This window comes from Hemiscyllium ocellatum, chromosome 17 (genome assembly GCF_020745735.1).
Source record: "Hemiscyllium ocellatum isolate sHemOce1 chromosome 17, sHemOce1.pat.X.cur, whole genome shotgun sequence".
Taxonomy (NCBI): Eukaryota; Metazoa; Chordata; class Chondrichthyes; order Orectolobiformes; family Hemiscylliidae; genus Hemiscyllium; species Hemiscyllium ocellatum.
Genome location: NC_083417.1, coordinates 56,840,008 through 56,906,298, shown reverse-complemented (window position 1 = coordinate 56,906,298; position 66,291 = coordinate 56,840,008). Strand labels below are relative to the sequence as shown.

The 66,291-nt window shown below is 44.7% G+C and overlaps 1 protein-coding gene across 1 annotated transcript; it reads left to right on the top strand.

Moving 5' to 3' along the window:
* The first annotated feature begins 32,277 nt into the window (after positions 1-32,277).
* herpud1 (homocysteine-inducible, endoplasmic reticulum stress-inducible, ubiquitin-like domain member 1) lies at positions 32,278-55,436 on the top strand. Its single transcript, XM_060837774.1, has 8 exons — positions 32,278-32,730; positions 37,086-37,163; positions 41,057-41,134; positions 44,209-44,318; positions 44,410-44,532; positions 47,703-48,044; positions 52,829-52,967; positions 54,764-55,436. Exons 1-8 carry the CDS (start codon positions 32,590-32,592, stop codon positions 54,950-54,952), a joined length of 1,200 nt encoding a protein of 399 aa, XP_060693757.1. The 5' UTR covers positions 32,278-32,589; the 3' UTR covers positions 54,953-55,436.
* The last annotated feature ends 10,855 nt before the right edge of the window (positions 55,437-66,291 follow it).

Here is a 66,291-nt window from a genome sequence, read left to right as displayed (position 1 = left end):
GGTGTGGAGACAGATACCACACTTGAAGCGTGCCCTGAAATGCCAGGGAATGCTGGTGCAAAGGGAGGAACAAGCAGTGAGAGCTGGAGTTACCAGGTATCCACCCCCACTTTCATGCCAGGAATTGTCTGGTTTCATTGTGCATTTGGGAGAAGAGAATAGAATAGCAATGGATTGTCACATACTGTTACAAAACAAAAACAGTGAAATGTTTTATAAGCTGCCAAGCCGTGGTGCCTGTATTAATGACAGAAGTCATAAATAAGAAGAAAAAAGTTAACATTAAGACAGAGTTCATCTCTGGATTGATTTCAGTTCAGAGAAAGTTGAGTAAGATGATTAACGCTGGAATATCTGTAAGTCACAGCCAAAGAAGACTCCATGTCGATGAGACTGCTACAACAGCCCAGAGAGATGGCTAAGACAATAGGAGATCACCCGCTGCTCCAGGCTGGAATACAAGACCTGCAAGCCAGAAAGAGACCTCAGTGCCACACGTTTGGGCTAGACCTCCATGCTGGAACTAGATGTGATTGCTACACTGGGGCACTGGAATACTTGAACGCTGTGGCAAAAGAACACCTACATACTGTCTCCTCTGGGACAAGGCCTCCACAACAGGAGACCACAGCACCAGGCCCTCCCCGACAAGATTACCAGAATAGAGACCATAGCACTAGGCCCCTACGGGACAAGGCCACCATGACAGACACCATAGCACCAGGCCCCTCCAAGCCAAGGCCACTAGGATGGACACCACAGCACTAGGCTCCTCCAGGAGAAGGCCATCGTGACACAGACCACAGCGCCAGGCCCTGCCGGGATATGGCCACTATGATGCACACCACAGCACCAGGTCCCTCCAGGACAAGGCCATCATGACACAGACCCCTCCAGGACAAGGCCATTGTGACACAGAGCCCTCCAGGACAAGGCCATTGTGACACAGAGCCCTCCAGAACAAGGCCATTGTGACACAGAGCCCTCCAGGACAAGGCCATTGTGACACAGACCACAGCACTAGGCCCCTCCAGGACAAGGTCACCATGATGGACACCACTGCACCAGGCCCTCCGCGACAAGGCCACCGTGACACAGACCACAGCACCAGACCATGACCACCACACCAGACTGGAAGCCAGCTCTTTGCTGGGTCTTGGCTTGTAGAGGATGCCTTCTGCCAAACAAGATTAAAAAAAAGGAAACATTGTGAAAAAGAGAGAAGTAAAACATGGATGAAGTAGATGAGTTCTGGGCTCACGGGCTAAGAAGCTCATAAGCTGTGCTGCGACTTTGCCGCCATCTTGCTTTGACAACAACACATTCTATACAAATGAGATGAGAATAACTACAAGGAGATGTTACCATGTGAATGAATGTTTTGCAGCTGACTAACGAAATTCCTGTCTTGCCAGTAAAAGCTGGGGTGGAAAATCAGACTTGAAATGTGTTGCTGGAAAAGCGCAGCAAGTCAGGCAGCATCCAAGGAGCAGGAGAATCGACGTTTCAGGCATGAGGAAAGTGTGTCCAGCAGGCTAAGATAAAAGGTAGAGAGGAGGGACTTGGGGGAGGGGCGTTGGAAATGCAATAGGTGGAAGGAGGTCAAGGTGAGGGTGATAGGCCGGAGTGGGGGTGGGGGCGGAGAGGTCAGGAAGAAGATTGCAGGTTAGGAGGGCGGTGCTGAGTTGAGGGAACCGACTGAGACAAGGTGGGGGGAGAGGAAATGAGGAAACTGAAGAAATCTGAGTTCATCCCTTTGTGGTTGGAGGGCTTCTAGGCGGAAGAAAGGCACTCTTCCTCTAGCCGTCGTGTTGCTATGGTCTGGCGATGGAGGAGTCCAAGGACCTGCATGTCCTTGGCGGAGTGGGAGGGGGAGTTGAAGTGTTGAGCCACAGGGCGGTTGGGTTGGCTGGTCCGTGTGTCCCAGAGGTGTTCCCTGAAACGTTTGCAAGTAGGCGGCCTGTCTCCCCAATATAGAGGAGGCCACATCAGGTGCAGTGGATGCAGTAAATGATGTGTGTGGAGGTGCAGGTGAATTTGTGGCGGATATGGAAGGATCCCTTGGGGCCTTGGAGGGAAGTAAGGGGGGAGGTGTGGGCGCAAGTTTTGCATTTCTTACGGTTGCAGGGGAAGGTGCCGGGAGTTGAGGTTGGGTTGGTGGGGGTGTGGACCTGACGAGGGAGTCACGGAGGGAGTGGTCTTTTCGGAACGCTGATAGGGGAGGGGAGGGAAATCTATCTCTGGTCCGTTTGGAGGTGGCGGAAATGACGACGGATGATACGATGTAATAGGAGGTTGGTGGGGTGGTAGGTGAGGACCAGTGGGGTTCTGTCCTGGTGGCGATTGGAGGGCGGGGCGGGAAGTGGAGGAGATGTGGTGGAGGGCATCGTCAATCACGTATGGGGGGAAATTGCGGTCTTTAAAAGAAGGAGGCCATTTGGGTTGTACGGTATTGGAACTGGTCCTCTTGGGAGCAGATGCGGCGGAGACAAAGGAATTGGGAATATGGGATGGTGTTTTTTTTTTTACAGGGGGCAGGGTGGGAGGAGGTGTAGTCTAGGTTGCTGTGGGAGTCGGTTGGTTTGTAGTAAATGTCCGTGTTGATTCAGTCGCCCGAGATAGAAATGGAAAGGTCTAGGAAGGGGAGGAAGGAGTCTGAGACGGTCCAGGTAAATTTCAAGTTGGGGTGGAAGGTGTTGTTAAAGTGGATGAACTGTTCAACCTCCTCATGGGAGCACGAGGCAGCGCCGATACAGTCATCGATGTAGCAGAGGAAATGGTGGGTGTGGTGCCAGTGTAGCTGCGGAAGATGGACTGTTGCACATATTCACGACCCATTGTCTCAGCCTGCTCCTGCCCCACAGAACTCATCTCTGCATATCTCGACACGGTCCTGTTGTGTTGAAGGGAGCCCGTTAAACGCAGTCTGAGCCAGCAGGTCACTGGGGAAAGGCATTGGGGGAGGTTACTCTGTTCAACTCTGTTGAAGGTCGAAGAAGCAAGGGCGTTACTACTACCACAGTCACAGAGGATGTCATTTGTGATTTCAGGAAGACGTGCTGAGACTGAGAGAAGCCTGATTTGAGGGTTTCAGACATCTGGTTACACGACAGATGGGCACAGATTTGGTGGATGTCAAGACCTCCAGAACACATGTGAAGAAAGAGAGTTTTGACCAGAGACATGAGCTGGAAATTATAGATCTGTCAGCTCTTACAGAGTCATAGACTTGTTCAGCCCAGAAACGGACCTTTCAGTCCAACTCGTCCATGCCAACCAGATATCATAATTTAATCTGGTCCCATTTGCCAACATTTGTCCCATATCCTTCTAAACCTTTCTGATTCTATACCTATCCAGATGCCTTTCAAACATTGTGATTGTACCAGCCTCTACCACTCCTTCTGGCAGTTCATTCTGTACACACACCACCCTCTTGTGAAGAAGTTGCCCCTGAGGTACCTTTTAAACCTTTCCCCTCTTGCCTTTAAACCTATGCCTTCTAGTTTTGGATTCCCCTACCCTGAGAAAAAGACCTTGGCTAATCACCCTATCCGTGCCCCTCGTGATTTATAAATCTCTATAAGGTCTTATCTCAACCTCCAACACTCCAGGAAAATGGCCCCAACCTATTCAGCGTCTCCATGTATCTCAAACCCTTCAATGCTGGCAATATTCTTGTAAATCTTTGCACCCTTTCAAGTTTTACAACATCTTTCCTGTCGCAAGGAGACCATAATTGAAGACAGTATTCCAAAAATGGCTTAACTAATGTCCAGTACAGGTACAACATGACATCCCGACTCCTTTTCTCAGTGCACTGACCAGTAAAGGAAAGTGTACCAAATGCTTGTTTCACTACCTTGCCTACCTATGACTCCACTTTCAAGGAATTATGAACCTGCATCCCAAGGTCTCTTTGTTCAGCAACACACTCTCCAGGATCTTTCCATTGTAAGTCCTGCCCTCATTTGCCATATCAGAATGCAACACCAATTATCTAAATTAAACTCCATCTGCCACTCCTTAGCCATCGACCCAACTGAGCAAGGTCCATCTTGATTTTGTAATTTTATCATAATTAACACTGAACCCTATTTAAGTTTTTTTGCATAAAGAGTTTTCTAATATTACTTAAGTATCTTTACCCAAAAGTTAAAAAATAAATAATGCTCATTTTTCTGAATACAGGAATGTTGAAGACCGATATGTTCCTGTAGACTGGACGAGACACAACAAACTGATGGTTTAATATGTCTTGTTATATTTTCTTGAAGTGTCAAGTTGTGTTGCATGTTTTTTGAAGAACATGTAAAAGGTGATTACAGAAGCGAAAACTATTTCATAACAAGGTAAAATCTACCAGAATGGGAAGAAAACTGCCAATACCAGTAAGATCAAAAGGGAACTTCCTCAGATATATATATAAGAATGAAAATGAACAAGATGGCTGGTGTTCTGTGCTAGCGTTGAGCCATTTAAAGAGTAGGTGATCCATATTTGAAGAATACATTTTATGGTGAAGTTATTTTAGGAAGGACACCATGATCATCTAAGCATATGAGCACTGACCGAGATAATTCTGGAGATATTTCAGAAAACAATATTTTGGAATATAATCATAGAATCATACAGAACAAAGAGGCCCTTTGGCCCATCATAGCCTTGCTGTTAGGACTTTTCAGGAGTTCATCCAAGCACTTTTTAAAGATTGGGAGGTTTCCTGCCTCAACTCTGCTCCCAGGCAGTGCATTTCAGACCCCACCAACCAATGGGTGAAAAAGCCCTTCCTCAACCTCCCTGCAACCCTCCTGCCTTTCACCTTTAAAATTATGTCCCTTGTTATTGACCCTTCACCAAGGGAAACAGCTGCTGCTTCTCTGTTGTGTGCAGTGCAGGAGGAACAGACATGATCTGTGATAACAGAAACATCTGTTATGGGTGGCACAGTGGTTAGCACTGCTGCCTCATAGCAGCAGACACCCAGGTTCAATTCCCGCCACAGTGACTGTCTGTGTGGAGTTTGCACATTCCCCCCCCCCCGTGTCTGTGTGGGTTTCCTCCCACAGTCCAAAAATGTGGAGATTAGGTGAATTGGCCATGCTAAATTGCCCGTAGTGTTAGGTGAAGGGGTAAATGTAGGGGAATGGGTCTGGGTGGGTTGTGCTTTGGCAGGTCGGTATGGACCTGTTGGCTGAAGGACCTGTTTCCACATTAAGTAATCTAATCTAATCCTTGGGAAGAACAGGTGACATTGAACATTTGGTGCAGAATGCCCTCTGGGCAATTAGGGAATGGTCAGTAAATGCTGGGACAGGCAGTAAGTGCCAGGACAGGGCGGTAAATTCAGCGATAGGGCAATGCCCACATCCTATGAATGAATTTTTAAAAAGCTGACAAATGATCTGACTTCCCTTGCGTCCTTGATAATGGAGAACAGTGCAATCATTGGTTATTTCCATGTATGACTTTTATTTAAAACTGATCTTACCATCTACACTTCCACGTCAAACTCATTTCTTCCAATGTGGTACTGAGAGTCATAGAGATGTACAGTATGGAAACAGACCATTCGGAGCAACTAATCCATGCCAACCAGATATCCCAACCCAATCTAGTCCCACCTGCCAGCACCTGGCCCATATCCCTCCAAACCCTTCCTAATCATATACCCATCCAAATGCCTCTTAAATGTTGCAATTGTACCAGGCTCCACCACATCCTGTGGCTAATTCCATACACGTACCACCCTCTGCATGAAAAAGTTGCCCCTTAGGTCTCTTTTATATCTTTCCCCTCTCACCCTAAACCTATGCCCTCTAGTTCTGGACTCCCCGACCCCAGGGAAAAGACTTTGTCTATTTATCCTATCCATGCCCCTCATAATTTTGTAAACTCTATAAGGTCACCCCTCAGCCTCCGACGCTCCAGGGAAAACAGCCCCAGCCTGTTCAGCCTCTCCCTGTAGCTCAGATCCTCCAACCCTGGCAACATCCTTGTAAATCTTTTCTGAACCCTTTCCAAGTTTCACAACATCTTTCTGATAGGAAGGAGACCAGAATTGCATGCAATATTCCAACAGTGGCCTAACCAATGTCCTATACAGCCACAACATGACCTCCCAACACCTGTAATCAATACTCTGACCAATAAAGGAAAGCATACCAAACGCCGCCTTCACTATCCTATCTACCTGCGATTCCACTTTCAAGGAGCTATGAACCTGCACTCCAAAGTCTCTTTGTTCAGCAACACTCCCTAGGACCTTACCATGAAGTGTGTAAGTCCTGCTAAGATTTGCTTTCCCAAAATGCAGCACCTCGCATTTATCTGAATTAAACTCCATCTGCCACTTCTCAGCCCATTGGCCTATCTGGTCCAGATCCTGTTGTAATCTGAGGTAACCCTCTTCGCTGTCCATTACACCTCCAATTTTGGTGTCATCTGCAAATTTACGAACTGTACCTCTTATGCTCACATCCAAATCATTTATGTAAATGACGAAAAGTAGAGGGCCAGCACCGATCCTTGTACTGGTCACTGGTCACAGGCCTCCAGTCTGAAAAACAACCCTCCACCACCCGCTGTCTTCTACCTTTGAGCCAGTTCTGTATCCAAACGGCTAGTTCTCCCTGTATTCCATCAGATCTAACCTTGTTAATCAGTCTCCCATGGGGAACCTTGTTGAACGCCTTACTGAAATCCATATAGATCACATCAACTGCTCTGTCCTCATCAATCTTCTTTGTTACTTCTTCAAAAAACTCAATCAAGTATGTGAGATAAGATTTCCCACGCACAAAGCCATGTTGACTATCCCGAATCAGTCCTTGCCTTTCCAAATATGTGTACATCCTGTCCCTCAGGGTTCCCTCCAACAACTTGCCCACCACTGAGGTCAGGCTCACCGGTCTATAGTTCCCTAGCTTGTCTTTATCGCCCTTCTTAAACAGTGGCACCACATTTGCCAACCTCCAGTGTTCCGGCACTTCACCTGTGACTATCGATGATACAAATATCTCAGCAAAAGGCCCAGCAATCACTTTTCTAGCTTCCCACAGAGTTCTTGGGTACACCTGATCGGGTCCTGGGGATTTATCCACCTTTTAACCGTTTCAAGACATCCATCACTTCCTCCTCTGTAATCTGGACATTTTGCAAGATGTCTCCATCTATTTCCCTCCAGTCTATATCTTCCATATCCTTTTCCACAGTAAATACTGATGCAAAATATTCATTTAGTATCTCCCTCATTTTCTGTGGCTCCACACAAAGGCTGCCTTGCTGATCTTTGAGGGGCCCTATTCTCTCCCTAGTTACCCTTTTGTCCTTAATATATTTGTAAAACCCCTAATTCTCCTTAATTCTATTTGCCAAAGCTATCTCATGTCCCCGTTTTGCCCTCCTGATTTCCCTCTTAAGTATACTCCTACTTTCTTTATACTCTTCTAAGGATTCACTCAATCTATCCTATCCGTACCTGACATGCTTCCTTCTTTTTCTTAACCAAACCCTCAATTTCTTTAGTCATCCAGCATTCCCTATACCTACCAGCCTTCCCTTTCACCCTGACAGGAATATATTATCTCTGGGTTCTCATTATCTCATTTCTGAAGGCTTCCCATTTTCCAGCTGTCCCTTTACCTGCGAACAACTGCCTCCAATCAGCTTTTGAAAGTTCTTGCCTAATACTGTCAAAATTGGCCTTTCTCCAATTTAGAACTTCAACTTTTAGATCTGGAATATCCTTTTCCATCACGATTTTAAAATGAATAGAATTATGATCGCTAGCCTCAAAGTGCTCCCCCACTGACCCCTCAGTCACCTGCCCTGCCTTATTTCCCAAGATTCGGTCAAGTTTTGCACCTTCTCTAGTAGGTACATCCACATAATGAATCAGAAAATTGTCTTGGACACACTTAAGAAATTCCTCTCCATCTAAACCTTTAACACTATGGCAGTCCCAGTCGATGTTTGGAAAGTTAAAATCCCCTACCATAACCACCCTATTATTCTTACAGATAGCTGAGATCTTCTTAAATTCTCAATTTCCCTCTGACTATTGGGGGGTCTATAGTACAATCCCAATAAGGTGATCATCCCTTTCTTATTTCTGTTCCACCCAAAAAACTTCCCTGGATGTATTTCCAGGAATATCCTCCCTTAGCACAGCTGTAATGCTATCCCTTATCAAAAATGCCACTCCCCCTCCTCTCATGCCTCCCTTTCTATCCTTCCTGTAGCATTTGTATCCTGGAACATTCAGCTGCCAGTCCTGCCCATCCCTGAGCCATGTTTCCGTAATTGCTATGATATCCCAATTCCATGTTCCTAACCATGCCCTGAGTTCATCTGCCTTCCCTGTTAGGCCCCTTGCATTGAAATAAATGCAGTTTAGTTTATTAGTCCTACCTTATCCCTGCCTGCCCTGACTGTTTGACTCACTTCTGTTCTCAGCTGTACTTGTCTCAGATTGATCTCTTTCCTCACTATCTCCCTGGGTCCCACCCCCCACCTTACTAGTTTAAATCCTCCCAAGCAGTTCTAGCAAATTTCCCTGCCAGTATATTAGTCCCCTTCCAATTTAGGTGCAATCCATCCTTCTTATACAGGTCACTTCTACCCCAAAAGAGATTCCAATGTTCCAAAAATGTGAATCCTCCCATACACCAGCTCCTCAGCCATGCATTCATCTGCTCTATCCTCCTATTCCTGCCCTCACTAGCTTGTAGCACTGGGAATAATCCAGATATTACCACCCTTGAGGACCTCCTTTTTAAATTTCTGCCTAACTCTTTGTAATCTCCCTTCAGAGCCTCAACCTTTTCCCTTCCTTGTCATTGGTTCCAATGTGGACAATGACTTCCTGTTGGCCCCTCTTCCCCCATGAGAACATTCTGCACCCACTCTGAGACATCCTTGATCCTGGCACCAGGGAAACAACACACCATTCTGCTTTTTCTCTGCTGGCCACAGAAACGTCTGTCTGTACCTCAGACTATAGAATCCCCTAACACAATTGATCTCTTGGAAGCCGACGTACCCCTCGTTGCATTAGAGCCAGTCTCAATACCAGAAACTTAGCTGTTTGTGCTACGTTCCCCTGAGAATCCATCACCCCCTACATTTTCCAAAACAGCATACCTGTTTGAAATGGGTATATCCACAAAAGTCTCCTGCTCTAGCTGTCTACCTCTCTTACCCTTCCTGGTGTTAACCCATCTATGTGACTGTATCTGAGACTTTTCCCCCCTTTCTATAACTGCCATCCATCACATACTGTAGCTGTTGCAAATTCCTCATTGCTTCTATCTGTCTCTCCAACCAATCCACTCGATCTGATAAGATTCGCATCCAACAGCATTTATGGCAGATATAATCCACAGTAACCCTTAAACTCTCTTTAAACTCCCACATCTGACAAGAAGTACATATCACTGCAAAGGCCATTTTTGCTCCTTCACAATCTCCAGACCCAGAAATTAACACCGTCTTATTCCTCTCCAAACACTGCCCCAGGTTAGATTAATAGCTATGGCTTATATTTTAAGTTTAATCAAGAGACTTATCTCCAAAAACATATAATCAAGAAAGAATCCACTGTATTCACTAATACAGCCTTTCTCTTGGACAGACTTGAAACAACAATTAACTTCTCTGATTCTGTGCTGTGAACTTCACCCAACAGTTCGTGTACAAAAAGCGACGTCAATTTGAAATGAGTTTCTACTGAGTGTTGGTGGAGCCCTTCCCAAAATATTGACTCAGTCTCAAGTACATAGGGCTGAAGATCTGACCATGTTTCGGGTATAGGTTTCTCACTGATAACCATAAAGTCCAGTGCATATTGGCAGATCAAGAGTGCGTTGCTCGCTGTGTCTCATTGGAAACTGCTTTAATCTCAACCTGCTTCACCCAATCTCACTGACTAGATTTTAATATGAGAGCTTAGGCAAGAGCTGCGCTTCTTGAGGGTGATAACAGTGGTCAACAATGAAGTTGCTGAGTACAATGAAAATGTAGCTGGAGTCTTCCTGCATCTGTTAAGAAGTCCGTTTACCATAGGTGATGATGCTTTATTACGGTTAAGCAATCAGATGATGCCTGTCCTGCCCCCTGAGTTACTGAATTGTTTTCACATTGCCCATAAACTGTCCCACAGTGACAGATAAATGATAATATAACTGTGGCGCAGGATAAACCTAACAGATGGAGCAGCATATGTTGTGCCAATTACTGTGTTGCCTCATAACAAAGTAAGCTTTAGTACCTTAGCAAAGAAAACAGTTGGTAATAATTTCCAGAAAACTATTTATTCTCAGACCTGAAACCTCTAAACACCTTTTCAATGTAGGGCGTTCTCACCTCTAATGCCCTTACTTCCCAACCCATCTTTGAGTAACTACAGAGTCAACACCGCCACCTAGTGAGAGATTTATCAATTGCTCGCCTTGAAACCCGATTGAACGTGGCAAAGGATTCACTGAAATGAGACGCAGCCAAGTTAAACCTGGAAACCCTTCTTCAGACAAAGGTTAGAAGAAATCTGGAACTCTCTCGAATGAAAGGCTGTTAATTTTGGGTCCAAAACTGAGATGGACAGATATCTGTTTGATAAATTGGGTTGAAGTATAGGTCAAACCTCATCTAGCTCTACCAGAATAAATTCTCAGAACTGAATGGGCTATGATTTAGAGCTGAAAATGTGTTGCTGGTTAAAGCACAGCAGGTTAGGCAGCATCCAAGGAACAGGACATTCGACGTTTCGGGCCAGAGCCCTTCATCAGGAATGGGGAGAGGGTGCCAGGCAGGCTAAGATAAAAGGTAGGGAGGAGGGACTTGGGGGAGGGGCGATGGAGATGTTATAGGTGGAAGGAGGTCAAGGTGAGGGTGATAGGCCGGGTCCATCCCAACCTCAAATTCACCTGGACATCGATGACTGTATCGGCGCTGCCTCGTGCTCCCACGAGGAGGTTGAACAGTTCATCAACTTTACCAACACCTTCCATCCCGACCTCAAATTCACCTGGACTGTCTCAGACTCCTCCCTCCCCTTCCTAGACCTTTCCATTTCTATCTCGGGCGACCGACTCAACACAGACATCTACTATAAACCGACTGACTCCCACAGCTACCTGGACTACACCTCCTCCCACCCTGCCCCCTGTAAAAACTCCACCCCATATTCCTAATTCCTTCGTCTCCGCCGCATCTGCTCCCAGGAGGACCAGTTCCAACACTGCACAGCCCAGATGGCCTCCTTCTTCAAGGACCGCAGATTCCCCCCAGACGTGATCGACGATGCCCTCCACCGCATCTCCTCCACTTCCCGCTCCTCCGCCCTTGAGCCCCGCCCTTCCAACCGCCACCAAGACAGAACCCCACTGGTTCTCACCTACCACCCCACCAACCTCCATATACAGCGTATCATCCGCCGTCATTTCCACCAACTCCAAACGAACCCCACCACCAGGGATATATTTCCCTCCCCTCCCCTATCAGCGTTCCGCAAAGACCACTCCCTTCGTGACTCCCTCGTCAGGTCTACACCCCCCACCAACCCAACCTCCACTCCCGGCACCTTCCCCTGCAACCGCAGGAAATGCAAAACTTGCGCCCACATCTCCTCCCTTACTTCTCTCCAAGGCCCCAAGGGATCCTTCCATATCCGTCACAAATTCACCTGCACCTCCACACACATCATCTATCGCATCCGCTGCACCCGATGTGGCCTCCTCTATATTGGGGAGACAGGCCGCCTACTTGCAGAACGCTTCAGGGAACACCTCAGGGACGCCCGAACCAACCAACCCAACCACCCTGTGGCTCAACACTTTAACTCTCCCTCCCACTCCACCGAAGACATGCAGGTCCTTGGACTCCTCCATCGCCAGAACATAACAACACGACGGTTGGAGGAAGAGCGCCTTATCTTCCGCCTGGGAACTCTCCAGCCACAAGGGATGAACTCTGATTTCTCCAGTTTCCTCATTTCCCATCCCCCCACCTTGTCTCAGTCGATTCCCTTGAACTCAGCACCGCCCTCCTAACCTGCAATCCTCTTCCTGACCTCTCCGCCCCCACCCCACTCCGGCCTATCACCCTCACCTTGACCTCCTTCCACGTATAACATCTCCATCGCCCCTCCCCCAAGTCCCTCCTCCCTACCTTTTATCTTAGCCTGCCTGACACCCTCTCCTCATTCCTCATGAAGGGCTCTGGCCCGAAACGTTGAATTTCCTGTTCCTTGGATGCTGCCTAACCTGCTGTGCTTTAACCAGCAACACATTTTCAGCTCTGATCTCCAGTATCTGCAGACCTCACTTTTTACTCTGGGCTATGATTTAACAAGCTTCAACCTTCCTCAGTCTTAAATGATTTTCAGTCTGCAGCTATTGCATTATTTTATATGATATTATTCTGTTACTTTTTATTACCCATATTCTTGTTGAATATTTTCTTTGTGCCTAAACCACACTTAGTTGCCAATGGCATAGGTGCAGGAATTTCAACCAGCTTCTAGATTCGGCCTACACGGATCATAGTGGGCATTCCCCTGGTCCTGCTCTTCAATAAGGTCCAGAATGAAATAATGTGTCGCCAACCAATTGTTGGATACAGATCTGTTAAAGATAGCTGGAAATTCACCAACTGGTGAATACAATTTCTGAGGAATCCAGTGTACTGCAAAAAATCAAATTAATGGAAAAGATGTTAAAATCAGAAGTTTTGTAAATGTCAACAATAAACTTTAGGAACCTTACATTGTCAAAGGAAGAACAAAACCACTGAATGAAAGACCAATGGTAGTTTCTGATCCTGAATGGTCAGTTATTTAATGCATCTGGAGACTGAATACTATTATATTTTAAAGGAGAAATGGTCCTCTTTTCCTTTAGTTAGCTCTGACTCCTCCTTTAGTTATAAGTACTGCTGGGATGCACATAATTATAGAGTCTGATATTATGAATTTTACGTTGTTCACAATTGTACTTCAGCATAGCTATCTTATTAGATCCTATGAGATGTGTTAGCGCAACTATTTTTCCTTTGTCACGTCTCATGAATCATTTTCTCAAGGGAACTCTGTCCACTTGGGATCTTTTGTATTTCACAGATCTGCATCTAGATAATTACAGACGGATTTGTTATTCAAAACACCACAAGCAGAGTGATCTGAACAGAAATACAATTAGTTAAAAACAGACATGCATTTATATAGTACTCTTCATGTTGATAGGATATGCCAAAGTTCTTTGCAGCCAATTAAGTGTATTTGCTATTGTCATGGAACAAACATGACAGCCAATTCATACACAGTAAGTTCCCTCAAATGGCAATGTAATGCTTCTGTTTTGATGATGAAGATTGAGAGTTAAGTATTTTGCTGGACACCAGAGATAGTACTGATAGAAACATAGAACCTATTCTGCCGTTTGTTATAATCATGTTTGATCATCCAACTCAATAGCCCGTTCCTGCTTTCCCCGCATCCTTTAATTCCTTGAGCCACAAGTGCTATATCCAACTCCATCTTGAAATCATTCAATGTTTTGTCCTTGACTTTCTCGTTTCAGAGAACATGTCCGGAACATCCACACTAACTAACCCCACCGCCTGTGGCTGAACACTTTAACTCCCCCTCCCTCTCCACCAAGGCATGCAGGTCCTGGGCCGCCTCCATCGCCAAACCCTTACCACCTGCCACGTGGGGGAAGAACCCCTCATCTTCCACCTTGGGACCATCCAACCACATGGGTTCAATGGGGATTTCACCAAGTTCCCCATTTCCCCTCCCCCACCTTATCTCAGTCCTAGCCTTCCAATTCGGCACCGCCCTCTTGAACTGTCCTACCTGTCCATCTTCCTTCCCATCTATCTGCTCCATCCTCCTCTCTGATCTATCACCTTCACCTCCCCCCCCCCCCCCGTTTCATCTACCTATCGGTTTCCTAGTTACATTCCCCCCCAGCCTCACCTCCTTCCCATTTATTTCTCAGCCCCCTTGGCCCACAAGCCTCATTCCTAATGAAGGGCTTATGCCCAAATTGTTGATTCTCCTGCTCCTCGGATGCCGCCTGACCTGCTGTGCTTTTGTAGTGCCACACTCTGATTCTGATTTCCAGCATCTGCAGCCCTCACTTCGTCCTAGTGAATTCCACAGGCTCCACATTTTCTGGGTGAAGAAATATTTCCTCATCTCAGTTCTAAACAATTTACCCTGCATCCTTAGACTGTAACCCAGTGCTTTACTCTGAAATAACATCATGAAATCTTTCACATGCACCTTAGAGAGCAGACCGTTTAATATCTGATCGAAAAGGTAGCACCTCTAGCAATATAGCTTTCCCCGGTAATATATGGCAGTGCCAGCTAAGATTTGAGGTTTGATTCTCTCGAGTGGACCTGAATCCAATGCATGGCAGTGCCACCCACTGACTGGATCAAATTAATTGACCACTTACCTTCTCTTGTTGGCTGGTCAAGTTCAGTTTGTTCAACTATCACAATTAAATGTTTTTGAAAATTCCTGTCAGCAACTTCATCCAAAATTCCAAAACAACATGTTATCTTCTACATCATACACTATCTGGTATATCCATGTCATTTCTTTTGTAGTAATCAGTTCATTGGTAACTTTCACATTCTGCATCTGACAACGTGTGTAAAAAAACTGCAAAGATAATGTCACAGATATTCTTCCTATCTTAACTCAAACTTTCTTGTGACCGACCAATTTCAGGTACCAAAGTAAAAATTTATTTTGGAACATTTTAGTTGAATTAAATTTGCTACTAATTGACAATCCCATCTAACAAATCTTACAACCATCTGTTCTATGTATATTCCTCCCAAACTCAGTAACTATTTGCCACAAAATTAAAATAGGAAATGGTGGAAATACTCAGCAGTTGAGATCTATGCAGAAGGAAAAACAGAGTTAACATTTTGGGGAGATATTTTTTGATCAGCAATTATTGAGCTGAAACGTTAGCTCTGACTCTTGCTTTGTAGATACTAACTGACCTGCTGAATCTTTCCAGCATTTTCTGATTTATATTTTTAGTTTTCCAGAACCTGCAGTATTTTCCTCATTCATGTGGCAATTCTCATAGCTGTTACAATCAGTCTTCCAAAGGAGATGTATAATTCAAACTTTTGCCTACACTCCAAACTATTGTTCTACTTACTGTTCTAGTGGAGACTGAGCAGTTTTAAAAAGAAAACTATCTTTCCCATTGATGGCGGATATAATTACCAAACTAGATTTCATGTCTTAAGGTACTTATTATAACAAACAAACTAAAATCAATGCACGAACATACAGAAAAGGTACTTGCCCCAATAACTAATTAGCAACTGAAAATGTCACACTAAACAAATTCAATTCCAAATCACTTACCATGCGGAACTGGAATTCTATCATTATTCCTTCACTGTCTCTCAGTCAAAATCCTCACATTGCCTCGCTCTCAGCACTGGGAGGGTGCCTAATTGAATGGATTCCAGTGGTTCAGGTAGGCAGTTCACCACCACCACCCCAAAAGCACTAACAGATGGGGATTAACTGCTGTTCTTGCCAACATCCCATGAAAGAATAAAGGAAAATAATCTTGGCAGAAGTAAACTGCCAAACTTCTTTGGACTTCGCAAGAAGACCCTTTCTCCCTACACACCAGGGTAAGTTTTACAGTGAGTAAAAAATGAGGTCTGCAGATGCTGGAGATCACAGCTGCAAATGTGTTGCTGGTCAAAGCACAGCAGGCCAGGCAGCATCTCAGGACTAGAGAATTCGACGTTTCGAGCATAAGCCCTTCATCAGGAATGAGAGAGAGTAGCCAAGCAGGCTAAGATAAAAGGTAGGGAGGAGGGACTTGGGGGAGGGGCGATGGAGGTGGGATAGGTGGAAGGAGGTCAAGGTGAGGGTGATAGGCCGGAGTGGGGTGGGGGCGGAGAGGTCAGGAAGAGGATTGCAGGTTAGGAGGGCGGTGCTGAGTTGAGGGAACCGACTGAGACAAGGTGGGGGGAGGGGAAATGAGGAAACTGGAGAAATCTGAATTCATACCTTGTGGTTGGAGGGTTCCCAGGCAGAAGATGAGGCGCTCCTCCTCCAGCCGTCATGTTGTTAGCCATTCATTCAATCTCCTAAGAATGATTGAACAGATTTCAAGCACCTTTTCATGATTCCTTGCCTTCAAATTTCCATAGGCATATCTCAACACAGGGAGTCCGTTCTCACCAACATCATCCTTTGTAGTTAAAGATTTGAGCTATAAGGAGAGGTTGAATAGGCCAGGGCTGTTTTCCCTGGAGCATCTGAGGCTGAGGGGTGACCTTCTAGAGGTTTATAAAATCATGAGGGGCATGGATAGGGTAAATAGACAAAGTCTTTTCCCTAGGTTGGGGGAGTTGAGAATTAGAGGGCATAGGTTTAGGGTGAGAAGGGCAAGACGTAAAGGGAATCTAAGGGGCAACTTTTTTACACAGAGGATAGTGTGTGTATGGAATAAGCTGTAAGAGGAAGTGGTGAAGGCTGGTACAATTACTACATTTAAAAGGCATCTGGATGGGTATATGAAGAGGAAGGATTTAGAGGGATATGGGCCTGGTGCTGGCAAATGGGACTAGACTGGATTAGGTTCGGATATCTGGTCAGCATGTACGAGGTGGACCGAAGGGTCTGTTTCCATGCTGTCCATTTTTATGACTCTATGACAAAAACAGCCTCTCTCAGTACTGGTCATGACACCAGTTGTCTTTGAGTTTTCCAGTCCAGGGTCCTCTGGCTTTGAGTCAGAGGGCCTGTGTCTAGCCACAGTAGCTGCCTCTCTTTTGGGCCAGGGGATAAGAACGTACACTTCAGTTTCTGTGGCTTTCAATCTGAGTTTCTGTCCCCATGATGACCAAATCACAACTCAGCTGTGTGAAATGGAGCAGGACCTTTACCTAAAGCAAGATGCCCCATTCCAAATTCCCAGGACCCACATTCAGCTGCAATGGGACAAATAAAGATGACAGACAGTCAATTTATTCATCTCAGGCACAACATGGCTTTCTGAATGCCCAAATGAGTTAAAGAAAAAATAATGTTGAATAAAGATTTTTATCCCCTACTGGAGCCACTCCAACCAGAGGGAGGAGATTGGTCCTCTCAGGATTCATTACTTCAGTCTGGGTGTTTTAAAATGCTTCACTGGGACTTAGGTCTGCTCTAAATTACCATTGCTTGTCCTGAGACTTTTAAAAAGTATTGGAGTGCATCTGTGTTTCGTTAAAATATATTAATCTCCCAATAATCAGAAATTTCATTAGTTAGTTCCATTACTATGCTAGTTTCATTCCCACATCTCCGGTTCACTTTAGTGAGGTGTGAGTTGCCTCTTTCATTAGAGAACAACAGCAAGGGGTAGCCAATGAGGGATTTGATAACAGAATATCTGCATGAAAGGGAAACACTTGCCAAAGGCAAAAATTAGAGGTTTCCTATAACGTTACTCCTTCACATGTTTATCTTCTGTGGGCCCTTCTCACCTGATGCTTTTATGAGATTATTGTGTACAGTTAAAGTATAGGAGATTTAATCAAAGCAATTTAGCAGCGGATGATTTGCTCCAGTTAGGAGGTTCGAACTTGTAATCCAGAGAATACCGATAGTCACCAGTGATGAGTTCAGAAACTCCTGGGTGAGCTTTGTAAAAGCTAATTGATCTGCTGTTTTATTTTTAGTCAATCAATTTATTTTGGTCATGGGAAATTTCAACAAAATGTTAACAGAAACTTTGCGTTTCTTGGGAAGAACACAGCTGCCAATGTAGCTGAACAGCTGAGGCCTCAGTAAACAGTTTTGGTTCCATCTGAAATAGTTCCCATGTAATGGTGAGAGGTATCTGCTGGAACTGTCTGTCTTGGAAAGAGTCCATCATCATCCTCTTTTTTTTGATGAAAAAAAGACATGTTTTAACAAAGTTTTTTTCTCTCATCAGGAGAGGAGAAAACCGATTTTCATTCTGCATGGGAGCCATTAATGAACTTATTGATCATACACCTATGTTCAAGTCTGATTTAATGTACACAACAACCAGCAAGAGACCTAGCATCAAACCCAGCAGTGTGCCAGTGGGCACTGCCTTCCAATTACAAGAACAACCTTCAACCATCACACTCTGCTTCCTCCAACAAAACCAATAATGGATCCAGTTGCCAACTTACCCTGGATCCTAACTTCTTGACCAGTCTGCCATGTGAGACCTTGTCAAAAGCTTTATTGAAGTCAATGTAGACTTCATCAATTGGGCTACTCTCATCTACACACTTAGTCACCTCCTCAAAAACTTCAATTATTAAAAAAGATCTTTCCCTTACAGATTTACACTGACTATCCTTGATGAATCCCTGCCTCTCCATCTGGAGATTAATTCTGTTCCTCAATTCTTTTTCAAAAGCTTCCCTCCCACAAATGTTAGACTCAGTAGCTTGTAGTTCCTGGTTTATCCCTACTAACCTCCTTGAATAATGGTACCACATTAGTTGTTTTCCAGTCCCTTGACCCCTCTCCTGACTCCAGAGAGGATTTGAAAATTAATATCCAAGCCTCTGCAATCTCCTCTCTGCCTCCCACAGCAGCCTGGGATACATCTCATCTTGGCTTGGGGATTTAGCCGTTTTTAAGCCTGCTGAAACTGCTAATACCGCTTTCCACTCTGCTGATTTATTCAGGTGTATCACAGTCTCCCTCCCGATATCTGGACCTACATCATCCATCTCTTATTTTAAGGCAGGCAGGAATGGATCTGATTTGTCAGGGCATTGTCTGCTGTCACCTGCCTGTGTTGAACTGAATCAGGTTAGTAATTCTAAAGCTTAGAGGAAGGAGATTTAAAAAGGACATGAAAGGCAAATGTTTATACATGAAGATTGGTTCACATGTGGAAAGGACTTCCTAAGGAACTGGTGGATGCAGATTTAGTTACAATGTTTAAAAGACACTTAGATAACTATATGAATAGGAAAAGTTTGGAGTGATGTGGGGCTAGGAGCAGGGAGGTGGGCCTAGTTTAGTTTGGGATTATGTTTGGCATGGACTGGTTGGACCAAAGGGTCTGTTCCCATGCTGTATGATTCTACGTCTGCAAAAAAAAAGAGCATTCTTGTACACACAACTGTGTTAAACTGTGAGCTCAACAGACATTCTCAAATTAGTTGGCAGTGTAATTCTTCACGCAGTCAGAATTATCCAGCAAATACTGTCCAACAACAGAGTTGCATCCAATTTTAGATGCTCTGCTGCTGAGCTCTCCAGGCTGTTTATCCCATCAATCCCTTCACTGTCATGAAAACTACACAGGACATCATATTTGGCACAACCCACCAGCCTCTGGGACCTTCATGCTCAGACCTGGCATCACAACAGCACTGAAATCCATATATCACATGACTCTTTTGCATGCTAGGCAGAACTTCCTTTTGGATTGATGGCAACGTCTTGTTAGTGGTGAACACCACTCATTGTAGCAATGTGAAAGAGCTAGATCCATGTGTCGCTCAACCTTGTTCCTGAAAAATATCCAGTCTTCCTCAGCTTACCCTGGGAGGGTAAGATATTGCAAAGATTTGTAATGGGCTGTTCTACTTATGGGACACACAAGGACAGTTCCTGGATCAGATGTCTTCCCCCTTCTTGCATTCAGAAGTAAAAAGTGCTGTGATAAAGCTTGCATTGTCTCCAATCTGACCAGAGACATTGATATATATTTCTAAACAGGTTTGACCCAAATGACTCCTTTCCTTCTCCACCAGCTATATTGTTTGTTTTACATCATATTCCAGACATCTCTGGGAAAGATGTGTCTTTGCTTGCTTACTGTTGAAGTCAGTATTTCAGGCACACAGTCAGTAAAACCAACCAGCCTTAAAGAAACCAGATTGAGCTGCCACCTTAATATGCCTGCTGACTGAATGTTCAAAGCACAGAACACAAAGACCAAGCCCCTGTCTGTCCCTCAGGCTGGTGATTAATTTACTAAGGTCCTACAATTGTTCTCCAAGAGAGAGAAAGGTGACATGCATGGTCCACACATTCCCACACTTCATCATAATCCAAATTTTAGACCTTGCTATGAACATTTGAAAACTCTCAAAGTCACTGGAATATAAAGTCAACATCACTTGGTTCAAAGAACAAAGAAAATTTACAGCCCAGGAACAGGCCCTTCGGCCCTCCAAGTCTGAGCCGATCCAAATGTATTGTCTAAACTTGTCAGTCAATTCCTAAGTATTTGTATCCCTCTGCTCCCCACCTACTCATGCATCTATCCAGACACATTTTAAATGAATCTACCGTGCCTGCCTCTACCACCTCTGCTGGCAACGCATTCCAAACGCCTACCACCCTCCTTGTAAAGTACTTGCCACATGTATCCCCCTTAAACTTTCCTATCATTCCTATTTTGATCAGGTGTCAGATATGTTGCTGGCGATGTCGATGGTTGGCTTTTCCCTCTGGGGCTGGGTTTACTGTCATTGTTTTCATTCTCGCTGATGCTTATTTCCTGTTGTCCTCTGTTGCTGTAATGTAGTTTTTTGACCAGCCACGAACTATACTGCTTCACTTTGTACTATTTACATGACCCTTCCTCCCCCTGTTGCTGATCTTTGAAAATAAGTTTCAACCGTTCTCATGACGCAACAGAATCTGATAGCTAACTATTAAGCTGCTACTTGATTACATTCTGACAACTCTTTCAGCCTTGCCTCAATTGTACAGAAGGCTCCTCCAGCCAAACCAGTACGGAGGGAGTACAGCCTTCTTAGGCTTGTACACTTCTGGATAAGATATTGAACCTGACACTTCAAGAGAACATAAGAGATCCCACTATACTTTGCAGAGAAAAGCAGCGTGTCTGTACTGCTGCCCCAAACAAATACTATCAACCAAACTACCGAAACTGATGACTTGGACATTTACTTACAGCTTGTGGGAAGAATGCTGTTTGCAAACTGCCCAATATTTCTCCATTAAGATAGTAACTGCACTTCAAAATACTTCATTTACTCAAACAACCTGAACAGAAAGCACATGCTGGGGTTTTTTTTTCTAAGCAAATAGCTGTACATCCAGCTGTAGCACCTTGTACAATTCCCAGGAGTTCGCTGATAGCTCATGGGGTGGAATTAACCCACCTGGAATCTCAGAATGCAAAAATGAGATTTCATCTGAAACGATACTTGTTTCCCTTTCCTTATTATTTATTCTGTCAATTTCAAACAAACCAGGGTCATCTATATCACATTTAAAAGTCTCGCATCTATGTACTGTTTCTGTTAGGCACCTTAACTTTGTGAGGCATAATTTTGTTATGTCTTGCCAGCATCACTGCAGTTTTCTTGGTTATTTCAATGCTGCCTATTCAGTTAGAACACAGAATCCCTATGGAGTGAAAGTGGGCATTGAGCCCACACTGACCCTCCCTAGATTATCCCATCCAGACCCAACCCTATCCGTGTAGCCCTGCATTTTCCAAGGCATACTGTCAGCAAATTGGTATGGCCAATCCACCTAACCTGCATATCTTTGGACTGTGGGAGGAAACTAGAGCACCTGGAGGAAACCCTCCCTGATACAGGGAGAACGTGCAAACTCCACACAGATAGTTGCCCGAGGCTGGAATCGAACCCAGGTTCCCAGCTCTGTGAAGCAGCAATACTAAACACCGTGCCACCCTTTCAGCTGAAACTCCCACTTGGTTGAACTCTGACCCCAGTCTTTACTTAAATGCTCACCAGTAGGGGGAAGTCTGTATCATATAATCCATCTGGCCCCATCGCACCATTATAAAGTCATGATGCAATTTCTTCGATGTCAGACTCTGCATTTTCAAAGAGTTCCCCTTTCTTTTTCACTCAAAAACATCATGGTGTTATTTTTACCTGAGGAGTTCTGCAGACGGGTCATTAGACTCAAAACGTTAACATTGATTTCTCTCCACAGATGCTGCCAGACCTGTGGAGTTTTTACAGCAATTTCTGCTTCTTTCTGAAATCCAGCAACCACAGTTCTGTCAGCTTGTTTTATGTGGTGTAATTGTTCTGGTTTCCTCAACTTTGCATCTTTGTCATGCACCAGTTCCTCCTAACCCTTTTGTCTGTTTTTGTTCCATACTGTTTCATTATTTTGTTTGTTCTCTCTTGACCCATTATGGTTTGTGGCCTTGATACTTTATATGGTTGATTGTCTTTAATAAATCAGAGATAAGTACTTTTTCTCATTTTGATTATTTCCTCTCTGTTTCCAAAGATCCCGTTTTTCACTTTTCTGCTTTCCCTGTCCCCTGAAGGCCCATTCCACGTTGTGCTAGTTATGGGAATCTTGTCTCCACCATCTGTTGTATTTATTGAGTTAAGTTCTCTGTCCTATCATCTCTTGCTGTAATTTCTTACAATACCTGGCTGCAACTGTTTTCCCATACATGGATCTGAACAAAAAAAAATGCACATTTAAATATTCTCATGATATTTCCAAAATTAGCCAGCTTGTTTAAACTCTGACAAACACTGTTTACTTGGTGTCATTAGTAACATCTTACACAGGGCATTGATTTGTTGTGGTCATCACAGAGCATGGTCATTTTGGGGGGGAAAAATGAACTTCCATTTGACAACTGTTGAGGTCTCAGATTTTAAGATTTCACTGTAACAATCAGACTAAAAACACTATCAACTATTTTCTACTTCAGTAGGCAACTTATGTTTTAAAGTATAGAATTGAACTTTCTCTTTTTACTTGTATCACAAATGATAAAAACACTTCACAGATCTACTTTACATTGTCCCTTATGTAGATATTCAGTTTTCCCAGTCTATACTACAAAGTTCCTCGTAGCTCCCAAATGTTCACTTCTGTTCCTTTCCCTTCCCTGACAGGTTATGTTTAACCACAGGGCGAGAGTGAGGACTGCGGATGCTGGAGGTCAGAGTCAAGATTAGAGTGATGCTGGAAAAGCACAGCAGGTCAGGCAGCATCTGAGCAGCAGGAAAATCGACATTTTGAGCAGGAGCCCTTCATCATTCCTGCTCCTCGGATGCTGCCTGACCTGCTGTGCTTTTCCAGCACTACTCTAATCTTGACCATGTTTAACCACACACCTATCTTTCACAGTGAAGGTTTATTTTATTGCCTGCAACACAAATCCCTTTCTTATTTGCCATCTCCACAGCAACATGAATTTCATTGGCCATAGATTCATGTAGGTATAGATGATTAGCTATCCTTAAGATTCGGGGCACTCTTATTAGTGCAACGGGCATTTTAAGCCACAGATGCTGACAACTCGACACACTCAAGATGTACTGGGGCCTTGCAGTCAGCTCGCTACCATCCTGCAAATTTAAAACAAATGCTGTTGTCATTGTCTCCACGTGTGAACACATTACAACCTCTTTTTGGCCAAATAACACAGATCTTCCTTTTATCTCAAACAGCCCACACCACCCAACCTTGTTGTAGGACAGACTTCAAAAAGGTCACACAGTCATCTTCATTTTGCCCGAAATTAAACACAATGTCTTGAAACATAGTAATCCCAAAATGTCACTTTCTATTCACTACAAGAACCCTACAAATTGTTCTTTCCAGACTTTTTTTTAACCAACCTCCTAAGACCTGTTATGATGCCTCTCTGGAATAGGTAAGACACACCCTTCCTAGGCTGAGTCTAAGGGCCTATTGAATAAACAGAGGTAGAAGATAAACTATTACTGAGTCTTAACAAAGGGGAGCACTTGTCTTCAAAACTAAATTCAGTCTGAGAGATAGATTGGATTCCTTTCGGTCCAACAAGTCCACACCGACCCTTCGAAGAGTAACCCACCCAGACCCATTTCCCTCTGACAAATGCACCTAACACTACAGGCAATTTAGCATGGTCAATTCACCTGATGTGCAATAGGTACAAGTTATATTGACTAGTTATGGATAATTACAAAGAGTATTGGGATCCAAAGATGACATGTGTATCTCCATTGGGACCTTGTACACAGCTTCTTCCCCATTTGAGACTGCGTGACATCGTCAAATTAGGTGGAGCTTAATGCAACATCAACATTAACTCTCTCAGAACCATTACATTATATGGCACTAATCACTGTGGCATGCAGATAGCAAAACTAAGGGATCGGGTAGGAAATGAATGGGAGCAAATTAGAGCTCCATGTTTCAATAAGGAATGTGACAACATGAGTTTTATACTTTTGATGAAATCACATCACATTCTAGATCTGTTTGAAACTCAAATTAGACTCTTCAGAACTGGTTTTACAATGTTTCATTACCTGAAAGCAGGCACTTCACAATTATATGCAAATCACCCATCATTGCTGTGATGTTTACTCTGGGCAGGCCCCAAGTGTATGTCAGCCAGAAGAGTTATCAAACCCCGCCATTCTGAATCCCATATATCAACAGCCACTCCATCCCCTTCCCCCACACAAGTTTATGTTCAGGGAGAATGATAGGGCTGTGGAAATCGAACCAGTACTTCACCAAATAGCAAGCAGGTGCAAACACAAAATCGACAGTTTTAAAAAGAAAATATTTCAACCGAAGGTGAAAATTAATTGTCTGTCAACAATCAGGGCAAGAGAATAGAGTCCCAAGCATCCTCTGCAGCATCAAATCAACAGTTGCCAATGAGATTTGATTTGATTTGATTTATTATTGTCACGTATATCTAGGTACAGTGAAAATTTCATTTTGTGTGGAGTACAGGCAGATCATACCATTCAAAGTGTATTTGGGTAACAGAACAGAGTAAATAGAACACATTGTTGCAGCTGCAGAGAAGGTGGACAAAGAGTGCGATCAACATTAAATAATTAAAATTTGAGAGATTCTTTTAAAAGTCTAACAAGGGTGAGGAAGAAGCTGTTCTTGAATCTGTCTTGAATCTTGAATACGTGTGTATAAGCTTTTGTATCTTCTGCCTGAGGGCAAAGGTAGGAAAAGATTATAACTGGGTATTGTGTTGGCTGCCTTCCCAAGACATTGGGAAGTGTAGATGGAACCAGTAGATGGAAGGTTGGCTTGCATGATGCACTGAGCTGTGTTCACAACTCTCTGCAGCTTCTTACAGTCCTGGGCCGAGCAGTTGGTGTACCAGGCCATAATGCACCCAGATAGAGTGCTTTCCAAGATGCACCTCTAAAAATTGTTAAGAGTTTTTATATTCTTCCCAATGCTGGGAAGATACTGAAGCTGTTTCAATGAATACTATCAGGAATACAGATGATTCTGTTTGCATACTACCTTTTTTTCAGAATTGCTGTATTGCTACTATTTGCATCACTACTGCCCCATGTAACAAAATAATTTTAGCCTTTCTGGACACAATATCGAGTTCAACAATTTTAACGCTTGAGCACTTTCTCCCATGTCCTTACCCCAGTCCCTATACACCAGGCTTGGTCATCACCCAGGCTGTTACCATAACAACCCATCGTCAGCCACTAACCATTAATGTCAGTTAATGTCAGTCTCCATTAGCAGCTATTGATTCTCCCAGGCTGATCTTCACCCATTCCTTTGTCTGCCTAGTTGCGGTTCTCTCTGTCTCTGGGTTCCATCTCCCCTCCCCCCCCGTCGTTTACTCTATCCATCTTCACCCCCTCCTCCCCACCTCCCCCTCCCCACCCCATCTTCAGCAATAAATGCCTACCGTTTCCTAGCCACAATGGGTTCTGACAAAGGGTCACTGGACCCAAAATGTTAAATCTGCTTTCTCTCCACAGATGTTGACAAACCTCATAGAGTCATAGTCATAGAGATGTACAGCACAGAAACAGACCTTCAGTCCAACTCTTTCATGCCGACCAGATATCCGAAACTAATCTAGTCTCATTTGCCAGCATTTGGCCCATATCTCTCTCAACTCTTCCTATTCATGTAGCCATCGAGATGCCTTTTAAATGTTGCAATTGTACCAGCCTACACCTCTTCCTCTGGCAACTCATTCCATACATGCACCACCCTTTGCATGAAAAGTTGCCCCTTAGATCTCTTTCCCCTCTTACCTTAAACCTTCTAACTCTGGACTCCACCACCCCAGGGAAAAGACCTTGTCTATTTACCCTATCCATGCCCCTCATGAATTTAAAAACTTCTATAAGGCCACCCTTCAGCCCCTGAAGCTCCAGGGAAAACAGGCCCAGCCTTTTCCGCCTCTCCCTCTAGCTCAAATCCTCCAATCCTGGCCACATCCTTGTAAATCTTTTCTGAACCCTTTCAAGTTTCACAACATTCTTCGTGCAGCAGGGAGACCAATAGCACTCCCTCCAGTTGTTGCTGTTGATGGTGCTTTGAAGCCTTTCCCTTCCTGCCTGCTGTTGCTTTGTCTTGGGGATGGGGATGGAGGGCCTGCACAGACCTGCTGAGTTTTTCCAGCAATTTCTGCTTTTGTCAATGATATAGTTGGTTTGCTGAAAGACTTCTAAGATAATGTAGGCTGAAAGTTACCTCCTTTACAACTATAACAGGGAGGTGTGTGTGTTTAGAAGATCAGATTCCAATTTTGGGAGGGAAACAATACACTGGCTGAATCCTCCTTGGCTACTCATGCACAAATCCTTGTGCGTACCTGCCAAATCTGCTGAGGGAATCACTTCCATTTGGCATAGGGCTTTAGTAAAGGTGTTTCTTCCTGTTTAACCCAGATAAAGTGAGGACAGACCCTTCTCTTTGATACATGGACAGTGTCTCAAAAGGAATGACCTCTGACCTGATACCTCTTCGTGCACTGTCAATCTTTACTCCTTGGCACAAAAAAACCCTCTGAATTCTAGTTTTCTGTTTGCACAGAAGATTATTTGTTTTTAATTCTGTGACCTGTGATGTGGAAGTGCTAGTTATTTGCTTTTTTGAAATAATTAATTACTTTGTAAGCATTAATACTTTGCAGCAAAGTCATGAATAAAACACAGCCAATGGAGCTGATGTTTAAAATAGGGTGCTCGTGATTTTATCAAGGAAAGGCGAATGTGACAGACATGAGGAAAGCGAAGTGTTATGTGCCAGTAAGGAAGGTCACTCTGCAGCTTGTTATCAACATAGCTCAAGTTTCCTTGACAAAATGGGAAGCCTTTTAATTGTACTTTACCAGTGAGATTGCCTTTTTAATCTCTACAATTAAACTGGAGAAACATGTTGAGCCATCTGAATCAGCAAAGGCACAAAGTTGCCCAGAAACACAGGTGATTTTAGTTTTTTTTTCCCCAATGGAGCTTTAAACTAAATAGTAAGAATGAAGGTTCAAGTGAGGTTAGATGTGGTATATTAAAAATGGCATGAGAACAAGGGAAGTGATCATCGGAGCGGGGCAGGGAAGGACAGAATGTACAAACATAATGGTGTACTGACTGATAAGGCTAGAAAATAATAGAATGAAAGGTTTCATCCCTGAATGGCCATACCAATCCATAGATAAACAGATGAATTGACAGATCAAATGGAAATAAATATGTATGAGCTGATGGCCATTACAGAAACATAGCTGGAAGTTTCAAAAGTGTGTGATGCTTCAGAAGGACAGGAATCTTGGGAAAGAAAAAGAGGGTTAGCTCTGTTATAGCAGAGCTCCCAGAAAATCTCAATGCATTTAGTCAGTCACAAGACCGCAGTTTTGAGAAAGGGAAATTTTGTTTGACTAATTTAACAGAGTTCTTTTGAGGAAGTTACACGCTATTTGGATAAAGGGATTCATTTAAATGTGACATACTTGGATTTCCAGAAGACATTTGAAAGGTGCCACATCAAAGTTACTACAAAACATAAAAGCAAATGATGCAGGGCATAACAACATAGTAACATGGATAAAGGATTGGTTAGCTAACAGGAAACAAATAAAAGTTATAGACAAAAACAGGAAATGCTGGAAAAGCTCAGCAGGTCTGGCAGCATATGTGGAGAGAATTCAGACTTAACTTTTTGGGTCAAGTGGCCCTTCCTCAGAACTCAACATTTCAGGGTCAACTCTGATTTCTCTCCACAGATGCTACCAGACCTGCTGAGCTTTTCCAGCAATGTCTATTTTTGTCTCTGATTTACAGCATCTGCAGTTCTTCAGGTTAATATTTAGAGAAATGTTATAAATGGGTCATTTTCCAGGCGAGAAGATGTAACAAGTGGAAGGCCATAGGGATCTCTGCTGGGGCCTCAAAAACTTATAATCTCTATCAGTGAGTAGAGTGAAAGAACCAAATGTATGGTTGTTAAATTTTTTGATGACACAAAGACAGCTAAAGTTGTGAAAAGGACACGAGGAGTTTTCAAAAGGATGTAGATAGATTGCGAGTTAGCAAAGGTTTTTTGGATGTAACGTATATACTCGAGGAACAGTCGATCTCATGTTAAAGTTAACCCCTTATGTTTGCCCAAATAATCTGGAATTTTCCATATACCTTGTGTAACGGTCAACCCTAGTTCTTCACAGCTAACACATCAACATTTGTGAGTCATGATAATTTCCTGTATGTAAATGAAGAATTTTTTTCGGGCTACTAAATGTTTTGGTGTACAATTCGCTCCAATTCAGCGTGAAAGAGTCAGGTGATAGCCAATTTCATTGAAATTTTGAAATTTCTTCATCATTTTGGGTAAAAATGCCCTCACTGTGCAGACCCATTGATATGTTACAAATGCGGTTCTGCTGCCTTGACAGGTCTGTAGTACACCACATGATGCTTCGTGGATGACCGTGTGTGTACTGCACATTTTGGCCATGCAGCATGGTAAACTTGGCCATGCAACATCAAGCCAACAGAGAGGAGTAACAATGCTCCTCAGATGAAGATAAATGGTACGAGTGTCAGAGAAGAGGACATGAATTTACTTGAGCCTCCAGTGGATGCCATGGGCCATGGAGAAGTGAGCTAGGGATACTAGGCACAATTTCTCATCCATGAGGTTTAAACAAGGAGGACCTACATGATGATTGTCCCATTGCTGGAATGTGTTTGCCTGTTTGTAATGTTGACCAACCTTAACAACCTGGAGAAAGTGAGGGCTGCAGATGCTGGAGATCAGAGTTGAGAATGTGTTGCTGGAAAAACACATCAGGTCAGGCAGCATTCTAGGAGCAAGTGAATCGACATTTCAGGCATAAGCCCTTCATCAGGAATGAGATGCCCTCATTCGTGATAAAGGGCTTATTATGCCCAAAACATCAATTCTCCTGCTCCTTGGATGCTGCCTGACCTGATGTGCTTTTCCAGCACCACGCTCTCAACCTTAACAGCCTCCCTATCAGATGTTCCTCCAAACCTATGCCCTCTCCCACTAGGAAACACACACATAGGTCGGTTTTGTTGAACTCACCTTATTTTCAGTATCACAGATCTCCCCAAAACAAAATTAACAAAAATCACCAAGATTAGCTGCAGAAAAATCATTCAGGGCTTTGGGTGTTGGCTTTGGCTTAGATTCCCTAATGGGATATTACACAGCCAATACTGTGAATCTGCTGTGTTGTCACAGGTTACCAACACAGAGCACTTCAGCATAGTCTTAGGCAATCACTTTGGTGCTGCATTTAAGTGTCTGCAGAGCCTACACATTCCTCTATGTCCCACAACCTGCTAACTATCTTAATGGGCAAACACATACAATAAGTAAAAACTGATTGCAAATACACAATGCCGTCGTCTCTTCCACAATAATGGAGCTTTCTAACATAGTGCAATAACATCAATGTGTGCCAGTTAGATCTTTGACTATTCAAGTCAAAGGATAATGATGTACGCATGAATGAAGAGAAAATGCATTCTCTGTCTGGCTGACTGTGGCTGTCCCACGGGGAAATGTCACCAACAAGACACACACAAAGTAATGGATGCCCCTTGCGGAGGGAATGAGAAGAGGCTGCTCCCCTTGGGGGCTGTCTTGACAGACAGTTCCCAGGTCTGGGTTTGTCCTCCATGTGGGCGTAAGAGCTCCCTCTCTCCCTGAGTGGAGGTCACACTGCACATGGGGTTGGTTACTAGGCCTGGTTTGCATGGTGGTCACCACCCCCATGAAGCAGTGCTCACAGACTTTGTCTTAGTCAGCCCAAAGCTGTGCATAACCATTGGCGTTTCCATCATCTGTTTCTCTCCCCTTCGCTGCATTTCCCATAGACTCAAGCCAGCAGAGACCCATCAACAGTGTGGTTTAGATTTGCAGGGACGGTGTGGGGGAAGAGGTCATCTAAGTATCATATGCTTCCTCCTGTCTGTTCTGTGCTTACCAGAATGTGGTCCCAATTCTAAATTCAGCCTCAGTGGGTGGAGCGTTGCAGGTGGAGGATACATCCTGTGGATCAGTGTCATTGGCCCAGAGGTGAAATCCTCAGTCTCCGGTGACTGAGGTCTGGGGTCTGCAATGAAGGGCACCTGAGAAGATGCCTGGAAGCACTTCACAATTCCTCCAGTGGTGCTCAGCACTCAGGTGGCGATCTCGTGCCTCGGCATTCCCTCCTTACCATCAGCAATGAACTGGCCTCCTTGTTCCCTATGAATACGGAGGATTCTTTCCCCGCCCTCCCCTTCCCCACGCCCCCCCCCTCCCCGCAGGGGTGAAGGTCTTCACATTGGGCACTCTTCCACCCCTGTTTGCCTCTTCCTTTTGATGAGGGGTGTGTTTTTCCTGGGAGAAAATGGAGGCTTGACAAATGCCAACTGACTCGCTTGGCATCCTCATCACACAAACTGGCCTGTTGTGTTTGTTTGGGACAATTTGGCTTGAGTGAATGATTGAACCCTGGCCTCAAATCCTATACAGTCCAGATGCTCACCTGCCTGGCCCTGCTTCACACTCACACAAATACAGATGACCACCCAAGTGATAATCCCATGCCACCGAGACACTTACCTGGGTGGATTGAAGGGGACAACACTGCACTGGGATCTTGAGTGGACCCCACAATTGCTAGTCTCCTCTGCCAATTCTGTCCAAGCCATCTTGGACAAGCAGGAAAGTGTCCAGGAGACAAAACAATCCTGTTTCAGATAGTGCACAGGAAAACCTGAGGGAAGTGAGGCTGGTCCTTGACTTTGCTTGACATCATCTCAATTGCTGGGACAGAATGCAATGGCATAGTATTAACATAATCCAGAATCCCAGGGTAATGTTCTGAGGACAGGGGATCAAATCGCTCCATGATGGACGCTGAATTCAATAAAAATATGGAATATAAGCTGGCCTAATGAAAAATCATGTAACCACTGTTGGCTGGGTGTGTGGCTACTAAGGATAGCTGGTCATGTCGTTTCCTGGCTAGTTGGTGTATGACAACACCCTTATGACAAGCAACATGAGTTCAACTGGGACAACACCACTATTATAGGACAAACCAAACAGAGAACAGCCAGGGAATTCCTAGAGGCATGGCACTCATCCACAGATTCAATCAATAAGCACATCAACCTGGACCCAATATACCGACCACTGCAGCAGACAGCTGGAACTGACAACCGGAAGCAGCAGAGACAAACCACTATAAATGCCGGAGGAAACATCACAGAAGCGCTTCACAGGAGGCTTCCAAGCACTGAGGATATCACCTAGACAGGGGACGAAACGTCTGCAACACAAATTCCCAGCTCGGCGAACAGAACCACAGCAATGACCACCTGAGCTCCAAATCTTCTCCCAAACTTTGTTTAAGGGGTGACCTTATAAAGCCATGAGAGATAAGGTAAAGAGCCAAGATCTTTTCCCAAGGGTGGGGAGTCCAAAGCTAGAGGGCACAGGTTTAAGATAAGGGGGATAGATTTAAAAGGGGGAACTTTTTCACACAGAGGGTGGTGCATGTATGGAATGAGCTGCCAAAGGAAGTGACAGAATGGAGTGCAGTTACAACATTCAAAAAGTCATTTAGGCAGGTTCATGAATAGGAAAGGTTTAGAAGGATATGGGCTAAGTGCAGGCAAATGGGACTACTTAATGATTTGGAGATGCCAAAACCTTTTTTTAAAAAAGTTGCATTCTAAGGTTAACTGTTAACAATGGTGACTACTTTAGTTTAGCAAACCTAGTCTGCATGGAGGGGTTGGGCCGAAGGGTCTGTTTCCGTGCTATATGACTCAGAGAGCGGGACGGACAGACAGCCCGCTGTGACCCCCCTGAGCCTCGAGCTGAGCTGGGGAGCTGTAGCTCGCTGTGAGAGCTCTGAGTCTGTCAGGGAGGCGGGGAATTTCCCCCACCCACCTCTTCTCATTCCAAGACTGCCTCCTCCGAGCTCCACGTCGCTCCGACAGAAAACCAATCACCAGCAGACACACTCCAGCTTGGACTCTCCACCCCATATCGCCTCATGTGAAAACAAACCCTACAGGCAGAGAGAGAGAGGGAGAGGGTGAACGCACAAATTGTTAGTGGGGTTATAAACTGCTGAGGTGGAGGAATCAGCTGGATTCAGTGTAAGCCCCGGGAACCTGCCTGCTCCAGTATTTCCTACTCTACCCTCCCTCAACTCTCGCGGCGCCGAAGGGGCAGTGGTTCCGATTAGAAACCCCCCAACAACACCCAGAGGAAGAAGTAAGCTCGACCCTAAAGAAGTACCGGGTATGGGGACGAATGAGGCAACGGTGACCCTGCTCATCAAAACGCCGAACCAAAAATACGAGGATCAGTGGGTCGAGGCAGATCCAGGCTGGACGGTGAAGAGCCTGAAATCCTATCTCCGAGAGAACCACCCGTGTCACCCAGTAAGTCCGCTCAGGGGGGAGAGAGAGCCCGAGAGTGGGGGGAGAGAGACAGACCCCGAGGGTGGGGTAAACTGCAAACAACAAAGAGATCACAGCAGGGTGTGGGTGGGGTGCATTTAACAGAGCGGCGGATGTTTTAACTTTCCTGCCAGCCGAGGAAGTAGACACGCAGTTTATTGTTGATGTTAATGACGAGGGCTCCTTTCAAGGACTGAAGTCTAAAGTTTGTTTTCCATTAGTTTGCGCCCCCCACCTCCCTTCCGGTTCCTACTTGTAACTCTGCCTGACATTCGATTTTTGACCAAGTTCTCATCAAGACTTGAGAAATTCTCAACAGGGCCAAGCAGCGAGTGAGAAATATTTTAGCGGGGTTTGGTAAATCCAGGGTTAAACAGTAGACTTTTGTCAGCTGCCCTGGTGTTCTTCCACTGCCCATGTTGGTAGGCGGAAGGGTGCGAGTATATGAGTATTAACTTTTACATTTGAACTACATTTTAGTTTTCCACATTTAGAGTTTGTTGTTTTTCTTCCAATGGACTATAAATGCTAAAATTAACTCTTTTTAATACCAGAAGCTATCCAACCTGTTTTTTTTGTTGTCAAATACGTGTTACCCGAACAGTTCTGTGCTCTGAACCCTGTCTGAAACGACTACTGTATGTGGAAGGTAAGAGCCGGAAGTGCTTTAGGTTTAGCGTGTATCACAAAGTTTGGCTGGACTGTGACTCATGAGGGTGTGGAAACTTCTCCACTCCAAGTGCAAGAAGCTTTCCCATTCCAGTGTCACTGTTGCTGTGGCTTCATTGTATTTCCCGCCCAATATCCAGCTCTCTGAACCTCAGGATTCTAAGATGGCATGGAAACCTACCTACTTCCCTGATTTGTCCTCTATCTCAATAAATGAGTTAGAATTGTTAATTTATGCAGAACCATCGATTTTTAAAAAAAGTTCAACATTAGTTTCTATGATAACTTCATTCAGACAATAAGCAGACATAGCATAGTCTTGGAAAATCCCAGACTTAATTCCCAATCCATGGTGCATCCCAGCAAAGTGACATGAGTGAATGTTTGTTTAGCTTTGGTCTAGCTGGGTGAGACTTGTTTTCCTTGTTAATTGGTTGAATGTGGGTGTTGCTGGCTGGGCCAGCACTTACTACTCATGTATGATTCCTTGAGAAGGTGGTGGTGAACTGCCCTCCTTAAACATTTGGTGCAGGTGGACCCACAATGCTATTAGGAAGGGAGCTCCAGGATTTTGACCCAGCTGTAGTGAAGGTACAGTGATATTTTCAAGTCAGGGTGGTGAGTAGCTTGGAGAATGAAGTTAAGTTCAGGTTCTGTCTCTTATGATTTCACCTTCCCGAGAATCCCCTGTCCGGTTTTCAAATGAGAACAGAATGGCTGTAATGTCCACACAGTTGAGCAACTATACACAAGATAACAGGAGATGTAATGGCTTAGTATTATTATTGCTTAACTGTTAAACTGGAGACCCAAGTTCAAATTCTGCCGCAGTTGAATTCAATTTTTTTTTAAAATCTGGAATTGAGTGTAATGACCGTGAATCCATTGTCAATGTCAAAAAAACAACAGTCCCATCTGGGTCACTTTAGGGAATTGCTATCCTTGCCTGGCTTACGTGTGACTCCAGAGCTACACAAACTACCCTCTGGCCAATTAAGGATGGTCTAGCCAACGATGCCCTCCTCCCACGAATGAGTCAAAAACATTGGGTGAGGTATTGGAAGGCTGCAAGAATCCACATACCCTAAATGGAGGGGAGTGGGAAATAAATAACAGTAATACATTGTAGAAAACTGTCACACTACTATAGCAATGTTGTATCTGCTGCCATACAACTGAAGCACAAGGTAGCATTGCAGAATCTAAAACTGAAACAGTCTACCCATCTGTTTCAAGAATATTACTATTCTGAAAACTTTACAGTGTCAATGACCGTTTGAGCTATGATTAAAATGTGCAGTGCTGATTTAAAGTTAACAGATTGTATTCAGAGGTGAATGCTTTTACCTTTAAGGCTACATGTTGTAATTTGTCAGTGGCTGGTGGATAGTAACTGGGGGATTTTCACCCAAGTTTCACATTCTGGGATCAAATGGAGTGTCTCATCTGTTGACACTCAGTGCAAGTGTAAAAACCTGAAATTTCCAGTTATGCTGTTGCTGACTTCTCTTTCAAAACGGAGTAAGAAAAGAAATTCTCACCTTTTTTTTAACTTTAGTACAATATATCCAGTCTGAAATGATTTTGGCAGATGTGTAACAACTAGTAGCTCTCACTAAATATTGTGGAGATACTTTTTCTCCAGGGACAAGCCAGGCTGTGGGAGGACAGATTATAGAATTGTTTTTTTTTCATTTGTAAATGGACATCATGCGAAGGTTTTCCATGCTCAGCATGATACTTTCCACTTCCCTGAGTAATAACCCCCCCCCGCCCGGCTGTGTAATGTTCAGAGTTATTTGTGGCCGCACCAGCAGGATAAACATTTAAATTGAACTGATGGATGCATCCTAACATCTACTGTGATGGCCCTTTTAAAACACATGCATTTTTTCAAGGCAAATATTGAGTAATCCCCACTGTATGCTGACTGAAAACTGCTGATGTAAATGAATAGTTAAGATATAGACAACACGTTTGTTAATAAATCACCTGATACTTGGAATGTAACATTCTTTGCCATAAACAATTATTAAAGCCAAGTCTGAATTTTGAAAGAACGAAATCTGGTAATGTTAATATATTAATGTGGCGAATAAGCATAGTAGAAAGGTTGAATTAAACCAGTGGCTTACAGGCAAAGACAGTGAAACAGAATGTTGTTCTATTCTATAATGTGTCGCTTTAGAATTCTAGCATCTCTCCAGTGTAGATAGAAGCCCATTGGCCAATAGAGTCTGCACCAACCGTCGGAACAGCGACCCACCCTACCCCTGTAACCTCATAGCCTGCCTGTCCTTGGACGATACAGGAGAATTTAGCATGGCCAGTCCACCTAACCTGTACATGTTTGGACTGTGGGAGAGAAAAGCATAACACCCAGAGGAAACCCATGCAGACACAAGGAGAATGTGTACACTCCACACAGACAATTACTCAAGGCTGGGATCGAATCCAGGTCCCTGTCACTGAGATATATCGAAGCCATGTATATTTCATACGTACATGCATCATAATATTTCATCACTTTGCAATTTCCAAATCTTTTTTTCATTTAGTGCTAGGTGTTTTAGTTGCTTTCAGTACACTTGTAGAGTCCAAAGCAAAGTTTAAACAAAACTTTTAGAGCTTCCAGACAGTTGGCACTGTCTGCTATTGCCATGCTACCAGGTGGCTCAGTACCAATGCTAATTCTATATCGGTATGCATTGTGCCACAGTTGCCTTATTTGTTTGTGTCATTTGGTGTTTGGGCAGAATTCCACTGGGTGCACTCTTGTGATTCTGAGTATTGTTTATCTCCCAACTTCTGCCTGTTAGAAAGTGAGACAGTTGAAATTGAATGCAATCCATTGAATCTGACACACAAACTTGTTTTGAATGCTTTGAAAGTGAATATATTGAGCTAAGACATGTTATGCTCACCTGTCTCTGCTGACAACAGTAGCTGCTTTTCCCAATGTCCCAACTAACTTGGTCTTCATTCCTGATGAAGGGCTGACCTGGTGTGTTTTTCCAGCATCACTCTAATCTTGACTTCCTCCCTCAAAGACCCTAACCATATAATTCATAAATTGATTGCATGTCAAGATCTGCAAGAAGGTAGATGACCAAAGACAGGCTATTTCTTCTTTCTTTGTGCCTATGACTAATATCCCTATTCTGTTGGTATTTGCCTAATGCCTGTGACTGCATTTCAAAAATTAACGTGTAGCTCTTTACATTTCCATGAAACACTGGTAAGGTGCAATTATAGATGCAAGTCTGTCTGTCTGTTTGTTTGAGGCCCTGTGTAAAAATAGCCTGAGGCAGCACTAGTTGTTAGCACTTGATGCTTACAGTTTAACATCCCTAGGATGACTGAATTGAATCAGCTTTTTGGCTGGTTTGTTTAGAATAAATGTTATGTAGCATCTTCACATTTCTCCCAGCGCGTTTTAAAAGTGCCTTGTTGTCTAATCTTTTGAAGTACTGTGATAATATTGGTGGGGTTTATCATAAATGCCAAATTCCGAGGCAATCAGCAGTGAATCCAAAGATCACTGTGTATATGGCAGTTTAAATTTAAGGCATGTCTTTGGGATTTGCAGAGGATTGGAAGCAACTTGGCACATCCAGAGCCAATTGTGTCTGTGTCTGATCATCTCTTGAATATGTTTGCTTTTTCAGACTGAATCTGAGCAACGGCTGATTTATTCAGGGAAGCTGCTGCCTGACCATCTCTTAGTGAGAGACGTGTTGCGAAAGGTCAGTACTGCTGGATGTGAGAAAACATTGCCTCTCACTATATGGGTTGTGTGGTTCAGAAGAATTTAATGTCTGCATGTATTTTTTTTTTGAAAGACATAACTGCAGAGTTCAGTGTAGTTCTGCTTTTGGAGCTATTTATTGTTTGTTTTTTTTTTAAACATGTGTTGCTAACAGGAGTAGAGACAACTAGAGAGATAGAGAGAGAACCTTTTTGCCCTCCCTTTTAAAGTATCTTGAGATGACCTTATTGATGCACAAGACACCACAGAGGGCTTGATAGGATAGATGCTGAGAAAGTGTCTTGCAATGAGTGGTTTATAAGCCAGGGTCACAGTTTTGAAATGAGGAGTAGTGCAATTCTTTACCCCAGAGAAGTTTGGAAACTGGATCATTGAGTATGTTCAAGGTTGAGATAGATTTTTGTCCTCCAGGAGAGTTGATTGTGATGGAGAATCGACAGAGGTAAGATCAAAGCAGTTGCAGTGATATTTAGTGGCTGAGAAGGCCAAAGGAGCCATATGATTCACCTCCTTATTTCTTGCATTCAAACTGAGTTGACTCAGTTCGTAACATTTGAATCTGCAAACTCCTGATTCAGACATGCAGGTCCCATCAGAAGACCCTGGACACATTATTTAGGTTGACATTCCTGTGCAGAGCCGAGACAAGGCTGAACTGTGAGGTACCATTTTTCACATGAGATGTTTGTGATCTCGGACCAGACTCCCCAAGTCGAATTACTGCGCAGTTAGGGGTGAGTGCCGTTTTGTATACAATGACCAGACTTTGAAGTGAGAGTTCTTTACTAACGAAATAAAGCTGCAGACCTCTACGGCTTTCAAACCAAAGAATTTTTTAACTGTACAAAGTGAACAAAGCGAACAAACATCAATGTTTAACTTATACTCTGAGACTAAACATGAAGTAAACATTAATTAACAATAAAATCGTGGTTGAAACCATCACAAGCTGTACAAATGGCAGAACTAAGTCAGATATCATGAATTATTTATAACCCACGTAGATGAGTGATCCACAAGTAACTAAAGATTGCTAAAACTCCATCTGTCTCATGGGGGATTTCAACTCCTCTTCCTCGAAAATCTGGCCTCTGTCATCCCTCTAAAGTTGCTCCATCTTGGACTACCCCAGTGACTGAGAGATGAGCAATTTCTTCTGCCAAGATGACATGCTGTTGGATTCACGAGGCTCCTTATCTGATTGCAGTTCCGTTCTGCTGGCTACTCTGAGCAGGATCCCACTGCCGAGGGTGTCTTGCTTTCATCCACTACCGGCTCCTTAACACACAACAGCAGCTTACTGGCCTTTTATTTTGCCTGATTGCTAACTTGCTAGCAGACCACTTTGTTTCAATTCCCATTGAGCTGACAAATGCCCAGGGCATCTCTGAGCCCAGCTGCCCAGCAGCATGGAGTCATTAATCCTTCACCACCACCACTCCTGGCCCTGAGCAGTTTCCATGAGCTTTAACTGCATGGAGCTTCTTCCCCTGCTCCTGACTAACTCTATAACTGATTGTTCGCTAATAGCTTCACTGGTCCTAGTGAACCATTGATACATCCCAATAAGGGTTCTGTCCCTGTTCACAGGCAAAATTGAAGGCAGCACCCATTGGAACATTCTGTTCCTTGCACATGATCATCTCCAGTTCACCAACTGTGCCTGTCTATAGGTGTACACAGACAAAAGAAGACTCATTGTTAAACATTCTCAGATGGATTCCGTGGCAATATTTGATCCTAAGCCAGTATCACTAAAACAAACTAATGATTAATCTAATGTATGCAAGTAGCTTCTCTCTTGTCTCCCTAATGTCTGGCTGCTATCTCCAAGGCATGTTCAGGAATGTTCTTGCTTTGCGTGGTTAATCATGGCTACAAAGAACATTTCAAAACTTGACGTCATTCAGGATAAAGCTACCTGTTTGGCACTGACCCACCCTCATTAACATGCACTCCCTCCACTGGTGGGCTGTGGCTATTGTCTACTATATCCACAATGTCTTACCCCTCCTTAGAAAGACTTTGTGAACCATGACCTCTACCAGCTAGAAGGGCAAGGGCAGAAGATGCATGGGAACACCATCACCTGCAAGTTCCCCTCCAAACCCCACACTGGCCTAAATTGGCAGCAGAGCACTGTTCTTTCATCGTCACTGGATCAAAATCCTTGAAATCCCTCCATACCAGCACTCTGGGTTTATCTCCACCATGTGGGCTGCAGTGGTTCAGGGAGGCAGCTCACTGCCACCTTCTTGAGGGCAGTTAGTGATGGGGAGCAATAGTTGGCCGAGTCAGCAATGCTCACATCCCATGAAAGAATGCAACACGTTAAATGTCAGATTTCCTCCATTAAGACACTCAACATACTACTTACAGTACTCAATTGGCAGTGAAGCATTGCAAAAATCTCCTGAACATAAAAGGGCACTGTAGAAACACATGTTGGCTCTTCTCTCCATTTTTGTAATGTGTAAGCATTAACTCCATAGTGTGAAGGCATGCTGAGTGTTGAGACTGAAAGGATGAGGTGTTACTTTGAAGTGCTAACATTTAACGAGTATGGTTCAGTTGAATGTCTGTTGCTTCTCAAGGTGATGTCAGTACAATGAATTAACCAATTGACATATATGGTGTCCGTGTGCGGTACTGTCAGTTCAGCAATAGTACAGATTAGGCAACGTTCCCTGGCACAGTGACAATCCCCAAGCACTAATGAGTCTTTCAAACACCTACATCCTTTCTAGCCGTCGGAATTATACAATGGTCTTGAGATTGCTAAGAACGTGTTTGAATTGGCTTAAGCTGCTATCTGATTAGTGGAGACGTTATTTTTATTTTTAGGGCTGGACTTCATCCAGGTATGAGGGTTTGTCACTGAAATGCTAAACATGTCATACATGGGTGATTTACTGGTGGTGGTTAATGTGTGGGGGGAGAAAACAAATCCAGGGTGACTTGGTAATGGGAGGAAAAATACCAAAACATAGTTTATTTTGTTGTTGAGCTAGTCAGGGAGAAAGTGAGGACTGCAGATGCTGGAGATCAGAGCTGAAAATGTGTTGCTGGAAAAGCGCAGCAGGTCAGGCAGCATCCAAGGAGCAGGAGAATCGACGTTTCGGGCATGAGCCCTTTTTCAGGAATCGCCCAACTTAATCTGTTTACTGTCCCCTGACCTGAAACCATATATAAGTCATGCTGTACCAGATAAAAATCAGCAGTCAGTACCTGGTATGTGTTCTTTATGATTAAATTCATGGATGTGGGTTATAAAAACACCCTGGTACCAGATAAAATAAACTAAACATTTTCTTTAAATTATATTAGAACTAGGTTTTATTGTCACATGTAGTCAAGTACAGGGATACAGGAATACAGTGAAAAGTTTACAATGTCGCCATTCATGGTGCTATCTTAGGTACAAGGTACCTAAGTCCAAAATCATAGAATCCCTATGGTGTGGAAACAGGCCATTTGGCTCAATAAGTTCACCCCAACCCTCTGAGCGTAATCCAACTAGACCCATTCCCCTACCCTATCATCTACATTTATCCCTGACTAATGCACCTGATCTACATCTCCCTGAACCCAATGGGCAATTTAGCATGACCAATTCCCCTAACCTACACATCTTCGGTGAATCTTAAGTAAAAGAAAAAGAAATGTTAAAAGTTCAACATTACTTTACCTAACATTCAGATATTAGTTATTTATAAATTTCTTCCTCAGCAGAAACTATAATTATTTACATTAACAGCAGCATTTAAACATCTTTTTGAATGTCTTGCAGGCATGTTTCTCTCTGTCAGCCTCCAAAAGTATCTAGAATGGGTCTTGCATTAATTATCTTGTTTCATTCATCTCCTGCAGAATGAACAATACCACGTCCTTCACCTGGTCTGTAATTCAAGAAGTGGAGCTGAAGTGACACAGGCAGTAACTATGAAGGTAAAAGAAAGAAAGCAGTGGGGCTGGTTAGCATGCCCTGACAAACACTCCCATTGGCATCCCTGTTTAAGTTTGACTGGACTAAAATGAGAGAACGTGCAAGTCCCACACTGTTGTATAATTGCATGTGACTGCTATAGTATCTACAAAATAGAACCTAAGAACGTCCACTAGTTCACAGGAAACTGGGCATCAGAGAAAATTCTTCTCCATTCCACCTCCTTCATGACATGGTCACAAAGGCCTAAATGGGTCTTTTTGATTTGTGCTAAGCTCATGTTGCCTTACATATTAAGTTAATCATTAATTCCTCACCCGTTGTTTGTTTGGTAAATGGTCAGGGTGGGGAGTGAACAAAGCGCCCCATCTGTCACCACTTGTGCAGCTCTTCCCATTCCTGGGCTGGGGAATTATGGGTGCCAGACTGGAGCAGCGGTGAATTATCAACTGAAATAGAATGAGTGAATGTGTCACCACTCTCCTGCTATTAGACTCGACTCTTCTAAGTTGTATACTCTGATGTTAAGACTGGAAGTTTGTGACTATCATTCAAGCTGAATTTTCCTGCTCCACTCCTTAGTTCTGACTCTGACAAACCTAGCTCCAGAGATTTGAGCAGGCAAGCTCTGCTGATATTTTTTTCAGTGGCAAAACCGCAGTATGCTGATGAATTGAATTCAACAGTGTTGCTGCTTCATCAATGACCTTCCCTCCATGATAAAGTCAGAAATGGGAATGTTCACAATGATTACATCATGTTTAGTGATGTCGCTTATTCATCTGATACTGGAGTAGTCCATGTCCAAATGCAGATATACCAGTTTGGGCTGACAATAGACAATTTGTCCGGCACTTGTGTTGTACAGCGATCATCTCGATCTCTAGTAAGAGAAAATCTAACCATTACCCATCACATTCAATGCCTGCGTCATCACTGAATGCTCCCACAATCAACATCCTGGAGGTTATTATTGTCCAGTAACCAAACTGGCTTAGCCACCACACTGTGGCTACAAGAGTAGGCCAGAGGATGAGTGCAGGTCCAATATTGCTCAAGAAGCTTGATACCATTGAGGACAAAGCAGCTTGTTTGATTGACACCACGTTCAGTTCCTTCACCACCTGATGCTCAGTTGCAGCAATGTGTACTACCTACAAGATTGACATAGAAACTTGCCAAAGATCCTCAGACAGCACACCTACCAAGCCCACAGCCACTTCCATCTAGAAGGACAAGGGCAGCAGATAGATGGGAAAACCACCACATTCAAATTCCCCTCCAAACCACTCACCATCCTGACCTGGAAATATATTAACAGTGCTTCGTGTCACAGTGATGGTTGAAGAAGGCAACTCAGCATCACTTTCTCACGGGCAACTAGGAGCTGGCAATATATGCTGGCCCAGCCACCAATGCCCATATCCCATGTGTATTGTTACAATACATTGAACCAAGACCCTCTCTGTCCCTGAGATCAATGTAAAAAATCCCTCGGTAGAATTTAAGGGACTGGGGAGTTCTCTCAGCTGATGTTTATCACATCCTTTATCGATGTCACCATTAACTGCTGTTTAGCTCATTGGTTTTCATGGCTGCTTGATGTGTGGAGATTGACCGACCGACCATCTTGTTTTACTTACAAAGCAACTAACGATGCATTTCAGATACAGCTAACTGGACTGACCTGAGAGGTGGAAGGCATTATATACACAAGGGTGTGTACCTCCTGGATAGATCCTTCAAATCTACTATTGATGGCAGAATTTTCAGGAGCTGGATGTCTGCTCAGAGCTGCCTCTGTAAATTCCTTTGTTTAACTCTTTTATGAAGCCACCTGCAAATCCTCTCTTTGAACAAGTCTGTTCCATATATTTCTGACCTCCACCAAGCTCTAACAGGAATTACTTCCTCTTCAAAGTTCGTCAGTCACTATTCTACATACAAAGTACCACATAAATGTAGGCTTCTGCTAATCCCACGTTTGTGCCTGATTATATATTCTCTTTAAGAAAAGATCAGGCTCTGTGTTACAGATTTCATTTTTTGTTTAAAAATCTGTGACAATGGAAATGTTTAGTTTCAACTGGAATTGAATGGTGCAGGGTTGAGGTACGAAGAGCACATTTTAAAGAGATATAAATTCAAGACTTTCATTCCTCCATGCAATAGAAGAAAAGAAATATCCCAGCTATTAGGATGCTGCACAGAGAAAAGCAATTGGAGGCGTGTGAAGCTTCTCACTTTCTGCTTTGAACTGTCATAAAAGCCACCCACAGGATAACAGGTGCAGTGCCAAGTGCAGACAAACTTATTTTCAACAAATGTTGTTCCCTGCTCTGAAGATTTGCATACTTGTGGTAGTTCAAAATGTCCAGCTGTGTCATGAGTTGAGGGCAAACTATTTATATCTTAATTGGTTTTAGTCTTACACCGAAATCCTACAGAGACAACATCTGATTGGGAGTTGTTGCCATTCTGAGTCTTAGTGTTTAGTTTTTAGTTTATCTCCTGTGCTATGGGCTTTAAATAAATCAAATTTGTTAATGAATTTATCCATTGTCACAAGATTAAAAAATTTGGCACTGCTTAAAAATATGAAACCAGCAATGGTGTATAGACAGCCTGCTCATTGACTTCAGTGGAATCGAAAATCAGACCAAGTTTAGAAACAGTTGCTCTTGCCCAAGATTAACCTTGCGCTATGGAGGCTTGTGGTTGAGGATACAGAGTCAAGGCCTTTTGAGTGTCCAACCTTAAACTGTTTGGTCAAGTGCAGAGAGTCCAGTTCAGGATCTGGTTGAAAACTGCACACACACTGACATGATTCTTCGATTCTACTCTTAGTGTTGGAAATCATAGGCTGTGGATCATTCTCTGGAGCAAAAATGGGCAAAGCAGAAAAATTTATGAGTTACATTGGATAGACCAAAGATAACTTTTCCCATGTGTATTTAAAGGTAGAGAGAAGCAAGATGATGGTCAGGGAGTTTGATTGACATCCACTTGTTCTTCTCTTGTTTGTTTTCTCTACAAAGCAGGTTGCCTTACTTTGTTTTTGTCCTTCTATAAACAGGAAGCAGCTGCACCTACAGCCTCTGGCCAGGAGACCCTGACCGTCCCCACATCTACAGACGGCATTCGGCACAGAGGATCCGGCTCCTTCACTTGGTTGTATGGTGCTTGGTGAGTAGGGCCAGAAGCTTATGCATCACTGACTTGATGGCTGTATTTGCTTGATGTGTACTAAACCAGCTCTTTGATTTGTCATTGAAAGGCCGGCAGGAGAAGAGCTCCAGAGGCCAACGGGAATGTCTGGTCTCGCTGCTTACAATCTGTATAGCTCTCAGCAAATTGTTTGGCTCCAGCAGATGTACGCAAGGCAGTACTATATGCAGTAGTAAGTATCTCACTTGTCCTACAGGTTACCTTTAAAACAGAATTTGAATGTTTTTCTTTGTGATTCTTGCGTCACACTGGTCCTCCATTCTGCTACAGTATTGAGAGCTTAGATTATATTGTTCTAAAGAAGACCATTGTGCTCACACCATTCCTGCGTTATTTGTTAAAGGAGAGATTGTCCCCTGCTGAGTACAGTTAAATAATATGCCCATTATTCTGAGTTACTGATTTTAAACATCTATGATTTTGAAGTTTTGATTAGATTAAATTACTTACGGCGTGGAAACAGGCCCTTTGGCCCAACAAGTCCACACCGACCCGCTGAAGCGCAACCCACCCATACCCCTACATTTACCCCTTACCTAACACTTTGGGCAATTTAGCATGGCCAATTCACCTGACCTGCACATCTTTGGACTGTGGGAGGAAACCGGAGCACCCGGAGGAAACCCACGCAGACACGGGGAGAACGTGCAAACTCCACACAGACAGTCACCTGAGGCGGGAATTGAACCTGGGTCTCTGGTTCTGTGAAGCAGCAGTGCTAACCACTGTGCCACCGTGCCACCTAAAGTGAAGTTGTTTGCTTCTAAGTGAAGTTGTTTCGCACTATTAACCAATTTAAAAAGCTTACATTTTGGGATTGTCTGTGTTGTGACTTTGAAATACCTCACCTCCCACAAGTTTCCTTTGAAAGTAGGGCCAATGGGAGGATTCTCATTTACCCAGTGCCTGCACACCCACAACAACAGATGAAGGCAAACCTGCCCTCTCCCTGCCAGGCAAAGGGACAAAGGGTTCCTGTTCCCAAACGGATGAAGGACATGTTGGCAGACACCAAAATATTGGAATGTGCAAACACTGCCAAAAATCATGTTGGGTGCTCCATATAGTTGGACCAAAGGGAGTGTTTCCATGCTGCACAACTCTGACACTAATGACTGTTTAGCAAAACATGATGAGTCAATGTGGCATAATTGTCCTCATTCAACATGATGTCACCAGTTAGATTTGCAGCCACTGATGCCTGTCCTCGGTGACAATCATAGAACCTGTCTTCACTGAGTTTAGGTCTCTGGGGAGATATCCCCATCCATTTGTCTCTCACCCACCTGCAGGAAGGGTCCATTAGTAGTTACAGCCTCCAGCCTGCTGTCACCTCCTTAAAGTCCTTTAGAGATAGTGACCTGGAGTTAAAAAGATGGAAAACGTCATTGTAGCTGTTTTGTGCAGCAGCACCTTTGTCTGCAGGATTGTGATATTCTTGGATTTCCATTGGCTGACTGTTTACTTATTGTTTCTTCGTTCTTCACCGTTCTGAAATGCTGCCAATCAGCTTTTGGACCTCCCCAGGTGCTTTCAGAGTTTTTGGCACCAATTTCTTTTCAGTTTTGTTTTTTCCTTTATCCCCACCCTTTTTCAGTGCATCAGCTATGTAGTTCCACTTGTCATCTCTCTCTCCACCACTCCCTCATCACCCAAAGCAGCCATGCTTTGTGAACCTATCTAAAACGCAGGGTGACTGACTTTAAAATTAGTGTGTGCATGCAGAATTACAGAAATGTTGGAGTGCAGAGAGAGGCCATTCAGCCCAAACATGTCTGCACCAGCTCATCAAACGAGAATCATTACCTTGTGCCAATCTCCTGCTTCTCACTTGCATATTGTTCTTGTCCAAATAACCATCCAATGTCCTCTTAAATGCATCAATTGAAGCTGCTTTCACATTTCCAGGCAATGCATTTCTAATACCTTAACTACTCGCTGTGTGAACAAGTGTTAACTTTGATCACCTTTGACTACTTTAAATCTATGCCCTCTCATTCTTGTTTCATTTTCAAGTGAGAACTTCTCCTTTCACACTATCAAAAAAGGTCTCTATCAGATCCTCTCTTGGCTGCCATGTGTCCAAGGAAGATAGTCCTAACTCCTTCAATTGACCTCATCCTTGGGACCATTCTTGTAAATTGCTTCTGCATTCTGCAATCTGGAATTCTCGTCCCAAAATGCTGTGACGTGATTGGTTGATTTGAAATCTTCAAAGACTAGTTACGCAGACCATTATTGGGTAAATATATCAGGGGGTTTGGACCATTATCCAAATTTGAATGGTGAATGGAATTGAAATACTAGCAAAGCATGCTTAAAAAGACCGAATGGCCAACTCTTATTCCCAGTTGCACCTAAAATACTGATGAAAACTGAGCAGAAACTACACCATTCAGTTGGTGTATCTGGTACCAACATCCAACTATTGGAGAGTCCCCACGTGGGGACTACAGGCCTGTGGTGAAGTGGAGGCTTTTTGCCAAGAGAAGAGACAGTTGTGAGGTGATCTGATGGATCGTGAGGTTGCTGGATAGTCAATGGGGGCAAGTTGCTGCAATCAGCTGGAGGCTTATGGACCGGGGGCAACACGTTTAAGGTGATTTGTGATGAGGCAACAATGACGTGAGGAGAAATCACTTCTTTTCTCAAAGTGAGTGATTAGTATCTCGAATGTAGTGCCTGGCAGAGCCAGATTGAATTGTGACTTTGAATAGAGAATAGCATCTAAAGAAGGGTGGCTCAGTGGTTAGCACTGCTGCCTCACAGCACTAGGGGCCCCCAGGTTTGATTCCAGCCTCCAGCGACTGTCTGTGGGGGTTTCCTCCCATGGTCCAAAGATGTGTGGGTCAGGTGAATCGGTCAAGCTGAATTGCCATAGTGCTCAGGGAGGTGAAGGCTAGGTGGGTTAGCCATGGAAAATGCAGGGTTAAAGAGATCAGGTTGGGGTGGTGCGGCTGGATGGGATGAATTTTGGAGGGTCAGGGTGACTTGATGGGCCGAATGGCCTGCTTCCACATTGGAGGGATTCTATAATTCTGTCTGCAGGGTTATGGACTGGGGGCACCTGGGAATCAGGTGGGCACTGGGAACTAATTGAGTTGCACTTGCAGAGTCAGGATGGAACAAATGGCCTCTATAGTTCTGTCTGGGCTGGTGTAGTGGTCAATGCCAAGGGAGATCCACTGGTTCGTTTACCAATGAAGAGTTAGCAACCCTTTTGAAACCTCAGGCTAATTGATCACATTTGGTGAGAGGCGACAATATGCTCTCAGTAGTGACAGCGAGCTGGGTATTGTTGGGGTTATCTCTGAATTATGGTTTTATTTTGTTCTTTTCCAGCCAGGCTGCAGTTGCTGCTGCAGCAGCCGCCACCCACTCTCGGCAGCATCCAGTGGTCGCTCCAGGGACGCCCCCGGTACTCCCCAACCAACACCCTCTGGTCAACCTTCCAGAAGATCGCAATGCCCCCCTGCCTCCACTCAACAACCCACCGGCCAACCAGAACCTCCGGATGAATGCTCAGGGGGGCCCAGTGATGGACGATGAAGATGAGTTGAACCGTGATTGGCTGGACTGGCTGTACCTGGGTGCCCGCGCCTGCTTTTTCCTCAGTATCGTGTACTTCTACTCCTCTCTAAGCCGTGTGGTGTTAGTAGCCAGTGCCATTCTGCTGATATACCTGTAAGTGTTCCTCAGCATCTTGCAGAGTTCTAGTTTATGCACTGATGGTATGAGTGAGTGATTGTCAACCCCAGCATGTCCTGGACCCTCCGAGAATAGATGTTCCAAATTCCCTGGACAGCGCTACAGAGAAATAATTATTAGGTTGCTTTACCGGAGTGCTTTTTTTTTGTTTATTAGTTATTGTTATAAAGGGGTCGAGGGAAGGCTGTTTGACTGGACAGTTGGAGCTGTGACATCCTCCAGGATTAAATTCAATCAGAGTTGGCAGCCTGTGTTTGATATCACAGTGGCATTGCTGACTTGCATTGTTTGCACCTTCATCTATTAGAAAACAACTGGCCTTTGAGGCATTGAACCAGGGCTGGGGGGATAGTGGCTCTTTAAACTGCGTCACCTTTAAAAACAATTGATTTCAATCCTACTCCGAGCATGATTTCCAAAGATCATTACAGATTCTCAGTTTAAAAATCACACAACACCAGATTGTGGTCCAACAGGTTTAATTGGAAGCACACCAGCTTTGGGAGCGTCGCTCCTTCAACCACCTGATCAAGGAGCAGTGCTCTGAAAGCTCGCGCTTCCAATTAAACCTGTTGGACCACAATCTAGTGTTGTGTGATTTTTAAGTAAAAAATGAGGTCTGCAGATGCTGGAGATCACAGCTGCAAATGTGTTGCTGGTCTAAGCACAGCAGGCCAGGCAGCATCTCCGGAATAGAGAATTCAACGTTTCGAGCATAAGCCCTTCATCAGGAATAAGAGAGAGAGAGCCAAGCAGGCTAAGATAAAAGGTAGGGAGGAGGGACTAGGGGGAGGGGCGATGGAGGTGGGATAGGTGGAAGGAGGTCAAGGTGAGGGTGATAGGCCGGAGTGGGGTGGGGGCGGAGAGGTCAGGAAGAGGATTGCAGGTTAGGAGGGCGGTGCTGAGTTGAGGGAACCGACTGAGACAAGGTGGGGGGAGGGGAAATGAGGAAACTGGAGAAATTTGAATTCCAACCTTGTGGTTGGAGGGTTCCCAGGCGGAAGATGAGGTGCTCCTCCTTCAGCCGTCGTGTAGTTGTGTTCTGCCGGTGGAGGAGTCCAAGGACCTGCATGTCCTCGGTGGAGTGGGAGGGGGAGTTAAAGTGTTGAGCCACGGGGTGATTGGGTTGGTTGGTTCGGGCGGCCCGGAGGTGTTCTCTAAAGCGTTCCGCAAGTAAGCGGCCTGTCTCACCAATATAGAGGAGGCCACATCGGGTGCAGCGGATGCAATAGATGATGTGTGTGGAGGTACAGGTGAACTTGTGGCGGATATGGAAGGATCCCTTGGGGCCTTGGAGGGAAGTGAGTGTGGAGGTGTGGGCGCAAGTTTACATTTCCTGCGGTTGCAGGGGAAGGTGCCGGGGGTGGAGGTTGGGTTGGTGGGGGGGTGTGGATCTGACGAGGGAGTCACGAAGGGAGTGGTCCTTGCGGAACGCTGATAGGGGAGGGGAGGGAAATATATCCTTGGTGGTGGGGTCCGTTTGGAGGCGGCGGAAATGGCGGCGGATGATGCGTTGTATGCGGAGGTTGGTGGGGTGGTAGGTGAGAACCAGTGGGGTTCTGTCTTGGTGGCGGTTGGAGGAGCGGGGCTCAAGGGCGGAGGAGCGGGAAGTGGAGGAGATGCGGTGGAGGGCATCGTCGATCACGTCTGGGGGGAATCTGCGGTCCTTGAAGAAGGAGGCCATCTGGGCTGTGCGGTGTTGGAATTGGTCCTCCTGGGAGCAGATGCGGCGGAGACGAAGGAATTGGGAATATGGGATGGCGTTTTTACAGGGGGCAGGGTGGGAGGAGGTGTAGTCCAGGTAGCTGTGGGAGTCAGTCGGTTTATAATAGATGTCTGTGTTGAGTCGGTCGCCCGAGATAGAAATGGAAAGGTCTAGGAAGGGGAGGGAGGAGTCTGAGACAGTCCAGGTGAATTTCAGGTCGGGATGGAAGGTGTTAGTAAAGTTGATGAACTGTTCAGGCCGACCTGAAATTCACCTGGACTGTCTCAGACTCCTCCCTCCCCTTCCTAGACCTTTCCATTTCTATCTCGGGCGACCGACTCAACACAGACATCTATTATAAACCGACTGACTCCCACAGCTACCTGGACTACACCTCCTCCCACCCTGCCCCCTGTAAAAACGCCATCCCATATTCCCAATTCCTTCGTCTCCGCCGCATCTGCTCCCAGGAGGACCAATTCCAACACCGCACAGCCCAGATGGCCTCCTTCTTCAAGGACCGCAGATTCCCCCCAGACGTGATCGACGATGCCCTCCACCGCATCTCCTCCACTTCCCGCTCCTCCGCCCTTGAGCCCCGCTCCTCCAACCGCCACCAAGACAGAACCCCACTGGTTCTCACCTACCACCCCACCAACCTCCGCATACAACGTATCATCCGCCGCCATTTCCGCCGCCTCCAAACGGACCCCACCACCAAGGATATATTTCCCTCCCCTCCCCTATCAGCGTTCCGCAAGGACCACTCCCTTCGTGACTCCCTCGTCAGATCCACACCCCCCACCAACCCAACCTCCACCCCCGGCACCTTCCCCTGCAACCGCAGGAAATGTAAAACTTGCGCCCACACCTCCACACTCACTTCCCTCCAAGGCCCCAAGGGATCCTTCCATATCCGCCACAAGTTCACCTGTACCTCCACACACATCATCTATTGCATCCGCTGCACCCAATGTGGCCTCCTCTATATTGGTGAGACAGGTCGCTTACTTGCGGAACGCTTTAGAGAACACCTCCGGGCCGCCCGAACCAACCAACCCAATCACCCCGTGGCTCAACACTTTAACTCCCCCTCCCACTCCACCGAGGACATGCAGGTCCTTGGACTCCTCCACCGGCAGAACACAACTACACGACGGCTGAAGGAGGAGCGCCTCATCTTCCGCCTGGGAACCCTCCAACCACAAGGTTGGAATTCAAATTTCTCCAGTTTCCTCATTTCCCCTCCCCCCACCTTGTCTCAGTCGGTTCCCTCAACTCAGCACCGCCCTCCTAACCTGCAATCCTCTTCCTGACCTCTCCGCCCCCACCCCACTCCGGCCTATCACCCTCACCTTGACCTCCTTCCACCTATCCCACCTCCATCGCCCCTCCCCCTAGTCCCTCCTCCCTACCTTTTATCTTAGCCTGCTTGGCTCTCTCTCTCTCTTATTCCTGATGAAGGGCTTCTGCTCGAAACGTTGAATTCTCTATTCCTGAGATGCTGCCTGGCCTGCTGTGCTTTGACCAGCAACACATTTGCAGCAGTTGTGTGATTTTTAACTTTGTACACCCCAGTCCTACACCGGTACCTTGAAGTCATTACAGATTTGGGCAGCCTCTTTTTAGTCGCTATCACTAACGATATTGAAAACTATATATTTTTATTTTTGTTTGAATCATTCGGTGCAATCACCCCTGTCAACCCCCAGGCAACCAACACTGGGTCAATGCTGTTAAGAAAATTAGAGAAAAGTAGACACCACAACCCCTCCAGTCTGCTTTACCATTTAATTAGATCATGATCGATCTGATCTTGGATTCAAATCTATTTTGTCTGTTCCCCTTAGCCCTTGACATCCCTACAGTTATAGAAAGGAAAATCCCATCTATAATACACTGATGGGAAGGGAACAAAGCAGCCTTGAGTAAGTGTCTCATCTGTCCGTGCTGCTGCTGATTCCTGTTAGCCTGCTTAATGACAATTTCTGTGAACATACTCCGCTGTGTGTTATCGAGTGAAAAGGCCATTCTTTCTGAAGGAATTCACAGCCACGAATGTCAGGAGTAACCTGAGTGGGCTGGGGGAGTTGGCGTGCAGAGAGTTTCATTTGATGACGTGGCTTGTTTAAGTTGGCTTGTTTCTATTGTTTACTTTGTCTGCTCTGACGTTTCGTGGTGAGCTGTGCGTAGAAGGGTCAGGGTTCAGAAAACTAAATGCCCGAAAGTCTATTATAGCATTATACAGATTTCAGCCTAAAATGGAAGTCAGTGCCAAATACTATTCTGGTTACTGCCTGTATTCGGCTCTGTTGAGTTTCCTTCTATTCTTTTTAGTCTTACTTTAAACACTGACTAGCTTCAGCCCTGTTTTGAAGTTCTGTATTTGCACTAGAAATAACACATATCCATATGGTTTATGCTGTTTAGCATTTTAACACAATTAGTCTTGCTGTCTCCTCTCGACTCAAAAATCACCTGTACAGGAAAGAATTATAGACTTTGAGATTTTTTTTTCCTTCTGGGTTACTTGAAAAGGTATTTTTTTCATCTTGGTTCTGCAGCTTGAAGCTGCATACAGAGAGGGAGCTGTTGAAAGAGAGTTGCCTCACTGTTCAGTCCTGAGCTGGTTTTACCTTCCCATTCTTGCCCATTATTGACTTTCCAAGAGTGCAAGGGTCAGGTTGTATGTGGGAGAAAGGTGAGGAATGCAGAGAGTCGGTCAGAAAAAAGTGAGATGCTGGAGAAGCACAGCAGGTCAGGCAGCATCTGAGGTGTGAAGGAGTCAATATTTTAGGCAGAAGCCCTTTATTAGAAATGTGGTAAATCGATCAACAGTTCATTTTCTTTTATAATAAAATATCAAACAAAGCTTTAGATTTGACCATGCCAGTCGCTGTTGTACCTTCCAATTTGCACTCTCTTCAGTGGTTTGTTATCTGTTCATTTTTATTCATAAGTTAATCCATTGCAGATATCTCAGTTGTTGACCAGTCCTGAGGGGCTGTGTGTGTCTGGTTTGCCTGCTGTCTGAATGTGTGTCCTGTCCTTGCAGGCATCGTGCTGGTTGGTTCCTGTTTGGGCACCCAGCACCGGTACAGCCAGCACCAAATGCTGAAGTGCCAGTGGAGGAAGCCAATCCAAACGGTGACCATCAGGAGAATCTGGACAACCAAGATACTGTGCAAGAAGAGGTCAGTGCACTTTTCACATGGTTCATTTGAGTCAAGGATCTGCACCTGAGTATACAGCAGCTGTTAAGGGTTCAAGTCCACCCAGTGTCTTTAAAGTTGTTTAATGTGAGATTTATAATCCTAGTTAAGCTAAACCTTTTACAATTTTTTTTGAATGGTTGTCAATGTATTTTGAATAGTGCCTTTTGAAGTCATTTGGTGTTTGGAGCAACATTACAACAATGTGCATGATGTTGAATGGAGATGTCCCAGTGGGGTGGGGCCAGTGGGAAATGAAGTTTCCGCTTTCAGTTGTTCTGTTGTGGGGACAGAAGTTATCCACTTAAGGGAATTAGAGGAGAATTCAATCATTCCAGGCACAGATTAAGGTGACCCTGACATTCACTTCAACCCCAGGGCATCAATGTGGACTTCAACAGTTTCCTCATTTCCCCTTCCCCCACCTCACCTTGTTCCAAACTTCCAGCTCAGCACTGTCCCCATGACTTGTCCTACCTGCCTATCTTCTTTTCCACCTATCCACTCCACCCTTTTCCCCCCCCGCCCCCGACCTATCACCTTCATCCCCTCCTCCACTCATCTATTGTACTCTATCCTACTTTCTCCCCACCCCCACCCTCTAGCTTATCTCTCCACGTTTCAGGCTCTCTGCCTTTATTCCTAATGAAGGGTTTTTGCCTGAAACGTCGATTTTACTGCTCCTCGGATGCTGCCTGAACTGCTGTGCTTTTCCAGCACCACTAATCCAGAATCCATTCTTTGCAAAAGGCTATCCTGGTAGAGGCAGGATTTTCACCAAGGTAAATCTGCTTGAGAAAAGCTCAACAAAACACACTAAGTTGCCTTACCAATGAATTTAGTCTATTTGTCAGTTTATGTGGTAGAGCAGGAGACTAAATCACCTGTCACCTTCTCCATTATGATGTTTTAACACCCATCAATTTGATTTATAATTCCCTTTGATGTTACTGAACCTGCATAAAACACATTAAATAAATCAGGCTAATGCCCAGCTATGGATGGTCAAGACATTTCTTGTTTCAAATGGGTTCATTGCATCTTTAACTCGAAAGATGAGTCCTTCAATGGCTTTGGCCCTTCCAATTTGTCAAGCCTCCCTAAGAACTATGTTCTTCCAAATCATTCTCCTTCACACCCCTGGTTTTCTTTGTCGTCGTTGGTAGCCAGCTTACAGCTACCCAGGCCCTCGTCTTTAAAAACGAGCACAGAAATTGCTGGAAAAGCTCAGCAGGTCTGGCAGCACCTGTGGAGAGAAATTGGAGTTAATGTTTCAGGTCGAGTGAAGGGTTCTGAGGAAGATTCACACGACCTGAAATGTTAACTCCGATTTCTCTCTTCAGGTGCTGCCAGACCCGCTGAGCTTTTCCAGCAATTGTATTTTCATCTGATTTTACAGCCTGCACAGTCCTTTTTCAGTCTTTAATTTCCTATTCCTTGGATGCTGCCTGACCTGCTGTGCTTTAACCAGCAACACATTTTCAGCTTTTTCAGTCTTTACCCAACCTTTGAGAATTCTCTTCTTTTTAAACTTCTCCATCCATCTGTCTCCATCTTCCACTTAAACTAAGCTCTCTGTACCCATATGTAGCTCATTGTCAAGTGTTGCCTGACAGTATTCCTGTGAAACATGTTCGGATTTTTTGTTTGATGTAAAGGAAAGATCCTGTTAGCTGAGAGATTTTTAAAGGGTACAGAGTAAACAAAGCTCTGCACATCTGATCCAAGTTAAATTATGGTGCTAAGTGTTGCTAATCTAATTTTGTTTGGTGTGTCAGATTCAGAGTGGGCCACCAGATCAAGATGTCGAAAGAGTAAATAACCCTGAAAGCGGTGAGATCACAGAAGCCCCTGTGGCTCCGCAAGTTGAGGTGAACAGGACGACACTTGCAAATAAAGCCTGGGTGTTCTTCAAAACCTTCTTTGCCTCGTTGATCCCTGAAGGTCCTCAGGCTGTGGCGAACTAATGTCAGTTGAACTCCAAGCTGCTGTGCCTTTATTTCTAGTTTTTTTTTAACAAAGAGAAAGAAGTGCAATCCTAGTTCAGTGTTTTCCGGGCTTCGTGCAAGAAAATGAAGTCACTGTTTCTGCTGTGACTGGGTGTCTAGACGTGATTCCAAATGGAGCGCAGATTAGTATATGATATAAAATGTAAATTTTGTAAATTATTAGAGGAAAGGTATTATTATAAAATGTGCAATTGAGGCTTTTCTAGTGTGTGAAGCTGCAAATTGAATCATGGAATGACTCCACAGTGTGTTACAACATCTTAATATCTAACAGCTGTGGTCAGTGACACTTTTTTTTATCTCTGCAAGTATGACTTAATACAAAAAGTGCTTATTCCCCTTTTGTGTGAGTTTTATGATGAGCATTTATTGGAAAAGTAACTTGGTTTATTTTGCAAAAGTGTGAATTTAGATTTCACGTTGCATAATAAGCACAATAAAAGCATTTTTGATGGGAATGCAAACTGCCTTCTTCAGAGCGTCCCTTTGTCTAACCCGCTTTATTTCCTGTCGAAAGATACTCCAACAGGCAGAGTGTATGCACAATTCTGCTGATATTTTGTTTCCATTAGCAAGTTGCGAAAGTCATGCGTCAAGTCATAAAGCCAGATACTGTAGATTTCGGTTCAATTTTACTTCCTTTTTTAAACTCTAAAATTGTTATTGGATTTGCATGGTTTAAACCAAGATATCACTGTGCTTGTGAGCAGCTTATTTATCGGCTTTTAGTTGTGTTAATAGTTCTGGAGCACAAGCTTTCAGTACTGCTACTGGAGTGCTATCAGGGCCCGTAAGCCCTTGATGTATGCAGTGCCTCCAACCATGTCTTGACATCACCTGGTGTGAATCATATTGGCTGAGGGATCAGCATCTGTGGTGCTGGGGACCTCCTGGAGGAGGCGGAGATGGACTAGCCACTTCTGGTTGAAAATTGTTACAAATGCTTCAACTATTTCCTTTGATGTGCTGGCCTTCCCAATCTTTTAAGGATGGGGATATTTGTGGACCGTCCTTCTCCGGTGAATTGTTTAATTGTGAACTGACTTCTGTCTGTGGCAGGACTACAGAGCTTAGGTCTGATCTGTTGGTTGTGAAGTTACTTAGTTCTGATCATTGTATGCTGCATCTGCTGTTTTGACATGATGTTCATTTTCATTTAGCTTCAGCAGCTTGCCACTTCACTTTTAGGTATGCCTGGTGCTGCTCTTGCAGTGCTCTCCTGCACTCACCTTCGAACCAAGGTTGATGCCCGGGCTTGATGGCAATGGTAGAGTGGGAGATATGCTGGGCTATCGGGCTATAGGATGGGGTTGAATACAATTCTGCTGCCAATGACCTATACTGCCTTACAGGCACCCAGTTTTGCGTTGCTCGATTTTATTCCAAATTTAGCACATTGCCAGCAGTGATTGTTGTGGAGGTTGGTCGTTGTCCTGGAGTCTCCAGGCCAACGCTGGAAGGTTGGTCAGCATAGTTATAGCAGGTTGGGCCAATGATCTCCATCAGTTTGTTTGCAGCCCACAGCCCAGTGTCCTGTTTCTGCCCCTTGTATTGCTATGCCAAGTTGACCACAACAAGGAGCAGCTCAGTGGTTAGCACTGCTGCTTCACAGGACAAGGGACATGGGTTTGATTCCACTCTAGGGCGACTGTCTGTCTGTGTAGAGTTTTCACATTCTCCCCACATCTGCGTGGGTTTCCTCCGGTGTGCTCTGGTTTCCTCCCTTGGTCCAAAGATGTGCAGGCTAGGTGGATTAGCCATGGGAAGTGCAGGGTTACACTGATAGAGTAAGGGAGGTCAGTCTGGGTAAGATGTTTTTTGGGGATGGAAGGTGGGGGGGGGGTTAGTTGGTGTGCGCTCAATGGGCTGAATAGTGTGAAAGCAGCACAGATGGGGACTCTACAATTCTAACTCCTTCAAACTGTGGATGCTCTGAAACCTTCCAGCCGGGTGAATTTTGACCTGTCATTCAGGGGATGTGGGTGTCACTGGCTAGACCGTTGCTTATCTCTAACTACCTTTTCAGGATGTTAGTAGACTGGAAACCAGATGGGTTTTTCCTAACAACTATCAATAGTTTCATGACAGATTTCATTATTTACAGATTTTAAAAGAAAATTCAAATTCCACCATCTGCCACAGCAGGATGTGAAGCTGTTGCCTGGTCTTGGTGCCATTGCTAGACCCAATAATGGGACGGCCCCTGGTCAAATCTCTTTCTACCTGTCTGCATGGGAGGCATGACTTTTTTTAAAGTGGGATTTAATCTTGTTGGACACTTATGGTGTCTGTGAGTCGAAAGAGCGATTTTTGAGAAGCAGAAGCCAGAATGACAAAAGCCAAAAGAGGAACATCACACAAAATGTGGAAGGAGAGGATGTGGGAGAGCAATGGTTTCAGAGGTGAAGGAGAGAACTGAAATGTGGGGAGGGAATTAGAACCTAGAAAAGAACTGTAAAAGAGCCAGGCTTTGAAGCAGGAGAGAAGTGAGGAGGAGCCAAGAACAGGAAGCTTGATGAGGTTTCAATTTGATTACACTGTGGAAACAGGCCCTTCGGCCCAACCAGTCCACACCGACCCTCCGAAGAGTAATTCACCCAGACCCATTTCCCTCTGACTAATCCACCTAACACTACGGGCAATTTAGCATGGCCGATTCACCTGACCGGCGCATCTTTGGACTGTGGGAGGAAACTGGAGTACCTGGAGGAAACCCACACAGACATAGGGAGAATGTGCAAACTCCACACAGACAGTTGCCAGAGGCTAGAATCAAAACCGGGTCCCTGGCACTGTGAGGCAGCAGCGCCAACCACTGAGCCACCGTACCACCCTCTTATTTATTTTTGCATACAGGGATATTGCACCCTGCAAGAATGGGCAGCGACAGCATTTCCACACAGCCATTGTGTTATGATGTTTGGAATATTGATCACTCACTCACTCACTCACTCACTGGAGTTGATAAGGGCATTTTTTTTTTTTTTTTTGTTTAGCTTCTGGTTCCAAGAGGTTGACCATCACTGATGTGACCATTTGTGTCAATGTGGTTTCGAACTGTTCCACTCTCTCTCTGATGGGATTATGTGTCCAGACTGACTCTGATGCTAAGGAGTCTTTAATAAAGTTCACTACGTGAAATCTTTTGTTCTGCGAAAGAGAGAATAAGTTACGTAAGTCCGTCAGGTTTGAAAGTATCATGGTCTCCCCCTTGAACAGCTTCAAAGCAGCAACCTTCGGAAATGTTGAGAGTCCCAGGAACGTGCAGAATAATCCCACATAGGTACCATAATTCCTGTGAAAACCTACACCTCTTACATTGGAAATGTCCTCCTGGGCTAATCAAGGAGTTTGCATGCTCAGCCAGGAATGGCTGTGATAATCTTTTGCTTGTTTGTGGTGCTACAGACTTTCCTAAACAGTGAGGCAAGAGTGCTTGTTTAAACAAACAACAACGATTTTTCCAATAACGTTGTTAAGATCTAATCTTAACATTTCAGATTGCTGGGTCTTATGCAACAATCCGGGCCCCAGCATTGCGTTTGCTTTATCCTGGAATGTTGCTTTTGCAGAGATCCAAGACAAAGATTTTGGAAAGCTTCTGCAATCTGATGCTGTTAACTCCCTGGCAGCAGCTTCTCAGGAAAACCTCTCATACATCACCGATATATCAGAAGCAGTTCAACAGTAATCTTTGTACTCATTGCATCAAATCTGCTGTGGGTAGAATTGGTTAAAGCAAGGAATTGCATATGTGTGTGTGCGTATGAGAGAGAGAGATTCTAGCACGGTAAAGCAGTCTGGTCACAGATACCACTACTAGTGGCATCTCTCAATCAGTTCCTGCATCTCAGAAGATCAGGGTGAAGTTAACTTCATCTGGCCTACAGTTTTCCCTTAAGGGTTTCCAATGTGGAAAAACTGAATGTTCACTCCTGAATGGGTGCCTTGACAAGTTTTTATCCACTGAGTCACTATGCGATTCAGCATAGCAAGTGAGAGGAATGATAGCAGAGTGGGTAAATGGAGTTGCAGTGCACAGCGTAATCTGAATGGGGGAAGCATACTCGAGGAGTTGCGTGAATTACACTAAATACAAGCCTCTTGGATGGGGTGCTGCCCAGTTAGGGAAAATGTACAGAACACAGAGTCACAGCCTTCAGTTAAGAGGAAGCGCAGGAAGATTTTAAAAACCTATGTTGTTTGTGTAGAATGTAAACCAGGAACCATTCTTGATAAACAGCTAATGTAAAAGCAGCAAAATAAAACCAAGAACTGTCAAAAGATCTGAGATAAAAACAAAAAGTGCTTGGAGAAACTCAGTCGGTCTGTTAACATCTTGTGTGTGTGTGAGAGAGAGAGAAAGAAAGAGTGAGAGATAGAGAGAGAGAGACAGAGGTTAATGTTTTGAGTCCAGTGACCGTGAAAGCAGGCTGGACTCTGACAGTGAATCCCAAACAATGCAACTGCTTGTTCATCTGTAACCAGTGCAGCAAATATCTCTGCAGTTTCCCACATGTGATCCAAACAAGCAACCAAACCAGTTCCTTCGATTGCTGCTCACTGCTGTCGTTCACGCTGAAATTTGTAGGGTTGTTTTTTTTTTAAAAAAAAACTTCCTCCTAGACCTGGGAATGTAGCTTGTAGCTCTGCTGTGGGGTAGGGCTGGGGGGAGTAACAAAGGTTTCTGGGAATGACACAGCCAGACCCAATTCCTTCTGTGCAGAATAGGTTTAGAATGTATTCTTGCGTGTACCCGAGTACCATGAAAAGCGTGCAAAGTCGCCGTTCTCTGCCGCCATCTTAGTATACAAAAGACAGGATTAAAAACAGAAGCAGAAATAAAAGAAATGGTCAGGTCACTCCCTTGCCCTCCACCATGAGTAATCACCACCAGAAATGGTGGCTCAGTGGTTAGTGCTGCTTGCCTCACAGCGCCAGGGACCTGGTTCAATTCCAGCCTCGGGTAACTGTCTGTGCACATTCTCCCTGTGTCTGTGTGGATTTCCACCCACAATCCAAAGATGCGCAGGTTAGGTGAATTGGCCATGTTAAAATTGCCCAGCATTAGTCAGGGGTAAATGTAGAGTAATAAGGTAGGTGAATAGGCCTGGATGGGTGACTCTTCAGAGGATCAGTGTGGGCTTGTTGGGCCAAATGGCCTGTTTCCACAATGAAGGGATTATATGATTCTAGGAAAAACCTGGAATCTGTCACTGCTGGAATCCTCCAGGGCCTAGCCATGGCCTGGAGCCACAGCCCTGTCACAGGAACTGCATCACCATCCTTAGGCACCATCTTGAATCCACTGATGTCATGGCAGCGTGAGTCCCATGCTGGGCCGATGTTAGCCACACAGTTACCACTGCAGTTGCCAAAACCTGAACAGGGTTCAGACTCAATGCTGGATCCACTGCCCCGAAGCAGCCACTGTCTCATTGTAGACAAATAGGAGGCTGGAAGAACACAGCAAGCCAGGCAGCATCTGGAGATGGAGAAGTCAACTTTTCAGGTGTAATCCTTTTTCAGGACAGGAGGTTGATGTAGGTGGAGCTGCAGATAAAGGGGGTGGGAGTGGCAGGGTGGTGAAGTGGGGATAGGTGAAGACAGGTAAAGGATACAACCTGGTTGGTCAATGCGAGGAATTAATCTGGTTGGTGGTCAGAAGGAAGGGTCAATGAGAGTAATGGAAGGGAGAGGGGATGGGTTGGGAAGGGAGTTGGTGGAAGGGAAGGGATGTTATTTGAAATTGGAGAGCTCAATGTTGAGTCCTCCGGGCTGTTGGCTGCCCAAGCAGAAGATGAGGTGTTGTTCCTCCAATTTGTGGCAATGGAGAAGGCCAAGGCAGGTCATGTCAGAGTGGGAGTAAGAAGGGGGATTGAAATGGGCGGGTGTGCCATTGTGGCTTACGTTGTTGTTGCCTCCTGGCACCACCATTTCAGCAAATGAACCCACCATTACCAACACTCCAGGAAGGAACTGCTCCTGCCGAGAAAAAAGAGAGTAAAAGAAAGAGAGAGGAGAAAGAAGCAGAGAGGCAGGCATAAGCAGTCCTGCCACTCCATCTCGGGGTAATGGCTGTGTACAGTAGAAATAGCTCTCTCTCTCTCTCCTTCCAGCAAGTATCACCAATGCGATTTCCAGCTATATCTGATTAATGTAACAGTGTACGCTGTGCTGGGGGTGACACATGCACCAAACATCCCCACTGCCCTGTGGCTGACCACTTCAACTCCACTCCCCACTCTTTTAAGGATGCGCAAGTCCTGGGCCTCCTCCACTGCCAAATCCAAGCCACCCACTACCTGGAGGAAGAACGCCTCATCTTCCACCTTGGGACCTCCAACCCCACGGCTTCAATGTCAACTTCACCAGTTTCCTCATTTCCCTTCCCCTCACCTGATCCCAGATCCAACCCTCCAACTCGGCACCACCCTCTTGACCTATCCTCCCTGTCCATACTCCTTCCAACCTATCCTCTCCACCCGCCTTTCCAACATGTCACCATCACTTTCCATCTGCTTCAACCTATTGCATTCCCAGCTACCTTCCCCCCCAGCCCCAGCCCCATCCCCCCTCCCATTTATCTCTCAGTCCCCTTGGGCCACCTCTCATTCCTGATGAAGGCCTTATGCCCGAAACATTGATTCTCTTGCTCTTCAGATGCTGCCAGACCGGCTGTGCATTTGCAGTGCCACAGTTTTCCACTGGGGATCCCATTCACCATGCTCCAGGTCTACCTCACCCTATGTGTTTCTATCCATCACATCGTTCCAACCTCAGATTCCTTTGTGAGTGTTCAAGCCCTTTCAACGAGCTGACACTCTCTGAAATCTGGACTGTTTCCATGTCTATAAGGGACCAATGGCACCAGTGGGAAAGCCGATGCAGAGTGCCAAGCCTAACCTGTCAGCTTCTGACGATGTGCCAGCATCACTGCCCATCCATCCATACCACCCAGGAATGACACACACAGGGTTTACCACAGCTCGCCTCCCATAGACAGGATGGCAAAACACAGCTGGTTAAAATGCTCCCACCTCCTCCTCCTCCTTCTCCCAAGCCTCTGAAAGGAAAAGCTGTGCATAAAATCCTGCAGGACTGTACTAACGTTTTGTGCGAGTTATCTCCCTCGGCCATGCCCCTGACACCCAACTGATTTTGAACATTGCCACTGAATTTGCTTCAGCCGTTGAATTCCAGGTCATTAGCACTTTGCTGTGTTATAAAGAATTCTTGTCTCCCATGTAATTACTGACTTCCCTGTACAGGAGGCAGCCTTCCCCAATTTATTCCACTTCATGATTTTGAACCCCCCCCCCCCCACCATGAGCTGGTCCCTCAATCTTCTGCATCCCATCTCCTCACACACTGTTCTCAGAATAACTCACCACTCGGGTGTCAATACTGGCATCCCTTGTGCCCACGCCATCTTTGAAATCCCAGTGTGCACCTGAGCAACCTCTGGCATTATGAAGCTGCCCTCCTCTGTTAAGGATGTTTCTGGAAGATGGCACCGCGATCATCTGACTGGGACTTGTGTTGATGGGACAATACAACGCGGAGTTGTCCTCAATCCCAGAGGAGGTCATGACACCAGCCTCTGGTGGGGGTGGGGTAGGGGGTGTCAATCTGAGGTCACCATCTGTGTCACTGCCCAACATGGCGATCATTCAGGCCTAGTGGTGAGCTGAATCCTTCTCTGGCTTCTTTTTGTCAAGTTTCCTTGAGGTTGAGCGTACTTGGTGACATGGCAGCGTGGATTTTAATGAGAGGGTTGTGATGCTGTCCAGGCATTTAAGGAGCACTAATCCCCCAAAAAACCAGCTGCCTATTGAGAATCCCACCACATTGCTGGTGAAAAGCATCAAAGGTGGTGTAAGATGCTCATGTTATTGAGATGGTCCTTGGTGGACTTGTCACTGATTCTGCCACCCATCTCGTTATAGTCCACATTGCTTAGCTCTCTGTGAGACTGCAGCCATTGTAATCCAACCCCCCACTTCCTGTTTCTCTGGGACATTGGAACAAATCCCTGAGATGGGATTTTAGGGCCAATGGCTTTCAGTGTAAACCCAATTTAAAATATTATTTCACATACGTAATAGCTCCCTCAGGAATCCTTCATGGTGTTTACTTGAGGAGAAGGTGTGATGTTTAGCAATAGCCTGAAGGGAATTGCAGGTCTGGAGGTTCCTCCATTAAAGTGCACCAAAATCGATGCGAGCTGAGGTCAGTAACCATGAGCACATGAAGTTAGGCAATTACACCTGGCACAAGGTAAGGTCTTAATAATTTTACGTGTACACATTCACGTTGATTTGAAGTGGCATGGCTACATGGAATGTATACCTCAAACGTGGGTATTCATTCTCAGTCTCTTCCAGACTCCCTGTGGTTTGAACTGACAGACTGACAGCCTTTGTTTCTTGGAGCTAAGTTGAATATCCACAAGTTCAAAGCCAGCAAAATTCCATCCATTCCATCCTCTGTAATTTGATTTCTGTCTTAAGCTGAACAGCTGTGAAAGCCTCATCCAAGCCCACATATCCTGGAAATTTGACTATTCCAACACAGCCATGGCTAGTCTCCCACTTCCTACACTCTGCAAACTCAACATCATCCGAATTTCAGCTGCTCGTCTCTTAGTTTGAACCCAAGTCCCTTTCACCATTAAACTGTGTTGTCCCTGGTCTGACAGCCTTTTGATTTTAAAAGTCACAGCGTTGTTTTGCCATTGCCTGTATCTGTAATCTCCTCCAGACTCTCCAAGATTCGTCAGGTTGTGGTCTCCTGAGTACCCCCAAGTTTAATCACTCCACCATCGTGGTAGTGCACTCAGTTGCCTTGGCTCGAAGCTCTGCATCTCTTCTCATTAGCAGTCCACGTCTCCACCTCACTTTCTCTTTTCAGATGCACCTTAAACCTATCTCTTTGAACACCCTGTTGGCCATCTGATCGGATAACTTTCTATTGTAAAATCATGCAACATTTATGACGTGGATGGGGGCTATTGGTTCCTCTTGTCTATATTTATGTGGCTAAGTGGCAGCACGGTGGCTCAGTGGTTAGCACTGCTGCCTCACAGCACCAGGGACCTTGGTTCAATTCCAACCTTGAGCAACCGTCTGTGTGGAGTTTGTATGGTCTGTGTGGGTTTCCTCCTGTGATCCAAGGATGTGTAGGTTAGGTGAATTGGTCATGTAAGTTACCGATAGTGTTTAGGGATGTGCAGGTTAGCTGCATTAGTCAAGGGTAAATGTAGAGTAGTAGGGGGTCTGGGCAGGATGCTTCTCAGTGTGGGCTTGTTGTGCCAAATGGCCTGTTTCCACCCTGTAGGGATTCTGTTCTAAGTGCCGTATTCTGTTTTATAAAGCACCTGAGAAGTGAATTGGGATATTTTATTTTGCTTAGGATATTTTCTAAATCTAGTTTACTGGTGTTGTAAGCAATTCATCAATCTGTGAAGCCCTCCTGTTCAACAGCACTGTATTAGAGAATTGTGTGCTCTGTAGAGACCAGACAGGGTGCAGGTAATCATTCTTCTACAGTTTATAATCTGTCTGGATTGCCTTAAAGAGCATCGACTGTTGTTTAACCCACATCTGGTGAAGAACAGATTGTGAAAATCTCGACTGCAATATTAATGGAAGAGCAGAGGCAGTCGCTGTATTGAAGAAGCAATAATACTGCACCACCTGCTGGTCAATGGTGTTAAAGCATGCGTAAAACAAACAACTAATTCCATTGAATTGCATGATGCAATTCTTCACAATTCTTTCACTTAGACCCAGCATCTATTCTGGACTCCAGAGCACGATAGCTTTTACTGATGTATGGCATATCAGGATTTGGGCAGGCACCTGTCTTATCACCAAGTTTTCATGCCTGAACTCTGAACAGTGAGTTATTGGCAGGCTAATTGACTATGGGAACCATCACAGCTGAGTTCAATCTTTCACCTGAAGTTCCCAAGAAGCTTCTTGGTCCCTATTATAGCACAGTGGTAGCGTTCCTGGCCTTGGAACAGAGAGGTTTGGGTTCAAGTCCTCCCGAGAGGTGTGTAATAACATCTCTGTGATTTGAATTATCACAAAGGGGTTTTCAAAAGGGATCCCATTGTAGTGACTATGAACAGGAATCTCAGCCAATTTCTATCAGCCACCTTCCTTAACCCAAGGCTAATGAGACCAGTCAGAACACCTCACAGCCCAGGATCGTATCAGCTAATCTGGGATGTTTGTGATTTGCACTGATTCACAAATCCAGGGGATTTTATCTGGAGCAGCAGATAAAATCCAAAACTTGGCATGTTCAGCCATGAAACCCAAACTCTTTTATAAATGTTATGTTTGACAAGATTGAAAGAGATATCAGTTTAAAGGAAATCAGTGCAAGTGGTTGCAACATTCCACAGTTACCAAACAAAACAATAGCTTGTCATAGAGTCATAGAGATGTGCAGCATGGAAACAGATCCTTCAGTCCAACTCACCCATGCCGATCAAATATGGTAAATTAATCTAGTCTGATTTGCCAGCATTTGGCCCATACCCTTCTAAACTCTCCCCACTCATATACCCATCCAGATACCTTTTAGATGTTGTAATTGTTCCAGCCTCCACCACTACCTCTGGCAGTTCATTCCATATGTGCACCACCCTTTGCATGTAAAAATTGCCCCTTAGGTCCCTTTTAAATCTTTCCCCTCTGACCCTAAACCTATAACCTCTAGTGCTGGACTCTCCCACCCCTGCAAAAAGACCTTGTCTATTTACCCTATCGATGTCCCTCATGATGTTATAACCCTCTACAAGGTCATCCCTCAGCCTCCGCCCTGATATACTTGGAAGCAAAATCTAGTCTTTTCCATTCTGGTAACTCATCGCACATCCCAAACATACGTTCCCAAACCAGACTGAAAAGCAGGATTACGGAGAGGTTTTGAGTTCGGTATTATTCCTCCATCCTTGTGGATCGAGCCACAAATTCACTCTGGAATTCTGAAGGTATTGATACCCAAAGCATAGAGTCCTCTTCACCAGAAGATGCAGGTTGGTTGGCCCTAGTATTGTTTTCCAAGAACGTGGCCATGCTACCTTCACACCTCTGCTTGCTGCAATGCTCACACATTGATGGTTGGACTGCATGCCCCTTCAGCCCCCTGAGGGTGCTCCCCTTGTAGTACCATGTTTGGAAGTCATACTGTCCACATGAACCTCCCTCCAGCTTTCAGAGTGACTTTCCGCCAGCAGTCAGACAAATGCAGCCTCTAGATTACATTTTGTCCATAAGCAT

What these genes read in the sequence shown, in the direction of transcription:
- herpud1 (XM_060837774.1), top strand. Translation starts at nt 32,590, where the DNA reads ATGGGGACGAATGAGGCAACGGTGACCCTGCTCATCAAAACGCCGAAC. An exon ending in TGAGAGACGTGTTGCGAAAG is followed by an intron (nt 37,164 to 41,056) that starts GTCAGTACTGCT and finishes CATCTCCTGCAG; the next exon opens with AATGAACAATACCACGTCCT. An exon ending in AGGCAGTACTATATGCAGTA is followed by an intron (nt 44,533 to 47,702) that starts GTAAGTATCTCA and finishes GTTCTTTTCCAG; the next exon opens with CCAGGCTGCAGTTGCTGCTG.